Source organism: Anguilla anguilla, chromosome 3, assembly GCF_013347855.1.
Source record: "Anguilla anguilla isolate fAngAng1 chromosome 3, fAngAng1.pri, whole genome shotgun sequence".
Lineage (NCBI taxonomy): Eukaryota > Metazoa > Chordata > Actinopteri > Anguilliformes > Anguillidae > Anguilla > Anguilla anguilla.
Genome location: NC_049203.1, coordinates 24,028,504 through 24,100,592, shown reverse-complemented (window position 1 = coordinate 24,100,592; position 72,089 = coordinate 24,028,504). Strand labels below are relative to the sequence as shown.

The window sequence follows — 72,089 nt, the reverse complement described above, 5'->3', positions numbered from 1 at the left end:
ATAAACTCAGTATGTCTCTAGTACAAATGTCAGATTGAGGGAAATCAATTAAGCTAAATTCACATGGCTGAGACTTAAAAGTATTTGGTTTGTAGAATCAGGGAAGGCTTTGGCATGTATTTTTCCTGTTGCATGATTTAGTTTTAAAGTAAATCCTTTTTTTTCTGAAAACATCACTGTTTTGTCAATACACCATCATGCTAAACCGTAATGATGTCATAGTAAGTAAGTTTGCTATAGTTGTGTGTGTATGTGTGTGTCTGTGTGTGTGATATATCAACATAAACATACATTTATTTAGTAACCACATAGCACACAGTATGTGGTTATGTCTAGAAAAAATCTGCACTTTTTAAATTTTACAAATGAATGGCAGTGCACATTTATTATTAAGGCCTCTATCAACAAAGTGGGGTGCACAATTATTATATTATATATTAGTTATATGCATGCTACAGACAGACATCAGACCAAAACTTCCATTTTCAGCAAAGGTTTTTACCTTCAGCTGCTGAAAAAAAAAGTTTGAATTACTGTAAATCTCATGCTTTAAATCACAAAAAATTAAAGTCCATTCAGTTCATGGAGTTGGTCTCCAACATAAAAATTTCAACTGACACATATCAGGAACTTTACACAATGTAATATGCATTCGTACACAATGTAATCTATTTGTGTTTTGTTTGTACATTTATTTTTTATTGTTTGAACTTGAATTCTGAAAAGCAAAAAATAAACAAACAAAACAAAAAAAACTGATAGAAAAAATAACTTTCAGTTACGTTTTTTGGATTTTATCTAAAATATGTTAATCAGCACAGCACGAGTTATATGATACATGACATTATATATTCAATAAATATCCATGTCTTTGAAAGAACTCATAATGGCAGTTGCATTTTGTAACTTTGGAAGAAATACATGACCACACCAGGAAAGGCTAAAGTTCACTTTCTTTGTGAGGAAAAGATTAAAACCTCCCTGGAAACAGTGCCTGGCATCAGCACTTTGGATCTATCAGAGATGTAAATGAATGCCAGACGTAATGCAGGAATGCTGCTGTGTGTTTCCCTGCATCGGGTCAGCAATGCAACACCTTTGTTTCTCTCGTGACAGTTATGCGTGAGTACTTGTCTTTAATTGCCACTCAGTCGGGAAGTGTTAAACCTGGCAAATGCTGACAATTAGCGTCTTTCAAACAAAATGTATGAGGAGCGATAGATAAGGCCTATTAAAATGAGGGAGAAAAGATTTCTCATTTTGATAAGTGCATATTGTTGTGTGTGTGTCTGTGTGTATGTGTGTGTGTGTGTGTGTGTGTGTGTGTGTGTGTGTGTGCATGCGTGTGTCTGCGTGTGTTTATATAGTACAGTTGCTGACAAAATAGATCTCATCGTACTGGAAATGTCTTGTCAACACATATGGCCCAATCTTCTCATCATTGCATGTCTGACGGAAGTCATTTATAATCTGTAAATTTACCCCGGCTCAGCCAGTGGGATTGCCTCACCTCGACAATTCCATCAAAGCCAGGACACAGACAGGTGTTACCTGGGCTTTTTTTAACCAATTAATTTGCTCGCAATCTTGTCTCCCATGGCTTAGAGAGTACGCCATGTCAGATGAAGGTGACACCTTCTGCTTCATGTCAAAATTATTTTAAAGTTTCTTTTTTTTTTTTATTTAAAAAAAACTGGAGCATATAGCACAGTTGCTGTATATTGAGACTTGTGATAAAAACGGTGTGGATTGCTGAGACCCACTTCTATACTTCTGAGGCAAATGGAGGGGTAAAAATTATCTGTAAAAATTATTTTGAGCATCCTATGTCAAATATCAAAGGTACACTTTAGTGTGCTTGTGTATGTTTACTGTGTAGACAGTCCACTGTGTGTGTGTGTGTGTTTGGTTAACAGAGAGTATGTATGTTCCTTGTGTATCTGAGTGTCTCTTTGCTTGTGGGATTGGTAAGAAAAAGCAAATATATATGTAGTGTAGTCCAGTGAACAGTTGAGTATATTCAACAGATATTTGACTACTTAGAATACAACAGATGATTGAATACCTACTTAAGTGGTACAATCACGTATTGACAATTCATTTACTAATATAACACATTAACGTGGTTTGGTGCTGAAGAATATCTTTTTCATTTCTTGTTCGAAGTGCCTCTAATGACTAAATGTTCACTGCCATGGTGGTGGAACAGTGAAAGTATTTGGGTGGAAATAAGGTTCTCTTTCACTCTTTGTTGCCCTGATGATGCAAGCACTATGGGAGTATTACTTCCTCATTGCTGTATCTCGGCCTCAGGTCACCAGTAAGAACCATATCCTTTTTCATTCACTGATTTCCCACATGGACAATTAGGCCCAGATTCAATCTAACTTCTGTGGAGGCCTTTCCATAACATTAGATGTGGGTATTTAGCAAATACTCTTATCCTGAGAAACTTACACAGCTTGCATTCTTTACATACAATCAATGTATTGAGCTGGATATCTTATCAAAGCAATTCAGGTAATGTATCTTGTTCAAGGGTACAATGGCAGTGCCCCAGCTTACCTATATATATATATATATATATATATATATGCTCACAATTTCATCTGATGAAAAAGTTAATAGATGAATTAATTTATTAACTTATTTATTTTTAAGCTTTCATGGAATCCCCTTTTAGGTCACTGTGTGAGGGGCTTAGGAAGATATTTCAAACCGATAGCAACCACATATAAAGGTGCATTTCTAAATATGCATAAACAAAGGTTAACTGTTTCTGTAGAATCTTCGTCCACCAAAACAATTTAAATAACCTGAAATGGAAGTGTTGTGATGGAACTCTGCTCCTCCCCCCCAAACTCATCTATTCTTAATACATTATTCAGTTCAGGTTCTTTTCATGACAAAGGAAAGGCACAGAACTAATCCCTGCGAATCCTTTCTGCTGTCTTCCACGTACCTTCGGGCCAATGCAGGGACACAAAATACTTCATTTGCATCCTTAAACTGAACAAACTTTGAATAAGCCTCTTTTTAGCTGCAAATGTAATTACATCTCCATTTCCACAGAAGAATATGTGGTATTTGGGGTAACTCATCTCTTTTCCAGAAACATCTGCAGTGGGGTCCAGGACTATGCGCTGCTGGCCTTTTTTCATCACTTAAGCACAGCTGAAAGTACCAGTGGAAGTGTCTGCTTATAGATCAGGGCAATTCAGTCATTGGCACCAAATAACATGGCCTATGGTACATGTACAAGATTCTTGCAAAAAACCAAAACAAAACAAAAAAACAGTCCCAATAATACTATGCACAGAGTCAGCATATTTCCCACCAGTGACAGAAATATAAAAGGTTTTCTTATGTTATAAAATGCTCTTTATGCAAGTTGCTTGGGATAAAAAGCATCTGCTAAATGACTCTGATGCAATATAAGAAGGGTATCCCGGATCAGATCAAATATAGCACTAGAAAGTGAAGCTACATAGTTAAACAGCACCAGTGTGTCAAAAAACAAGACCAGGTTAAAACCTAGTATATGGCTGGACCTAACACGCGTGATCCGGCCGACCAATGGTGTAACTTCTTCACTCACTCAGTCACTCACTCAGTCACAGACATTTGTGTTTGTCGGGCTGGCCTCTCTGTTGCGGTCCAGCCAAAAAAATGTTTTATGGGGTATAATGTAATGTAACAAGTCAAAGCTGTCTACCTTTTGAAATGGCATTTGCTTTAACAAATCTTCTTTGTTAATACACCTTAATTGTTTCATTTTTGTATAGAATGTAGAAGAGGTTTGCTGCAAATGCGGGACTTCTAAAGAGAATTCTGGCCCCCAGGAAGAATATTTGAAAAACCCTGGTCTATAGATGAAAGGGTGTACACTCAAATAAGAATCAGTAAGCTAAAAAAAAAAAAATCATGGCACACTGCATTCTTCACGTATTGTGAGTGGTCGATTAATAGGTCATGGTGAATATTAGTATTATATGCTTGTCTGTTCATCCTCAGAGGTGACGATGTGGACCCTAAAATACCTGGGAAGGAATAAACGCATTGTATTTTGTTTATTGATCAATTCCCAGCATCAGGAAGTGATGACATCAATTTATCTTATTTGATGCTTTTTCTGTCTACAGCTGGCACCCATGGTTTGAAATGTATGAATAGTTAAATAAATGGGAGCACTGACAGCAGTGCGTGGTGTTCTTTCTAGCCTGTTTATTCCATGAGTTTTTGGACACAAGCAGCTACAAAATATTTCCTGTGATGTGCCACGTAAATGAGAGCAACGTAAACTCAGTCCCTCAATCCCCTACTACTTCTCTAAAAATACAACACCAAAAAAAACACAATTTGCTTTGACTGAACAGACTGCACTGTATGTTTCTGTAATTATCAGCTATTCATTCATGAGCAGTTTTTCAATTTGAGTACAATTACTGGCTCAAGGGTTCAACATAAGTGCGCTGACTAAAATAAGAACTTCCACAATTTGACTACCATGTTCACCTCATTGCTCTTCCACAGCACTATGTTCTCCTTTAGCCACTGATAAATCCAAATACATGCAGCATGAGCTCAGAGGGGTGAGTTGGCTTGTGAACGTCTGCCAGAGAATGTGACGTCATCCCCGGAGAACCAACAGAAGTACAATTAGTTCCCTGGGGAACCTTCGTCTTCAGCTCACAAAGTGAATCATTTCACTTGTTGTTCAGTGAGAGCATGTGGGTCAAAACTCATCGGTGTTTAAAGGCCTGAGTAGTTTATCTTGGTAATGATCTTGGTATAGTGTTTTGAGAGCAGCTCAGTGACTCACTAGCCTGTGCAAAAAGCACCATATGTGCTACACGTCCATATTTCATCCAACGTTCTACATAAGACCATATAAACCAGGTATATTCTGTATGCTTGCCATGAAAACACGCCTTTACACCTCTGAACCTCATGCCAATGTTTTCATTGAAACACATCACTTTTTTATGTTGCGCAGTAATTGCCTTTTCCCACCACGTTCCACGGCAACAGTACCCAACAGTGCCTGGCATTTCCCTTTCATCTCAGCAGATTTACATTACAGGGGCCACAGCACACTCAAGATGTGCTCTGCAACCAATAAATACAAAGCCAGCAATTCCCATGTTTGCACGAGCAGAAATTATGCATGTTGCAGCGTCGTGTTTCAGCAGTAAATGCATCCTGGTGAAATGATCTTGTGATTTATGTTGCTTACACTTTCACTGTGTCCTTGTGAATTAATCATCTCTGCAACCTGCAGGTCAGCTTTCATTTTTCACCTGGGTTTGAGCATTTGGTGGTTCAGAATTCACATAACCTTAATGCCAAATATGTGTTTTCTTTTTCTTTACAAGAAATGATCCATTCAGACAGCACTTCCCTCTGCAAAGTCAAGTTGTGTTCTTCCATGTGAAGGAAGCTGCTCCAAGATCCAGTAACATAGATTTTCAGTAACATACTGTAAGCATCAAGAAAAAAACATGGCTGCTGCTTTCAAATTCGAACATGTGTTTGTTTCACTGTTAAAATGAATTTGATTTAATTTGTGAAACGGAAACAGCTTTGCAATTGACATTTCACTTGGGCTTTTGTGTTTGGACCTTGAGTCATGCCAATTCTCAGCCAAACACCCACCGTTTCATGTTTCCTGTTGCATGTGCAAATACAGTTTTATCGAAAAGAACATCTGTACGTGATAATCTTTGGGGACTTAAAAAAGGCTTTCAGTCAGAGGATCTTCACCAGGGCATCACTGCCAGGCCCACAGCTAAAATGAATGCAACAGTAACCAACAAGGGCTCAGAGGTCTGCAGTAGAAAAATCTAGCTAACAATGCACTATGCCTGAACTGGAAAAAAATACTGAGGGATTTCCATGGCAACAGAATAGTTTATATGGTGTTCCCATGGCAGTCAATGTTTAATTTTGTTACTTTGTTTTATATTTTATGCAACATAGACAATTTCTGCAATGTACCAATGGCTACATTACTGAGTAAAATATTATTAATTACTGTGGTAATTCATACAAAACTACAAATGCATATTTTTAAATGTTCACTGATGTCTCAATTAAATCTAATTTGTGTCATGCCTGACAACTCCTCTGTAGCTGTGACAGTATTCAGGATACAGCAGTGCCTCTGGAGTCATATGCCATAAGTAAACCAGTTTATGTATCAAGACAATTAATTGATGACACAATATTATGTATTTTTTAATATTATTTTGTAAGTACTGGTTAGTAGTGATACTGTTTTAAAACAGGCAATTAGAATGACAGTTACTGTATTGGCTTTACAGTCACTGTAGAACACGGTCTCAGCCAATCAAAATCCAGGATTGAAACGAGCCTTTTTATAAACTGAATTCATACAGTTACCGTTGTATATCTATGTGACAGGGCTCGGTTTGTAGGAGAGGTTTGGGGCAGTCTGAGGACCATGCCTACTGGTTAAGTAGGTACATGCATCTCTCCCACAAACGGAGCCCTGCCACAATCTATTTTCTTAAAACAAAATAATCATTATACTTTTGATAAGACTGAAATTGAAAGGAAGAAAAAGTAATTTCCGGATAAAAAGTCGGCTGTGGTCCAGGTGTCTCCATAACTTACTCTATACTTAGGAAGAGATAAGGTGATAGTTAGAGGGTAAACATGTCTCCAAAGCTGTGTGAGGGTTGCAGGATGATCGCACTTCTGGAAAGCGATTTCCTGGGGGAGTTTGTATGCCAATGTTGTGGGCACACTGAGCACCTCGAAAGCAAGATTCTAGATCTTGAGGGCCAGTTTGCTGGACTCCATAGTTGACAATTGGTAGAGTTTCAGGAACTGAGTAGCATGTCCTTTAAGGAACTGATGTGCACGATACAGTTGGGAAGAGGGAAGACTCTAGAGCAGGTAGGGAGAGAGTGTTGGGTGACAGTAGGGCACAATCTCATAAAAGGCCATGCACACCACACAGGGATGGTATCTCCAGAGGTTGTGGTGTCCAACAAATTCCAGCCCTTTCAGGAATTGAACCTGGACCTGAGAGTGGGTGGACTGATGAGCCACTGGGCACACAGTTGACACATCCTCCTGGAAAAGGGAGTTGGTGATAGTAGGGGACTCCGTTAGTAGAGGGGTAGACAGCATAGCCTGTTGGTATGAAAAGGTGGTCAGCTCTAGATGGCAGTGTTAATTCAATGCTCTTTGGGAACATAAAACAGGCTTGTCAGGAAGATGACATTGTTATTATGGGCGACATAAATTACACCAATATTAATTGGGAATTGATGACAGGACAAGGAGGAAGAATCTTTAGATGCTAAATGTTTTAAATGACCTTTTTGGTACAGTATGTCAGTCAGCATACAAGAGGGAAATCAATTCTGGATCTGGTGCTATGTACAGGGTAGAACACAGAGTAGTAGGAGGGATCTTATCTGAGCAGGATACTTTGGGAAGTAGAGTCCCACAAAGATCAGTGCTGGGACCACTGCTGTTTCCCATCTATATCAATTACCTTGATAGGGACATTAAAAGTATATTAGTTTATTTGCAGATGATACAAAACTGCAAGGCCCAGCTAGTGGTTGATCAAAGCCTTTTAGGCTCTAGGCACTGTGCTTTAGCAGTAAAAATGGCCAACAGGATACTGACATGTATAGCCAAAATTATTGTGAATAAATCCAAGGATGTTATACTTATCATATACAATGCATTTGTTAGACCACACTTGGAGTATTGTGTGCAGTTCTGGGGACTGCACTACAAGAAAGAAATAGAGGCTCTGGAACAGGTTCAAAGAAGGGCAACCAAATTGATTCCTGGTATGAAAGATAAAAGCTATGAGGAAAGGCTTTTTGAAAGATGCTTAATCTCTTGAAGCTTAGTATAAGGCATGATTTAGGCATGATTTGATTGAGGGGATTAACAAAGTGACCTACAAGAAATTCTTTAGGTTGAGTTCTGTTAGTAGAACGAGGGGACATATATGTAAATTTTGTACAGACACTAGGAAGAGTTTTTTATTTTTATTTTTCCACGCAGAGTAGCCAATGTGTGGAATAGCCTACCAGGTCATGTAGTAGAGGCAGAAACTATGGAGGTTTTCAAGACCAAGCTTGATACAGTCGTAGATACTATCTAGCCTGTAGGTAATCAGAGCAATGAGGTGTTTATGCACTGCAACCAGAAAAATTGTAAAATTGTATTTTCATTTGCAGGGGCAGTTCTATGTGAATCATGGAAAGGACAGGACAGAATGATTCTGATTGGACATGGGCACAATTAGCTGCCATGAAGCATACAATATTTGCTCTTTACCAAATGATTTATATAGTTCAACTTGGGACGGAGTGTGGCACAGTGGGTAAGGAACTGCGCTCGTAACCGAAAGGTCGCAGGTTCGAATCCCGGGTAAGGACACTGCCGTTGTACCCTTGAGCAAGATACTTAACCTGCGTTGCTTCAGTATATATCCAGCTGTATAAATGGATACAATGTAAAGTGCTATGTAAAAAGTTGTGTAAGTCGCTCTGGATAAGAGCGTCTGCTAAATGCCTATAATGTAATGTAATGTAACTTCTCTTTTTTTCTAGAGTAGCCTTTCATGTGTTCATATCAGACTCCAATCCCAGTACAGCAATGTGAAGTGGGTGCCCAGCAACTGGTTGGTACAAATCACTGAAAAGATTCTCTTCAAGTTCTTTATTAATAAAACAATTTAAGCACATTTCAATGTGGAAACATACGAAAAGAGAACGACATTTAACATTGTTAGGGAAATTGCCCTTAAGGTTTTGGGGGGGTGGGTGGGGTGGGGGTGGTTGTTCACACAATGCAATTTGCTAATGTTACAGACTTAATTCACTTTGTCTGAATATGCATCCAGTCCTGTATTTGTAATTGTGAGAAACTGGACGCATGGCATTTTAATAAGAATGACCCTGACTTACATAGATGATGAGGTGACAAGTCTCTTGGTGACCTATTGTGACAGACAGAGTCAGACAATATGAAGCTGATCTGTTTGAGGCAGCAATCTGTCCCATCTTACTGTGTCCATTTTAGGACATCCTCAGTTTATCAGTGTCAGATCTGAAGCATCGGACAAAGAGGTATCTATCAGCTCAAGCACTGTCATCTATTCCAAGCTCATTTCTCATTCCAAATCCCACACAGACAACCGATTACTACCAATTTTAAAATAATTTTTTTGAATATTTAGGACATAATAATTTTTATATGATTGTATGCTTTGGTTAGTAACACATTTCTCATGAAACTGCTGGAGCATTTGACCAACATACTAAGATTTTCTTAAATTTTAAAAATTAATATTACAGTTTCTATAACAATCTCTGCAGTTTTTATTTTCTCTCTCTCTCTCTCACTCTCTCTCTCATTAATCTGAAAGCAAATGCTATTCTTCTTTTCTCACCACTGTTTGAGTGGTTTTCTCCCAACTGGGGAGTTTTTTTTCCCCTTGTGTGTTTACTGTTTCAGGGTTCAGTCCTCTTTTTGCCCTTTTTCCCCTTCTGTTACTTTTTAAAGCATGTTTGTGACAGTTTTCTTTAAAAGCCACAACTCAAACAAAATAAAATAGGAAAGAAATGTATTTCTGCACACCAGTGTCTTAAAGTATTAGCCTGGCTAATGAGTAATAGAGAGCACAAGATAAAATATTGACAGGGAACCCAATGACACAGACCTAAGCCTTGGTTGCTAAATTTCCCATCAGATTCTTTGTTCCTCTATGACCCATTTCCCATTGCATAACAATCATAGCCAACCTAGCAATGGACATTGGGGCTAGTTCTGCAGGAATTTTGAAGAGGCCTCTGCCTGTTAACCAAATCAAGCACTGTCGTTTTACATAGACAGGAAGCATATTTTAAAGTTAAATGACTTTGGCTTACCTTTATCAGAAAGGCAGAAAGGATATAAAAAACCTGCTTGAATTACTCTGCTATTTCTTTCACACTAACAGCTGTAATTACCTCAGTAGCCAAGAACTTGGGGAACAGAATAGAAAGCTAAAAGAATAGTTGCTTTCTGGTTTATGTTTCTTCTAGAGAATGTAATGACCACTTTATGCTTTGAAAATTTACAGAAGTGGGAGGACATGGTGTCTTGATTTTTTTCTTTTTTGATCTAACATTTGGTTTTCCTGTATATTTCACAGAAGGGTGCCTGCATGATTTTTTTTTTGCATGTAACGCACACATATGCACGCACACACACATGCAAACAACATTTAGCCATTATGGTGCCTCTGCCACTCACGTCAACTCAAAATACAATGCTTTGCAGGCTATTATACCACACAAAGTACATATAGTTTTTACCATCAACTGTTGATTCCAGCTCAAACAATCTGTCATGCCTTGTCATGTCTCACAATTAACATACGTTTTCCCTAAATGCAAGTTGTCTGTCTGATTTTTATATAGCATGAAGGCAAGTAGGCCATACAAATTAATGAATTTGGACTGACATTTGAGGATGTAGATATATAATTTATTATCTATGCAATACTGCAATGGTAAGAGACCTTCAAGGTGAAGTTATTTCCTCTGCCGAGTTAACTTTGTATGAACTAAACAGAAATCTATCTGTGTTGAGTGATCTAGCGGATCTAGTGGAATCTAAATGGACAACAAATCGTCTTGTCTTTAAGGCATGGTAGATTTAAACAGGCAATATTTGTAACAAACACAAACAGAAATTATCTTGTCCATGTGTTTTTTTAAAGATAGCCAAACAAAGCCAACTGTACAAAAATAATTAACTAATTTATAGTTTACAACATTACCAGAATGATATAAGTGGTTTTCTATGTTCCTGCACAAAGGAGAACACTGAGCTGAATTTGGCACACTAGTAATTTGCAACCCATACTTACACTTTTCGCAAGAAAAGTCAAGTCTTTTTCTTGTATGAGCCATCCAATTCCAATTATAGTAGGCAATCATTTGATGAAAACTCATTTTGTTTGCCAAAAATCACTTCCTTCTAAGAGCTAAACAGATTTTGGGTCTTTATTAATCCAGTAAGGTTTGTTTTTGTTTGACTGACTTGCACATGTCCTTAAACAGTCTACGTGCATTTCATTAAATCTCCCAGTGGGTCTGCTGTCATGCTAATTAGTAAAATCTCACACCTGAGTCTTAAACTTTATCTTCTCCATGCAGAGTTGCAGGAATCTGCTATTTACCCCACAGTGAAGGAATCCAACAGCACAATTAATTCATCAGCATGGAGTCTCATTATCGTTACATCAAGCCCCTGTGTTTTGCAGGTGATGGACCACCTACAAGCAAAAAAGTGCCTGCCTCATAGAGAAAAGCAGGAATACAAATTTCAAAGCAATTAATTTAAGACAAGATGCGAAGAGCACTTAGACTGAATATGCCCATGGAGGAATACTTCCAATCAAGCCAAAATGCCAAGTGTCCTTTCAAAAATGCTTACTTTTTTGGTTTTCATATTGATAATCTGTGCCCAAAAACGTGCATAGAGAGGAAAAAAAGAATATATATATATATATATATATAATGTTTGGGACAAATGGCTTCACAGGTGTTTCAGATAAGTTAGGTGTGTTCAATTGCTTCCTTGTAAAGGTATACGAGAACTTTCTGTATCTAGTCTTGTTTCTAAACTTTTGATTGCCTTTGGAGTCAGTCATTGGCCTTTGCCAACATGATGATCAGAGCTGTTTCAATGCAAGTCAAGGAAGCCATTATGTGTCTGAGAAATTAGAACAAAAACCAGTCAGAAACATGGCAAACTTTAGGCTTACCAAAATCGACTGTTAAACATTAAAACGAGAGCACTGGTGAGCTCAGTATTCACAAAGGGTCTGGTAGGTCAAATAAGACCTCTACAGGTTCTGACTGAAAAATTCTCAATATAATGAAGACAAATCCTGAAACACCTGTCTGACAGATCAGAAACATTCGTCGGGAGGCAAGCGTGGGTGTGTCACTGATTGCTGTCCGCAGAAAACTTCATAAACAGAACTGCCAGATGCAAAACACCAGTGCGCTGCAAAATCAGGATAGCCAGGTTACAGTTTTCTACGACATACCTTAAAAAGCCTGCAGAGTTCTGGTCTTGTGGACAGATAAGGCCAGGATTCACTTGAATCAGAGTGATGGCAAGAGCAAAGTATGGAGACCAAAAGGAACGGCGAAAGACCCCCACTCATCTGTGAAACATGGTGGTGGGGGTGTTACGGTTTGGGCATGTATGGCTGCCACAGGTACTGACTCACTTGCCTTCACTGATGATGTAACTGTTGATAGCAGCAGGAGAATTAATTCTGAAGTGTACAGAAGCATCTTATCTGCTCAAGTTCAACCAAATGCCTCCAAACTTATTGGATGTCGCTTCATGCTACAGCAAGGCAGTGATCCCAAACATACTGCCAAAACAACAAAGGAGTTTTTCAAAGCCAAAAACGCGAATATTCTTGACTGGCCAAGTCTTTCATCCAATCAGAATCCAATTGAATATGTGTTGCATATGCTGAAGAGAAAACCTATGGCAACTACACCCAAAGCAAGCAGGAGCTGAATATGGCTGCAGTACAGGCCTGGAAGAGTATAACCAGAGAAGATACTCACCTCTTGGTGATGTCTGTGGGTCACAGACTTTAAGCAGTCATTGCATGCAAAGGATATGCAATAAAGCAAAATAAAAAGGATATGCAATAAGCAAAAATACATACGGTTTTAAATGTAATTTTTAGTTTGAATTTGTTCAACTCAGACCTGTTATTCGTAAATATATTTAACTCAATTTAACATCAGTGAAAAATACCTTAGCCTATCTTTACGTGATGACATGTGATATCAACGAACACAGCTTTTTGAATTAAATGGAAGGACATTCAATGGGAACTAGAGAATAATATACAGTCTTCTGATGGATTTTAACTGATATAGGTAATCTATGAAAAACATTTAGATGTAAAATCAATAAACAGATTAAAGACTGTGTTTGTATCCTATAACATTGAGTTGTATTGAATTACATTATTTCATGTGAACTTTTAAAGCTATTAAGGCTGTTAGGTGTAGGCTACTTATGAAAAATACGGTACAAAAAGAAGTGATATCTCAACAAAAACATTTTCAACATACAAAAATACCAAGCTATGCATGCATACAAAGCACTGTCTATAAGTCATTCACTGAAATTTACAAAATCTAGGCCTGCCATTTAAAGTATTGGTTGCAAAATCAGGCCAACAAACAAGTTACAACAAACAATATTGCATATCTTAACTCATACAAACGAAACAAGCTCTATTCCAAAACAGTACTACCCAATGTTTCCCAAGTGTGTTGTCCCTGTGTGTTGTCATCTTACCATCTGAAGACAGTGTGGTCATTAAAATGAGATAAGCTAACAGGCTTCTGGAACCTGAATTAGAACTAACATTAGCTTAGCAATAACTATGCCTTATATATCAATCTTAATCAAGCAAAAAAACATTTAAGAAGCAAATATAAATCTTCTGGTCAATCGACAACACTACTAAGTGATTAAGCATGAAGACACAGTCAGTGCGTTTACATGCACAGTTGAAATTGATCTATATTAATAGCTTGATTTGGCCAAAGATGAGATTTAATTGTATTATTGTCGTTGTCCTCATATGCATGACTCGGAAAGAATCGAAGGCTTCTTATAAATCCTGCATCCTCCAATTTTGTCGCAACTTTTTTTGAAAAGTTTGCCATTCCGCGTTTTTCTTCCATCCATGTATTTTAGGATATTTAACTCCTTTAGTTGTGATAGCATGAAGTTGGTCTCCTTGTCCATCCAGAAATGTGTTTTTTTTTCGCCATGATACTAGGGAGGGCAAAACGGAGCTTCAGAATGTGGCCAGCAGTGTATACGCGTGAGCTCGACAATGCATTTCTCACAGAAGAGATCGTTTTTTTTTTATTTATTACACTGCTGATAGAAGTGACAATAATTAAGTGATACTGCGCTGTTAGCCTTTATTGATTGCCGTACAAGGTTAATGTGAAGTAGCTTGCACAATCGGACAGCACTAACCCATAAAAATGTACTTTGAATGGTACTTGCTCAATCGAACGGTAAATGTGAAAAACATTCAATTATAGTCAGCGGCACCGATATTTTCTGTCACACCCTCAATAAATGGCAAAAGTCCCAGTAGAAGATTGAATAAAATCTTTTAAAGTTATATATTTTCTGAAACGTTATCTTGGCCACAGTGAGCGTATCGTTGCTATGTAAATTATGGAACATGCGCAGAACGCGTAGGCCAATTTTTGGCCTATTGAAGCGTATATATACCATAGTAAATTGACCCCCAACCGCATTATCTAGGTATGTTAGTCCGACTCTGAAAAAATTGACTTTGTACGATTTTAGTCGGACTACAATGTTTACATGATTTTTCAGTTTCAGTTGTAAAACAATAAATCGACTTCAAACATCCTGTAAACCCACTGAGTGAGAAAAAAGAAGGATGTTGAACTTAAGGAAGCCTTGGTCCACACAGCATTTAAAATGTAGCAAAGATAATGAAAATTCCACACCATGATTAAATGTCCACAGCTGTGAATGAGGAAAATAAACGATTGAAGTCACATTAGGTTTCCACAGATAATTAACTGAGCTGACCCTAATTAACAACCAGACACATACTGAAACATTATAAAAAATATAATAATAAAAATAAATAAATAAAAACATACATTTTACTCATTTTTATAAGGCTGGAGAGAGACATAGTTTCCCTATTTAGTTTCATGCATGGGGTTCTCAAATTGTGTGCAGGGCAGAAGGAAGACAGTGGGGACTGCATTCATAATGACAACTATCAGCACTGTGCCATTCTCATATAGTGGCCATGCTTTTGGATAATGTGCTTTAATATTGAGAAAACACTATAATGGCATATCTATAATCCAAAAATAAAGTATAAAAAAAAATTAAATATATATTTTTTTCTCCAACCCAAAAAATCCCAGCATTTTCTTTTTGAATTTTCTGAAATTGATATTCTTAGTGTGCATCCTTAGCCAAGTATTTCTTGGGTGGAAACTTTTTTATTTCCAGAGTAGGATAGTAGGATAACATTAAATTCCTAATAGACTGCATGACATTTGTTAATATATGCTAATTTAAATCCTGTCATATATTAGTTTCCATTGTTTGCCTAAGTTGTCTCCTTTCAACTGCAGCACTCCATATACAGAATACATTCATAACATGCATGTTGTGAAAGCATAAATTGCTGAAAACAGTGGTGTTCTAAATGGCCCGTGTGGCCCTTTCAGTATATATTCCTAGAAAGTATGTTTTTTTCTCTTTCCAAAGGTCCACTTCCCTCAACATATGAAATGCAAACTTTTTTTTCTCAGATTTTAAACCTAGGCAGGAGCCCATGGGCCCTAGCAGGGGAAAATATCTGTAGATACAATGGCTGACAGACTAATATTCAATTTGCATAAGCTACTCACAGAGCACAGCCATTTCAATGTTTCGGCTTTAAAATGAACTGGGAAAACATTGAACTGTGCATGTGCTTCTGGTACCACGTGTACTACAGGCTTTAGACTCAGAGTCCTGACAAGGGAAAACATAGAGATACAATGATTGTTGAATGGTGATTTTCTCTCATACTGTATTGAGTGCGGGAGATGCAGATTAGAGGCAGGAGCCACGCCCCAGAGTGAGGGCTGAGTTGGAGGGCCGCCTGCGGCCATGTGCCACTGGTGTGGCCGGACTCTACCGGGCCCTTTGGCATGGACTCACCCGCCACATCGGCCGCTCTGCCACCACAAGCCAAAACAGCCCAGACTGAAACGAGAATACGGGGCTCCGGTTCCCCCTCTTCCTCTCCCTCTTTTCTGCTTTTCTCTTGTTTTCCGGAGCCTAGTGTTTTGGGGTATGCGTAAGCCCGCACGGCTGCCAGGCCCACGGTCTTTCAGTCGCACAGCTTGGGCTCCCTTCTGCCTCCTGCTTTAATGACAGCCTCCATGTTGAGGCAGTATTTAACTGGCAGGAGAAAGGAGAAGGGCCTGAGCCGACAGACTCGTCCGCCGTTCTCATAAGTGCCGGAAAGAACACAATGCTGCATTACATTACATTGCACTCTCTTATCAGGCTCTTATACAGAGTGACTTAGAATGACAAATAAGAGAGAAATACAGATAGAGAAAATAAGTGCATTCACTGTCATGTTTGGCTTTAAAAAATACATGCAGAATATATGTACAAGCTTACCAGACCAGAGATAGTCATAGAGAAAACAGAAATTACTCATTTTAGCATATTGTATGTATTCCAAAGATAAAATATTAGGGAGCATCCTGATCCCCACCACAAAACATACAAAAAGACATACCCACACTCACACAGACACACACACACACACACAGACACACGCACACACACACACAGACATACACACACACCTACACACATAAACACAGACACATACACACACACACACAAATATACACTCCCCCAAATTCTCCCTGGCTTAAACTCGCTGAGGTACTAATTGCAATAATTTTGCAAGCAGGCAGGCATCCCATAACTCACTTCTTGAATTAAGTTGCCTGATATCGCTACGGAGCATTTTGTTAGGATCGGTAAGTGAGCTCATAGTGGAGGAAGCAACATTTCACATTCTACGCTGATTTTTGTTTAGACATTCATATTGGAGAGCTGACATCTGCGACAAGCTCTGAGACAGCACCCCGGGAAGACGGGGATAGCTAAATGAATTGAGTAAACGATATGCAATGAACAGCCCTGCACAGCATCAGGTCAATGCCACGCACAAATGAAAGCGAGGCCTTAAGAGTTCAATATCAATTCACTTGAACTGGGAAAAAAAATGCATTACATTACATTACAAACACTTAGCAGACACCGTTATCCACAGTGACTTACAAAAGCAGAGAACATCAGTGGAAAAGTGAAAACATGAGAATACATTACAGTTTATACTTTATATTCATACCTAACTGTTATCAGCTAATTCATCACAGGAATTATGCTACTCTGCGCATCCCGTCAGTGGCGAAGATGTGTATGCATGTGCGCACATTTATGTAGCCTATTATATATGAAAAAATACCTATTTGCAATGCTAATTAAAATTAATGTCTATGTCCGGAGAGACAAAATCTAATACTGAAAAGGGAGTCATCATGTTATGCATTAGAGAATGATATATTGTATGATAAGTTTAGTCATGCACATTTTGCATGTTAATTTTGCAGGTTTATTTAATTTTAGATTACTTCTGGTGAAAAAGATGGATATTCTACAAATGTACACTTGCATTATTTAAAATACTTGATGGTTTCACATAGCAATATGAGCTGCACAGTATACGTGGAAAAACCCATAATTGTGCCACATCTCCAGTTTACACACACACACACAACCACACATGAACATGCACAGACACACACACACCTGACAAGAATGTGGTGACAGAACGTCAGCTAATTAAGTGACAGCCAATTGCACTCAAGGGAGAAGTTGCTGGGAATTATTATCAACAACTTTACCAAAGCTGTATGAAGTGAGAAGTCTTTGTGGGTCAGTTGTTAACACTTTTAATTCAGACATATGCTAAAATGAGGTATGCCTTTCATTTTTATACTCTAATTGAAAGCTTACATCAACAAATTATGGGTTTTTGGGGGGATTATTGAATCCCTTGATATTTGAATGTGCCTGCACAAATTTACTTTGAGTGACAAGCTTATTTATCTATTTATTTATTTGTGTGTGCCTGTGTGCATGCATGCATATTTGTATGTATGCATATATTTGTAGAATTGCATAATCTTTCAATTTATTCATTTACATCACATACACACCATTTAGACGGAAACAAAGAAAGATAAAAAGAACAATTTTTAGACAAAGCTCAACAGCTTGCTATTTAGATGGACCCAGCCAAAGCAAGCATGACCAAAGTTGAGCATTTCTGAGACAAATTTGTCTTTGTTGCTACATCCTAATCAACTTTATGCCTGACCTAACCACTGGTCATTTAGCTCTTCCAGAATCTTTTTACATTCAAATTGATATACTCTCCAATTTGTATCTTAAATACTGGTAAATGTTATTTTGTCTTAGATGTTGTATGCATGCTCATCCTGTATTGTATTGTGTACATTGTCAAGGGCAATTGTCTAAAAGGGACAATGAAAATGTATTTGTTGATTGATAAGCTGTCAAAATGCACTGTGACACAGGTCTAGTCAACATATGGCTAGACTGGCTCCCCTGTCCTTTGGATTTGACGAGATGCCGTTGACACTTTGAGTACGCTCAACATTTCTGCTTTGTACTAAACCTGTTGGAGGTTTATTAGATGCCACTTCATGGAATTTGAAGTTATGAATTGGAATTGCAATATTCCGCGCCATAGCCTCTAGCTGCCTCCAGCTCTTAAGCATAACTGGAAAGTTTTGTATAATATATAGGCAAGTACTGTAAAACATAAATAGCTGAAAAAAATGTTTTCTCAATCCTGCCATTCAGTCTAATAAAAGCATATTTGCATTTCTTGCCTGATGCATAGATATTACAAACATTACAAAGTCACAATATCTGCTCAGCCATTGCTGGTTATGTTACCCTATGACCCTATGTGCTGTGTGTTGTCTCTTAGCTGAAGTCAAACATAGGTTGGAAAAATTGCTGAGTTGCTGCATGTGTTCTTTTATCAAGGTCTACAAAGGTTAAGCCGAGCGGCTAATCACAATTCCATTTTACACTGGGGCCTTTATTGGAGAGCAGGGAACATGCATTTTAAATTGCAGTCACCCCCCCCCCCCCCCCACCCAATTGCTCCTTACCCCCTTCCCCCAAGACCTATGAGCACAGCAGGTTAACCTGCCAGTGCTTTTTAAGGACTGATTGCAAAGCCCCCCCATGGTTTGAGATAAACTGACAATTTTCTATCAGCAGGGAAGGTGGCTCTATTAGTGAGGTGTTCATATGTGTGTATTTGTTGTTGGGAGGTGGGGGGGTTGGGGGGGGGGACACAGAGAAAGAAGTAAATACTTAAGAAGAGATCTATACATTTCAAAGGATTTCAGAAATTAAACAAGTAATCCTATTTGGGCATATGCACCAACAACTCTCACCGAGATCTCAATCTCCAGTTGCCAAGAGCCATGGCGTCTGTTCGTTTTTTTGTGTGTTTCAACACTGAGGTGCTTAATTTAAATTAATGATTGGCTTTGGGCCTTATACCTTTTTTCCAAGGTCTAAATTGGCTGCTGATTGAATGGAACTATTAGACCCTGTAGCCTGACTGGAGTTTTACATCCCTGATTTAGCTTTCAAACAGCTTTCAGATGACTCAGTATCAGCATTGTATCAATGTTGTATAGAGATTGAGTGGAAATGTATGAAGGCATTTTTACATTGCTACAATCAAGGAAATGAACATTGGCAAATGAGGGTTTGTATTGGGGAGTCATGTGATTGCTGAATATCCTCTTCATTCACAGAGTGTTATACATTGTTATATAGTTGTTATATAGTGAAACAATACTGGCCTTTTACATACAAACTGGTATCTTTTTTATAACTGACAAAAATCATACACATGGATTTGCTTTTTAGCATGCTTTTCTTTCTGATTTTAAAAAGTGTAGGAAGTGTAGTCAATTGTTTTTGTAATCCACCAAATCGTACAGTTGAAATGTTATCAATCTACCGTTAGTATGAAAATACATTTTGGCACTTCTGTTTAAGTTACCAGCGTAAATAGAGAAAATGTGATTCTGCTTGTGCAGGCTTTGCCGTGGGCTATTATAGAGACACTGGTCTTAAATGATGATGAATTATTCAAGGAAACAAAAAAAAGAAGAAGAAATAAATAAAAATTTAAATATATACACAAGGCATTAAAATCAATGTGACCCTAATAAGAGGATGTTGGCATCAAAGACAGACACAGACTCTGGGTATAGTCAGTAAGCAGCATGGGAGCCATTTCGTTTAGCCTCTTGATTAACTTGTCGCCTGTCCACTTTTCCTAGAGACATGTGCTAACATGTCATAAACATCATAATTCTCACCGGCCCATGAGCCAGCTCACCAGCTCCTTGATTAGGGCTTAATTCCCAGAAGGGGCCACGGTTAATGCCTGATAATTTGTCTTAGCTTCACACAACTGCGTGGCAGGACCTTCAATTAAATATCACAAATCTCTAAAGAACACAATGAATGTAGATGGATTCCTGCTCAACCTCTGCCCCCACACAACCCCCACAGCACAATGTTTTATTTTAATGGCAGCCCTTCAGAAACCACACCCCTCCTTTATGGAAATGGAATATACTACGAACAATTTTAATGAAAAATATCATCAATGCAACGTAACATTTCCTAATATGTGGTAAATATGCAAACTATTGCAACTTTCAGTTATTTAAATTTAAATATTAATTTATTTTGAAAATCTCATATATTTACTATATATTACACAATATTCATTTCCTGTAAGTGCTTCACTTACTGCCGCTACTTTCCCTGAATATCACTACCCTCAAAACACTACATCACTCCTTCGGTCATTTCTACTGCATACAATCATCGCTCTATAGATGAGCAAGGGAATACCTGAAAAAACTAAAACAAATAACCCAATCCAATGAAAAAAATGGCCACCATGGTTTATTGGGCTCTAAGGACATAGATGCATTCATTGGTTGGGACTTCCAGAAGGTTTGATTCACTTGTCATTTTTCTGACACTTAAAATTTTTATTTATTTATTTATTTATTTATTAATTAATTGCTTGGTGTGGATGAAGGGCCCCCAGTTAATGAGAAGATCCACCAGGAATTGCACATTCTTTGCTTTCAAATACATAAAAGTATATCCAGGGAGTAAAATAAAAACAAAACATAAAAAAACACTTCTTTCCCTCCTCACAGAAATGCTCTGCTTACTTATCAAAATTGCCCTTAAGGTCATGTGCTCTAGAGATGAGACAGAGAGGAGAGAGGAGAGGCCTTTATCAGATTTTTTTTCTTTTCATTTTTTGGTGGGGAGGGGTGTTTATATCGGTGTGTCTGTGTATCTATCAAAATCTGACAAGCACTTTCTTCTGAACATGACATCATCTTCTTGAAACCTAAGATTTAAAAAAATATCCTGTGCTACAGGAGCACAGTCTGCCGTTCACATCTCCTCAAAAATACAACTAGACCTCCGGCTTCAACACACTGCTTACTTGTTTTCACCCAAGAGGGGCCTTTCTCTATCACAACTATTGGGAGTACTATCATTTATTTTACTGAAATGGAAGGGTAGTATAATGAGAGGTAGGAAACAGTTTTTAAGGTTGAATCAGTTTGACAGAGAGTTCCTGCGCTGCTCCGTATTATTGTTTGTCATATTCATTTACTTCTTTATTAGATCAGTTTTTTTCAGCTGAAAATTCTAATTGCTTTGGCATCATCAAGTTATGTTTGCCCCCTTAACCTCCCCAGACAACAGGAGGAAATTATCAAGGGTAAGCTTGGTAATATCTTCATAAACAATGAATCATATCACCAGGCAATCACCAGTGAGCATCCACACCCTATGCTGCATGATGTTTTATTCTTTTTTGCAAAGGGTTGCAGTGGGAATCAACTGAGAGACACCCAGGTTACCATAGTGATCCCTCAATTTCTCATTTAGTATGCTGATTTCTAGAATGTAAAGCACATACATAGTCCCTGAACTGGTCACAGGGGAAAACTGGAAACAGAGTAAAAGAACTCTTTAGCTACATTTCAAAAAGACATCTGAAGCTCAAAGAGAAACAATTCCTCCAGGCTTCTATATATAAGATTGACACCAACCTTTTGATGCCACAGAATAATTTATCATCTGCTCACGCTCAGACTCAGGTTTTGTAGGTACTATATTTTAAAACGTCTTCAAAATGTGGTCAAACAAACTGGAGTTTATCCCACCAGCACTCCTCATTGCCCTGGCTCTTCTCTGGCCTTATGGAACAACCTTCCCCAATTGGTCAGGAAGGCAGATTCACAGGTTAATTTTCCAAAAAACCCACCTTTTCTGATTGCACTCTAATGTACACAAGACTAAAATAATATATTCTTGTAAATGCACTGGTGTAGAGTTGTTTATGTCTCTTATACCATGGCTACAACTAAAATGCATGGAAAAAATTTAAATAAAATGGCATTGAAAAAAACATGTAATAAACTACAAAGCTAAAATCATTATGTACCCATCCACCACTTAGGTAGATATAGTTTCTCTGGTAATAGTAAATGGCACTAGAATTCTACAGAGTTGTCCATCACTATCAGATATTAAAACGTATGAAAAGAGAAGGCATTTAACAATGAAAATCAAAATACTCATTAACTTTTTGTATGATGCATGTGTCATTTACTCTAATCTACATAACTACGCAATGTAAATATTTCCAAACTTAAAAAATACAACACCCCTGACCACAAAAATGTTTAGCTAGATATAATGGGTTGCATCTAAGATGCTCACTGGATTAAAAACAAACAAACAAACAAACAAAAAACTAAACTTTTATCTGCATATTTAACCTAAGCTATTGGTTTTGTGAATCAACTGGTCTAACCTGTGGCTATGGTTAAATTTCCTTTGATTTTGGGATTTCAAAGTGACAATTTGAAACTTGTAGTTTAGTGCTTTAGAGCTATAATGAGGCAAAGTACCCGAATTGCCTGCGCAAAAAATGAAAGCAGAGGGAAGATAGCCTAGATAATATTAAGTAATGTTAAAATGCTTACTTACTAATTTAAGCCAACTAATGTACCTTCTCCTGAATATTACAGTAGTAATGTTATGTTACACACTCATACAAGTGTTTATGCAAACTTGACAAGTCAATCTTGTTAATAGCAGTAGTTGCAGCTATAAAATTACAAAAATGACAAAAACTAGAAAGTGTAACTAGCTAACTTAACTTTTGTATAAGGTATATTAATATACCTAAAGTTGCAAGAAATATCACAAAGAGTTAAGCTTAGATGTGGAGGGCCAAGTAAACGTTGAGGCGAGATGGTTATTCCCAGTGAGAAATTGTAAAGAACCTTAATATTTCCAGGTGCAGTGTTCAGTACATACTCGGGAGGTTCCAGCTAACAGGAAAAGACCAGGTAGATCAAGAGGCAGAAGACAATAATTTTGTGTTGTCTAGCAAGGGAAACCACTGTAAAACTGCACCACAACTACAGGAAAAACTCAATGCAACTACAAAGAAACCAGTTCACCTGACTACAGTGAAACAGCAACTACAATCTGCTGGTGTAAACAAATGTGCATCTGTGAAAAAGCCCTTGCTATGTGCTATTAACGAGAAGAAAATACTCCAGTGGGCCAAGCACCATCAAATTTTGACCAAAATGATTGGAAAAGGGCAGGTGTACATCCTTTTAGACCAGCAGATCATAGTAGCCATTTTCACCATAGTCAGGGGAGCACATCCCAGCATGCATTGGGCGAGAAGCAGGCATACACGCTGGACAGGTCATCAGTCCATCACAGGGCACACATGCCATTCGTTCACAATTAGCCTAACCTGCATGTTGTTGGACTGTGGGAAGAAAGTGGAGTGCCCAAAGAAAAGCCCATGAGAACAGTAGGAGAACATACAAACTCCACACAGAAATCCCAACCCTGGGACCTTATCGCTCTGAGGCGACAGTGCTATCCACCGCCCCCACACCAATGTAATTTAGCAGGGCAACGTGCCCGTCAAGTCAAACAAAAAACCACCACAACTCTTCTCCTGCATAATAAAATGGCCTACATATTATACAAGTTGCTACGATTAAATTTGTTCATTCATTTTGTATGTTCAAAAATAATTTACAGTGTGTCATTCGAATTAAATTGAAATATATCAAACTAATTAAAAAGCAAACTAAAAACCATCTAATACCAAGACAAATCTAACATAAAATCCCAGGTTTTCCTGGTTTCTTGCCATCTCTACAGGTGACTGGTGACACCTTCTTGCTGACATAAGGCTTACTATAAAGATTCAGATTTTAGCTATGTACTTTACAATTGGCATTTTAGGCATTTAGCAGTCATGCCAGAGTGATTTACACATATTTCATACTATAGTCAGTATCATGAGTAAGTCTTGTTTGATCTTATATGGTTTGAAAACCTGAGGATTGAAAACAACTTTCTTAAGCTTTCTTTAAAAAAAATGCCTCTCAAAGACAGCTTCATATTTCATTTCAAAGCACTATCTACCAATGACGATGTTTATTTATACATTTGTTTTGGAAGCCATTTCATCTTTTGGTAAAATGGGGGAAAAAAAAGAAGATTGTTGGTCAGAGCTTCATTTTCACATGCATGGTTTCTTATGACTCTCTTGGGTGTGTATCACAGCACCGTGAACTGCATATGAATTCCAAAACCATCACATTTTGCTTTACATATCATTGTTAAAACAAATGTCTCTACAGGAGAATAAATGTTTCACAATAGTTCAACCGTGTTATGATCTAGCAGAAATCCTGTCTTTTTTTTTTTTACAGTTCTTAACACATTTGCAGATTGAGCTGTGCATTCCAAATAATTTTTCATTGTACTAATTGCAAAAAATGAGAACAGGTTTGCAAAGATAAGAAAAGCAATTCATTCAACAACAAAAGCTCCAAATATATGAAAGCCCCAGCAGTTTCAACAGAAAATAAAGCAGTTTGCTTGTTCTGTAAAAGCCGTCCATGCAAATTAAACACAGAAAGGATGTTTAACTCAGTTTGATTGTTTGAAGATCAAAACCATTGAAATGCAACACTATAGTGGCAGGGAACAACTGGGAAATTGAGGATTTCCATGAAAGTTATAATGCATTTTTTTCCTGAAAGCTAGGCTAGATAAGAGGAGCAAATAAACTAAGGCACACCAGTATCAGCTTGTTTTCTGTTTAATATTCTATGTGAAGCATGACTATGGACCAAAATTATTGGCATCCTTGATAAAGATGAGTAAAAAAAAGTTTCTATAAAATAAGCAACGTGTAATATTACAATATTCTATATTACATGCAAAACTCAATGTTCGAGGTAAAGTATGAATGTGGACCTTGAAGCTCACAATGTCCTAATTAATTATACAGTACCCACCAAAATTATTGCCATCCTTGATAAAAATGAGTAAAAAATGGTAAATAGTAAATTAACTAGCTAGCTAGCTATTTTTAACTAGTTATTTTTCCAACAACTGTTGCACAAGGCTGTGCACATTCACACACCATCAGTGAAAGGCAGCCATGCAAGGCACCAACCAGCTTGGAGGGATCAACTGGGGCTAGGTGTCTTGCTCAAGGACACTTCAACACTCCCAAAAGGCCGGAGATCGCACAGACGACACTCTCGTTGCCAGACCACTGCTCTACCTGCTCTATACACCGCCTGGCCAAAAAAAAGTTACCGTCTGGATTGTTTTGGACAGTGCCCACTGTACAAGCCTCTGGAGGCAGTATTATGATCTGGGGTTGCTTCAATTGGTCAGGTCTAGGCTCAGCAACATTATGCGGCAATAAAATGAAGTCAGCGAAGTACCTGAATGTACTGAATGACCAGGTTATCCCATCAATGGACTTTTTCTTCCCTGACTGCACGTGCATATTCCAGGACGACAATGTTAAGATTCATCGGGCTCAAATTGTGAAAGAGTGGTTCTGGGAGCATGAGGAACCATTTTCACACATGGATTGGCCACCAGAATCCTGACCTTAACCCAATTGAAAGTCTTTGGGATGTGCTGGAGAAGACTTTACAGAGTGGTTCGACTCTCCCGCCGTCAATACAAGATCTCGGCCAAACATTTATGCACTTCTGGATGGAAATAAATGTTGTGACGTTGCACAAGGTTGTTGAAACAATGGCATGACAAATTTTAAAAAAAATTTATTTCCATAAAAGCTGGATGCTGGAATTATTTCCACCTGTTTCTGGTACTTTACTCTTCCAAAGATCAAACTACTGAGTTGTCATCTTCGATGTTTCATGAGATTTACAAACATTCTGAGGGGTCATTCGTCCATACAAAATCTTTCAAGATGTTTTAGATCCTTAGGTCTGTGCTTGAGAACTGTCCTCTTCAATTCTAACCACATTTTTTTGATTTGGACTGAGACTGAGGCCATTGCCATTGCCACTTCCAGGCCAGCCAATCATGTCTTGGTTGAGTTTTAGGTGTGTTTGGGATGATTTTCATGCAGCCAATTTTTAAATTTCTCATTTTTTGTTTTTGGGCAAAATTCCTGAGTACTAGAGCTAGCCTTCATGATTCTGTTGACATTAAAAAGCACTCCAGGGCAAGTAAATGCAAAGCAGCCCCATAACAACGAAGACTCCACCATATTTCACTGTCGGTGTGATGTCCTGTTCAGCATAAGCATTCTTCTACCATTGATGGGTTTGGCCTCATCTGACCATATCATGCAGTTTCAATAAAAGTTACATCTATTTTGTATCTGTCTATCTATCTTTCTATCTCTTTTCCCGTACGTTTGTCTGTCTGTCTGTCTGTCTACAGTATATATCTATGATATTACAGGAGATTTTGATACTTTAACCACATAGAGCCTAAATTTGTTGAATACTGTGATGCAATCATACTGATTGAATTGAATCATGTATGGTAAAAAAAGAAGGTATTTTGATCCTTATCACAGCAAATACATAAGTGTTTATACAAAACAAATCTGGGTATTTATGTGTGTTTTTTGTATGTGCTTTTAAGTTTATCACTGTTAAACATTCTTACTCAGTTAGCTGCCTCAAGACAGGCCACTTGCTAAACCCCATTCTCTTTCTGATATAAAGAAAGACCAGGGATAGTTCCCCAAAACATTTTTGAGTTTTTGAGGTATAAGGTAGGTAGTTAACACCTAATTTAGTTGCTATCCAGTGAAAGGGCTGTAACAATCCTATAAATATCCACTATCCCTAAAAATCTAGCCACTCTCTCATCCACAACAGCAAAAGCCAAAAGTTTTCCGCAAAGGGAGAACATGTATTCCAAAGAAGAATTAAGTCGACTGTTGGCAGAAGTGGTGCAAAGCAAACAATTATTTTCATAGGATGACAAACAGTGACAAGATGAAAAAATGGGACAACGTAGCAAATACCTCAGCATTAAGTTCCAACCCCTGCTCAGGCTCGGAACTTTGTAAAATATGGCAAAACTTAAATTAAAAGCAGAAGGAGATGTCCAAGACTGGTGGAGGGGCCTCAACATGCTTGACCCTTACTTTGGAAGAGGAGCATGCTTGTACAATCCTTGACCTTGAAGCCCTGCATGACATTGCTGGTAGGCTTGCTCCCACCTGGCCCTTCCAGGGTGCGAAAGGTCATAGACCAATACCGACCACTACAGCCAGGAGCTCACAGAGAGAAAAGCTCCAGGTGGAGAAGGAGAAACTTCAGGTCTGGTAGGGATTTGAGTGACAAGCACGAGAGGAACTGGCAGGACCTCAGGGAAGTTAAGAGGGTCAAATTGGGTTTGCTTGTCCAACAGTTATTGGTGGCAAAAGGCCCATATACAAAGGCCTTCCATTTAAGAAGCCAGCATTAACATATTATGTAGTTTTCATTATACATGCTGTATTTAATTAATGTACTAATTTGTTTTCAGACAACCAGGCATCATCCAGCCATATGGGTGAGAATTGCTTTGGAGCAGCATATAAATTCAGTTGGGTGTAAGTGAATGTATATGGACTCAGGATGGAACTGAAAATAAATACAAAGAAAATATAATTAAATGAAAATGATCGGGTGGGGGTCATACATATTGGCTAAGTAAATGTCCTTCATTACTTTTTAATATATGTAATGATGATGATGGACACTGCAACATATTAAACACCATCCTTGTCTGCAGTGCAAGGTAATGCTACGTCCAAGGAGTCATCTGAGACAGAGGTTAATTAATAACAGAAATAAAGAGATACATCAGCCAGGAAGATTTTTGGGGACTCGTATATATGACACGCTGTACAATTGACATAACAATGGCCATCATGAAAGCCTTAAGAGGATCCACCCCAGAATAAGAACAGTTTGCAAACAATATCTTTATGAAACCAATCACTGAAATGAAGGTGTATGTTCAGAAAACAATTGAAAAACCTGCATGAATGAGATCTCAATTTCTGCTGGTTGTAAAATGAGAGTCCATTAAAAAAAAAAAAGACATAACAGTAATGTAGCTAAGAAATTCCAATGAAAGGATTTTAATTCTTAAAATTTTTGAAGAGCATCTGTATTTGAGCTTCAGGATACAAGGCACCATTAATCCCACAACTGTGGGCAACTATGTGTAGGCAACATTATGGTAAATTGCTAGACACCAGTGCCACCAGGGATTTTGGGCCCAAAGAAAAGATCTCACATTGGGCCCCACCACCCAAGAAAATGTTCCAAATTTTTGGAGGGCCAGGTCATTTGGAATCGTCCTAAATCAAACCCCCTCCCTCTTACGGCATCTCTGGAGAGACCCAGCATTTTCCCAAGTTTAAAAACCCAGCACAACCAGTAAAAGTTTTGACAACAAAACAACATTTATTTTCTAATTCAATTCCTGTCTCAAATAGTTTGCAGAGGCTACAAAAAAAGCTTGTTTGTAGAGCACATGCGCTGTAATCCAATTCTCACAGACATAATAGGGATAGTCTTTACCTTCTATGTATATGATCAAAATGGTGATGTGTAAATTCTGATCATGAAATATAAAACCGGAAGTGGCCATTAGAATTGAAAAGTGATTCTAAAGAAGATTGCAGTCTTGTTCAATCTAGGCTGTATCTTTAGTTTCAGTGATCTGCAGAAAACTCTTTCGAAATATTACCTATTTTGTCATGTTCAGTCTTAAAATCAATGCCATACTCCAGGCTATTTTATTTTTTGAGTGTCTGTAGCATGCAATCTCACCTGTTTGAGTAAAAGTAGTAGTAGTAGTAGTAGTAGTAGTATTGGTATTATTAGTATTATTATTGACAGCATCGACAGATTGTTTCTTTAATTGACACATTATAAAGCCTCTGCAAATTTAACCACAGCTTAGGTTATTGAAGAATGTTAATGCTATAGCACTGTACTGCAGCACATAGGTTAATTAAAAAGAATAATATATGTACTACTCCTATATATACTACTGCTGCTACTACTACTACTACTACTAGGCTACTACTACTACTACTACTACAACTAGAAATACAACACGTCTATCACCTCACATAATTGATGAAAATAAACTAAATTATCCACTTTAGTGAGGAAAAAATGTGTATTTATGTATTTTAAACACATGTGGAACCACCAATCAAACCATTTTTGCTGTTTGCGTTTGGATATTATAGGACGCATCATAATTCGTCTTTGGTAGGTCAGGCACAACGATAGTCAAATGCTTTGCTGCAGCTGTTCATGGAATTTGGCTTGTGAATGCCGACACTGAACATTACATTAATAACATACATTTGCGGTGTTTTCGCACAGCGTAATACGCAGCAGGAAGAAAAGAAGCCCAGCGATGACATGGCACAAACACTACGCACACTGGGCGGAGGCACAAGCCGAGGAACATTATGAGATGTTATTTTATTTATTTATTCTGTTATCAACAACGTAGCATTAAAACAATGAAGCATGTGTGGAATGAATAATAAATATTGACGTAAATGTGTGCCCCAGATTTATGTTTTGTACTTGGTAAGTTATGATATCCTTGTTATAAACAAGCTAAACAAAGATACTTGAACATTCCTGAGCATTCGCCTGTCAACGATATCTGCAATGTCATCAAGGCCCTTTCACAATGTAGTTTTGACAGACGTGGCTGTCCTGCTTGCCCAAGGCACAGACAGCTCTTGAAGCTGCGTAGCAACCGGAGAGAAGCCGAGCGGTTTTAACCAGAATGAGGAGGCTATCGCTATACAGGCTCATTAAAATAAAATAAAATAAAATAAATAAATAAAATTCTAAGATATATGTGTTTCCGAAAGCCATAGATGCCTATTTATTTTTTCAATGATAAAACCGTCTATGACGCTATTACCTCACCATTTTTTGTATGCGCAGGAAGTAGCTACCCAAACAGGGCGTTTTTATAGTCTCCAGACATGTGTTGCATTTTCTTCCACCTTAAAAGATTGACCTCCAGGCTATTTCCATGTTGACTAGAATATGCCTATATGAAATGACGAGAGGATGGTTTGCTTCTTTTCAAATGTCTGTTAAACGCAATTATTTCCCTTATGGCCTGCCTTTATGTTCATGCTTAACCGTTGTGGAATTAAGGAAAGTGGACAAATAATATCATAAATGTGCTTTATGTTACCAAGTCACATCGCATAAAACACGGAGTTGCGTTGGCAAAGGTAACAAAATGATGACTCACTGGATGAAAGTGAATTGACCCCAATGCCTGCAACAGAAATGTACCCACGTAAAACAAAACAAAAATTGATGGAATGTTGATGAATAATATATGGGCCTAATCTACATAAATAGAGAGCAAAACAGCTGTTTCGGAATGATGTTACGAAAATGTTTCGTTTTTTTTTTTTTTTTTAGGCTATACAAACGAAACCAAACACGATGCAAAAGTCTTCTAGCACGAGTTATGGGCATTTAAAACAAGATTGCAGGTGGTCTTTTTTTATTATTAAATTGATGCGCAAAATTAGACGAGACTTGGCGAGTGTAGGGATTATAAAATGAATTTAAGTTCCATATACTATAAATGATCTAGGCCTGCGACAACCCACTTTAAAAGGTATATTACAATAAACTTGAAATTAAGTTGAATTTTGTCAAAAAATAATGATATATTCACAATAATAATTTGATCACAGTTATCGTACCAATTTAATGGAGGGGGCGAGGGAACTCCAGTCGAATCGATGAAATGGGACATTTAACCGATATTGTTCACATAGAACAGTGAACAATAAAGTCCATTGTTCGAGTTTTGTAGTATATCGTTAATTTAAACAGAGATCTATTTTAATACATTTAAATACATTTAAAAAATAAACATCTCACCTGAGCGTTCTTATTAAAAGAGAGTAAAAAATGAATGTCATACATCATCGCAGGAGACTCTTCGACACACATGACATGTGAATGTGAAATATATGATGTTGCCTTGTATTGTAATGTTTCGGATATGTCAATTATTTAAAAATAGGTTCAAGAAATCCAACAAAGTCTAAAAATCAGTCTCCATACTGTACACGCTAGTGTGCCATATTAGACTGACATATGCAAATGTACAAATAATCTAACAACATTCGAATGTGACGAATTATGGCCATTATTCTTCAACATCACTGATTTGTCTTGTCAATTCAGGATCTGTATGAATCAAAATTAAACATTTTAAACATTTAAAATAATAAATAACATGTCGCTCGATTAATAAGCTGCCATTGCGTGCATGTATTCATGACGTCACCAAATTGTAAATATAATTTTACCCTATTTAGGCCTGCGAATAAGAACATAAATTAATAATTTAAATCTTAATGATAAATAGTGCAAATAAGAATATATATACTTTTAAGTGGATAGTGTAATTAATACATTTTCACCACGTAGCATTTTATTTATTTATTTTTTTTTTTTTTTTGTATTTTGTTATTTATTTATTTATTTTATTATTATTATTTTTTTGTATTTTGTGCTTGTTTAAATCAACGTTCCTATGAAATTAACTTTATTCAAAGCCATTCGTGGAAGTTTTGTTTTAATTGTAAAGCATTCATTTATATCCATTGTCCCAACATTCAGACAGTGATTATTATTTTACCTCGCCATCCTCCCAACTAATATTCAAACGAATTAAACCAGACATGAGTGGTTAACTTTCCCTTAAATTAGACGCATGTAGGAAAATGTTTACACCACATCCTTTCATCCACAGTTTAAGTTTCAAGTCCTTGCAAACACTTATTATGTCGCAGACACATGTATAAATGGTGGGCGCTGGGTAGGCTATAACAACCACAGGCAGGCTTATGTTTCTTTTGCTTCTGCTAGCTAACTAATGTTATATATAATATTCAGGAATACTCTGAACGTCCTATAAAAAAAGAGAGTATGTCCAATCAAGTGTTAAGAGCACAGCTTGACCGTACTGTTGATTAGGCACGTGTTGTAACCTTTAATGATTGAATAGAAACCCAACTGTACATAATGTATGTAACGTAAGCAATGTGTGTAGCCTAAAATAAGCAGGTCTGTTAAATATACGAAATCTAGAACTAAATGGGATTTCTATCTTTCGATGTGCTATTATTTGTGAATAAACCTTCTTCTAGCAGGCAGTTCACTGAAGAAAAAAAAAGCGTTGGACGAATCTGCAGTTGATAGAGGAATTACAAAGCTTTCAACTTTCTTAGAAAGGAAAACCTTTTTATTTATTTATTTATTTATTTGTTTGTTCACTCATTCATTCATTCTGGCAGCCCAACTATGCCTATATCAATTACTTTCATGCATCTAATTAATCTCTTTGGATTAATTTGACATTGTCTATAAACATTAATATCCAGTCTCAATGTATCTTTAATTAAACATGAAGCATAGTGTAATGAAACTTTTTTTTTCCATGGGCATTACGGTTCAATACCCCAGCAGCGTCCGCCGAAAATTAATCGACGTCTTTCACTGATCTTTGGTTCTATACTAGTCACGTCTGCGTCCGAACAGGTTAACACATAAGACGCATGGTTGCGATAAAAAATATATTTTAAAAATATATAAAGCAGTATAATGGACTAAACAAAATGAAAATTATGTATTAAGCTAATAAATGTACAACTTGAAGACTCATAATTATTTGGAAAGCGACCGCTAGGCTAGTGCTAGGCCTGTAACTCCAAGGGGCTATGCGATATAACCAAACAAGCATCTCCCGCCCATTCTTTCAGTCTTCAATTATTATAGGACGCCATAATTGGAAAAACTGAGGAAATGCAGATCTGAAGTTTGAAAGTTTAAAATGGAACTTGTCAAAAAGCTGTAAATGCGCTCACTGTGCAATTGCATTCATTTCCATGTTAAATTAATACACACTGAACACAATCAGACAAGTAGTTTCAAACTTGTATAAGTTGCTGCTGATCTCTGCCAATTTTATTAAATTTGAACTGATTCCTTGAGATTAAAGACACACATTTTAGTATTTATAATTTGTCAACACAGGCGTAATTTCTGAATATTTTACCAACGAACAAACTGCATGCAGCCTCCAGTAATCTCGAAACCAGGGATGTCTAAACTTGTCCAAAAAGAGTCGATGTGGGTGCAGGTTTATTGATTCATAGGCTACACATAAAATGCTCATCATGATAGTGTTTCAGTGAGAAACTCAACTGATTTAGAATGTTATTTGTCTCTCAGGTCTTTATTTTTGGTAGGGCGGTTCTCATAGTCAATTGCATTTCTAATAATAGGTTGTAGACGACATGGAATAGCTTAAGTGCATAGCTTGTGTTACTTTCCCCGAATAATGTCTGGAGAAAAAAAAATCAATTTATAAACGGGTAAATAAATAAAGAAATGAATATATGTTCTGACAAGTTTATTATAAATGTGACTTAATGGACTTAATTAGGTTCCCTTTCTTTACTTTCACATATGTATTCAGGGCTGCTTCCCCGCCTTTCAAAAGTGCGTCAAGTTCAAGTTCATGGCTGCTCAGCCTAAAGCTCTATTTAGTATGTGGGTGGAGGAGGGGTATGGAGGGCTATACGGATCCTCAAAACACGCTTCTATTTAGCAGGATTTCAAGCTTCAAGTTTGACGCTAGGCATTCGCTACCGCCGTAGATTCGGTTACAATAAATCCCTGTGAGCAGCCGATTAGCTTTCCGCGACAGGTTTCTTCAAGGGACACACCTTAAAGTAAAGAGGAAAATACGGCGCATTACGGCATGTTTGTTGTGAAAAAAAAAAAAAAACAAAAAAAAAAACTAAATTTCAGTAAGCCTAATTTATATTTCACATCTAAAACCCTTCTAAATCATTGGAAAGTTACCTGTGGTGGTTCCCGGGATATATTTAGTGATACTATGATTTCACAATCGCGGAATGGATAGGCCACTAGTTGTCTAGCAAACGGTTTTTTCTTTTTCTTTTTTTTCAGTCTGCCGGCTGCTCTCAGGACGTGGTCGCCGTTTCCTTTGTCCTCCTTATTTTGGATAAATAAATAAATAAATAAATAAATAAATAAATAAATAAATAAATAAATAAAATCAGCTCTTCCCGTGAGCAGTAGGCCTACCCGCTAACTGCGCACATGATGAAGGCTGCAGATAAAATAGTCTATTTGCAACGGACACTTTTGGGAATGGCTTACAATCCTTAAAGTGTAACATGAAATAGTTATTCACTGATCATTCGTTTCTTATTTTACACACGCGCGCGCGCCCACACACACACACACACACACACAAACGCACACACACGCATGAACGCATACACACACGCATGCACGCACACGCCAGCTTAAAATAGTCAGGGCTCACGCAGAAGGAAAAGATTTACTTTTTCATCACTTTTTATTATATTTCTATATTCAGCAGTTCTTGAAACTCGATACAAGAATGGCATGAAGTCTCTTAATTTTGGACAGAAACACATTTAACAACTGTTCATGTTTGGCTCATAATTGTACACATTTCTAGTAAAGAAACATTCTTTATAAATATTGTTGTATCTGTGGAAAGTAAATACTTTAATTTAATTACACATAGATAAATATGACTGCTGATATTTACAAAAGGATTCAATAATTACCGAAAATTACCGGCACGTGTTTATTTTTTCCACATTTTTTCCCAAAATATTTAACAATCGAAGCTTGCAAAGCACAAAACGTCACGAGTTAAACCCAGCAAACGAAAATTACATTCACGAGAAAGTATTCTGTCTGTTTACGTTGTGTTAACTTTGGCACAGTTTCCTGTTTATAGTTGTTTTACAATCAAGTTGCCGTATTGGGATCACAATATTGAACTGTATAATACAGACGCATCACAACATGTGCACTAAAGGCCTGTTTCATGAACAGCTACCACTGAAAGAACACTTATAGACTACGTCAAATACAGAAAAATACAACCACGAAAAAGAGGGCAAGTAAGTATTTATTATTTACAAATTTTAAATACATTTGTGACCATCTTGTTATTGTATGCACAAAGAAATATCCTGATGTAGAATAGACAAATGTTACGACTGCAGAGGTGGATGTCTTCGGACACGTCTTCGATGATCTGGTATCCTTTATTTTATCTTCTTCTGTTCAGTGATTTTCTTTTAGATTCCGAAGATTCTGTCCTAAACATACCACTCACTAAAATTGGAAGTTAGGCTGTTGTGTCCGTTGTTACTGTGAACCGCTGACGCGGGAGACAAGTTGTTGGTACTTTGGGTTTCAGTAGACGGAGACACCAAGCCTGGGGGCGTCGCGGATTCATAGCCAGAGCTGCCTGCGGGTGAGGACTCGGACCCGGGAGCGGAGGATTCGTGAACCTGAAACGAACACATAAGACAAAAAATTCATTATTACTCTGAAAACACACACTCTCTCTCTCTCCCTCTCTATCTCTCTCTCTCTCTCACACACACACACACACAGTTTACTCCCTATTTAACCATTTATCCAGCCCGCCATGTCATACTTACTTTCATGTGCTTCCTGAGGGAACTGGGGTGAGTGTATGACTTGTCGCACATTTTGCACAGATATGGTTTGTCAGAAGTGTGAACGTGCATGTGCTTCTTTCGGTCACTGCTATTTGCAAAGCGCCTGTCGCAGCCCTCGAACTCACACTGGAACGGTTTCTCTCCTGTAGAAAAATCAAAGGAAGCAAATTAGTCTAATAAAGGCCTATTATGGCAAATAATCTTGAATTATGTTTTGATGAGCAGCATCAACCGTTACAAAAAAATAAAAATAAAGCATTTGTGACGTGCTAACCGGGTCATGGCATGTTTAAAAGACATACAAGGCACTGATTGCAACGCGAACATAATACTATTCAAAATGCTTAAAAAGCACTGAATACTGTAATGTAAATAAATATTCTAAAGCACAATGATTCATACTCCGTTTAAACATGGTGTGATTTCAAAGAACGAGTTCCCAAGGAAAAGGTTTTCCAGACACACCAGTGAGTTTTCCGGATTAACGCACGTGACTCACAACTCAAGCTTTCTGTGACTTGAAGTAGAAGCAAAATATAAATGTTGCAAAAGGGAATTAAACATGGCCGAACAACGAAAAGCATTTTCTTCGCTAAATATCTATGTTGTGCCACAGCTATATTGCACTTCCTAAAATGAGGCATACCATTTTGGGAAACATTGCAGCGTACTTCATTTTTGAGAGGATTACACGTGCAAAATCCTGTACTGACAAGGTAAATGTTTGAATCAGCCTGTTTAACACCGACTACCAATGGAATAAGGCTATATTCCGAATGCCTTAAATAAGGAATAATCAGAAACAACAATATTATTGGGTCTGTGTGTGTGGAATTAATATATGGAAGCACATTGTTTCTGAACAGTCAGATTCAAGGCTTTATTTGCATTTTTATAATGAAGAATTCATTTATTTAATCACGTTTTCTTGCAAGTAAATGTATGTAAATGTATTTACAAGCATCCAAGCAAACGAATATCACACAATAACCAGTTATCATTCAGCAACTCAGGTATGATGTATCTACTATAATTCATGATAACCAGAAATTGTCTTTGACATATTACATAATACATTTTTTTCCTAATTAATTACTATGTATTTATAATATTGCACTTATTCCGCACTACACCGATATGGCTGTAATCCGTTTCATACATTCCATGTCCAAAGGACATTTACTAAAGATTGTATTGTTTCAACATTTGGAACACCAATCACTCCACGTTTTACCTATTTTGTGAAAGTAAAATTAAAAAACTACTTGACAGTTATTGCTACATTCTTACGCTACCTCGTTTCATCCTAAATGCATGAGAAAGGCCTGCGTGCATGGGCCAGAGCTCAATAAAATCAGATCTTTCCAGACAAAACTACAGCAGCTGCCGCCATACCATCCAGGGTAGCCTACTGCGAGAAAAAAAAATACATTAACAAAGTCTGAAATTACCTGTATGCGTTCGCTTGTGGATCTTCAGGTTTTCCGATCGTGCGAAAACCTTCCCACATCCAGGGAACGGGCAGGGAAATGGTTTTTCTCCCGTGTGCACCCTAATGTGATTGACCAGTTTATATTTCGCTTTAAAGGGTTTACTCTCTCGCGGACACTCTTCCCAGAAGCAGATGTGGTTGCTCTGCTCTGGTCCCCCTACGTGCTCCACAGAGACGTGGGTGACCAGCTCGTGCATGGTGCTGAAAGTTTTATTACAACTTTTCTTCGGGTTGCTGAGCTGTTCCTGGTCGATCCACTTGCAGATCAACTCCTGTTTAATGCACTGCTGTCGCATGTAGCGGAAGAAGGCACCAGGGTGGTGATGGGCTGCCATGTTCATACCCATGTTCATGGAGCTATACTGATTGTGAAGTTGGGCTGCAGAGTAGGGGTCGGTCCTGGGACTGGATACCTGGTGATATTGATCCGGTCGCCCGAACACTTCACCCGGTAGTCCCAGTCGCATTTGTCCATTTAAAACATTTGGAGAGCCGTGGGATCCATGTTGGTCGTGGATTCCTGGGAACAATAAGTGGCCTTGGCCGTCTGTGTGGGAGTGATGCAGAGAGCCCGCTGTGGGGCCGAATATGGAATGTTGGCTGCTGGTTGGAGAGGATTCGCCGAAGCTGCGGCTGCGAAAGAGAAAGTCCCGGGTAGAGTTGAAAGGCGAACTAGCGTACGACGTGACATGAGCTGCATGCGCACCCAAAGCCGCAGCGGGATAACCAGCTGCTTGAGAGGTAAAGGCAGAGCTCTGTCCGGGAGAGAGATCGTGGTTCAGTTTAAACGCGCCCATATGCGCTGAATCGACAAAGGTATTCTGTGTTAAACTCAAGTCTCTGTCTTGCATTTCGCTTGATGAATGGTGCCTGGCAAATGTACCAACCCCCAAACCAGGGAACTGGTGACCAGCGTCCAGTAACATTGTTTCTCAATGAATTAGGGTTATGTTCAAACCAACTATATGCGTACCAGCAAGTCACATTTAACCGTACGTAAAAAGATTAAATATATAATGTATTGCCTTTTATGGAAGTCAAGCATTCCGAAAGAACAAAATCCCACATTGGGATAAATTCGAAGTGACGATCCTCTGACAGAAAAACACAATCAATCACTTGTCGTAGCAACCACTTACACGGTCTCGCAGTTAACTTACAATCCCCATTAAAAGATATGGAATCATTCCGGCGGCTTTCCCAGCAATATCGGAGAAGTTACGCTGGTTCCTTTTCACAAAACAGCAATATGTAAACCCCCTGACTAGATTTTCTTCACACAGCGTCTTGGTGCATCGTATACTGCTGATCCTATATGGGTATTTATCTTTCGTTTTCTGCGTATCACAGAGGGTCTGTTCCTCAGTGGAATGGCAATTTCTGATCTTACGCCCCTTTAACTGAAGACCGGTCATTCACGCGCCACAGTCTCATTGGTCACTACACCTCATCAATCCCAGGTAAACCACCAATCACGGGTATCCATTTCGCTACTTATAGTCGTTCGCATTTCCCCTTGACAATTACCGCCTACTTTTCCCCCCCCTTTTCCCAAAAAGGATTCTCTGGAAAGAGATAAACAACATACTTTTGGTTATGATCTTTGATTTTATAGATAAAGCAAGTTCGCTGGTCTTTATATTGGAGCGCAATCTGGCTAAACTTTTGTATTTAATGAACATAGTTTCCATCAATTAAATCGATGTACACATTCACATACGTGAAATAATTTACTAAATAGTAGAATGACTTGGTAAACAGGCTGCATTTTAATTAAACTACTGAAACTATGAAATATATGCGGAAATAAACTCGTTTGTGCGGTTACATGTACTTTTAAGTATCCACCCATTTCAATCCACTGAATGCCCAATATAAAATGTAGTAGGCCTAATTCATTTTAAAAAAATCTTACTTAGAATGAATATTAAACGTGACCGTTAATGATATTGCATTGCAATGGAAGGTGTTTAATTGTTTCTTATGACATACATATTGATGTTAATTAGTGTGACAAAAAGCATGCTAGCTATGTATTATGTGCATACACTGATTTGTTAATTTGAAACGCTCCTGTTTTGGTCGTGCTAATACACATACAAGTGTAAAATTAATTTCGAACATTTTTACTGAGTTTGCTTCGTTGAAAAAAATAGTCTTGTGGTGTCTAATTTTCCCAATATCTCAGTATGTTTCTTGATTATAACACTCCTGCTTAGGCTATTATTCTTTTAACCAGTGCAATATTATGACAAAAATACACATTCCCTTCTGCACTCACTCGCGCGCAAGAGCCCATGGAGGCTCGCACACTAGGATTAGTAAATAACGCACGCTAACTTTCAGTAAGTTAAAAGTGCTTGTTTTGAAATCTTAAAACACGTAATTCCACTGTTTGGATAGTGGGCTACATCTTATTCAGTAACCCTTACCTTATAAACGAATCAATTATGGAGTCTCACACGTCAGCAAATGAAAAGTTATGTTAGATTTATTTTAATTCATTTGAAGGCTTGGAACGTTCAGTTAAACGACGCACCGTTGCGCATGCAATCTGGTTGCCACACATTCACGAGAACCTTTCTAAAGTAAATGCCACGTTTAATGGCGGTGCTTTTCCTTAAAATCCCAAGAAGCTCAATGAAAAACCGAACAATGTGTTATTATTGCAGTTTACTTACACTTTAAAGGGATTCTAACAGTGTCCTGTCCCATCAGACCAAACTTTCACTCCACTCTGTAGCCTCCAGTCCCTCCAACCAGTAAACAATAATGAAGAGGCAACTGCATGTAAAACTTTTGAATTCTGTCTCTCCAGACTCCAAGCCCTGCATTCCAGTTATGTACCATTCTTTTTAGACTCCATTTCTACTCTCTCTGCAGGAATCGTAGGGGCTGATCCAAGTTCAAAGCCACGTCCCCCCGACCCCTTTAAGATGTGCTTCATTTCTGCAGAAAACCACAAAACCCCTGCCCCTTGTCACTGGGTGTTGGCGGGAGCGGGCGGGAGCCGGGGGGGGGGGGGGGGGGGGGGGGGGGGGGGGGGGGGGGGGGGGGGGGGGGGGGGGGGGGGGGGGGGGGGGGGTTTATGGGAAAGAAAGAAAGCAACCCGCCAGCTGTTCATTACGGCAGATTGCAATTTCAATTGGCTGCTACCGACAAGGAACTAGTGAAAGTACTTATTTTAAAATAAGACATTACTAGTTATTATGCTCACTATTTTGCACACAAACATACCTGTAGTATTCACGCAAGTGCATATAGATATTCAACTATTTTAGGAAGTGTTGCTCTAACCATATTTCAATACCGGCGATCTTCAAAAATGCGCAGTCACGATTAAGAGCAAATAACAGACTATTATGATTCAAAGAAACATTTACATCCGCTCCAAGTTATTATAGGCCTATATGTCTGTTGAATTACACTATGCCGCATTTTTCGTTCTCAGGTCTGACGAATACATGGCATTATTCGCAGCCGTTCTTATCCAGGGCGACTTTCACAAAATACAAGATACATACGCGAAGGGAATAGTTTTAAAAATCACTACTCGCTGACAGTTGTAGCTACGTTACGGCATAAAGCGTTTGAGGTGTGAATGAGCATGTAGCTTCCTCTCATACACGCACCCAGACACTAGAAACAAGATACGCGCGCGCGCCCACACACGCACACACACACGCACACACATTTTTACATGGAAGCAGAGAGAGAGAGAGAGAGAGAGAGAGAGAGAGAGAGAGAGAGAGAGAGAGAGCGAGAGAACACGTTTTAAATAGGGATCGGGAACACACATACATGCATACATACATACATACATTGAATCATTGTTCTGAGTAGATGCAGTTATTAAGAATGTAACACAATTTACAGAGTGATTAGCAACTGATTAAGCATTGTGACCTGTTTAAGTATTTGATAGAAACACTACTTAAACATTACAAAAATGAAGCAAGTTCTTCTCGATTCAAGTGTGATGTTATGGGAAATGATGTCCAAAACGACAGCAGTGCATCGATTACATATAATCCCCAAATTTGGATGTTTCCTTAGATTTGTTTGCCAGAGTCCTGAATCCAAACACAATACTTGCACTTGCATGAAACTCACTAGGTAGATAATTCGAGTGTGTTTATTATTAATTTATTGTGTACATCGTCATTACGAACTTTCAACTATGGGGCATATTTAAGTGTGTGTTTTTTGTCACTTTATGATTCAAATGACACACACAATGAGGTGTACGTGGTACTATACATTGTTATTCTTTCATTCATTCGGTCGTGCGTACATACTGGTGACATATGTTGTGGCAGAACGTACTTGGAACGCTACCAGTGCTGTGTATGAATACGTTGAAGTTTGAAGGTTAGGATTCAGTACTAAGAAAAAATTTAAGTGTCTATTTTCTTGTTGATATGTATATAGTCTGCTGTGATGGTGAGTGAAAGGGGCCTTTAAGTTAAGACATTAAATCGATGACAGAAATGCATCATGCTGAGTTTATCATGGATCCTGAAGGTTGTCCTGGTACCATAAAGCACAGCAGTATCCAGGTTTATTGAAATCCTTTTCCATCCTTGAGTAAAACGGTGCAAGTGAATACACTGACTTATACGCGCCACTGCCTATTTACATTTGTGCATTCCTGTCCTCAATACATATATACTGAAATATAAATTAAATGTAAAACACCGATTAATTCGTTTAATTATATATGCCAGTCCAATCAATCATGTTTCTACAGTAGGCATAGCCCATTACAAACAATCCAAATAAATCCTCACCGGGCAGGTGCTCTCAGAAAATTTTGATTCAGCGCTTTATGGTGCTGAAAGATTTCCTCACTTCCATCATGCTTCGCTAATTTTCCAGAACCGTGGTTCAGTATTAATTAGAATATTAATATCGCGTGTCTTGCCTAAAAATAAGTGCCCTGAATATGTAGGCTAATCTAAGTATTAAACTAAAGTTCTGTGTGACGTGGAACAGCCCCCTTCAGGTTTCAATTAATAAAATGAACATGCATAATAAACAAGATCATGTATTACATGGAGAGTACAATTAAAGAGCAAAAAATGAAGTTTTAATGCGAGAGACTCACAAATATTGAATTTTCGTTTGCACCTTTTTGTACACACCCTTCTCGGTAGTTAAAACTTAAGAATGCGTTCGTAAAAGTGCTTCATGTTGACATTAAAATTAAGGGGGCCAAACCAAATTAAGGAAGAACAAGATTTAATGTGGAAATTAATGGAGGCCTATGGTTCAAGTAACTTCAGATAAACATTATACTAATTATTAACATTATAAACTGATCATTTCACATAGTTCATCAAATTAAAGCTTCTGGGGCGTAACCGATGCCAAAAGCATATGCATTGCACGTTAAGCGTAATAATAAAGCGCAATAATATCACTTCGACATCTTTTTATTTTTTATTCTAGCCTATAAATTTCAAGACGTTCCCAAATAGTAACATAGACATGGCATGGCATACTATGTCATTATATAAGCAAATGTAACTGAATTTAATCTGTATTTCCAACGGCGCAGAGAAAATACCTACACATCTATCGACATGGAGAATGCCCACTCTGTGTAGGATTAAAAGCGTAAATAATGCTAATGTAAAATGTACACGAGGCCTCAGCATCTTAAATTTACTCCCTGTAACCGTTTGAAATAGATTTTCAAAGACAAAGACACACGTGCCCCCCCTTTCACACACGCACGCACGCACACGCACACACACACACAAGCGCGCGCACGAACACAATTACAAAAAATACTGAAAAGTGTCAGGAATTATAAGATAACAAAATTGTAATAAAGCAAACAGCTGTTTCGGTAAAATTATTTTATTTTATCCTTATGGGTGTGTGCCAAATAAACGTATAAACATATTTGTTGCTAACTTTGAGATTATAACTTTTGGAGACAGCAGTGATAAAGGGAGTGAGGGGGCGGATTCCCGCTGTGCCTTTTGCGTTGAGAGATAGCCAATCGCCTCCTTCCTTTCGCTGCCATTCATCGAACTCCGTCCAATACTCGCAGTGCCATTTCTAAATCGTGTTCCCCACTGCGTCTTCCAACTGTTGTATGTTCTGTCGTTCGGTTCAGGACGGAGTGAGAAAGCGAGAAAGCAATGTTAGAAGCGGGAAAAAAAGTTAAATACGGCTACATATAGATATTTTTTTAATGTGCAGGGGAAAACACAGTGAATGTGGATGGGCTTGACTTTGTGCGTATGGAGACGCCTTTGAACAAGAGGCACCCGACGCTAAGATTAGCAGATTTGGCAGCAGCTCAAACCCTTCCTCATCAGAATATGACAGGCCTCCTGGGGATAGGGGGACATCACCCTCACTCCAACTATGCCCGACTCCACCCGGGGGACACGGGCAGCGACCCCGGAGTGGCACTCACTCCATTTGGACCCGAGCACATGGCACAGACAAATGCTCCAAAACTTAGTACATCTCAACACACTCAAAGCCACCCCGAAGCCCATACCGCGGTATCTTTCACCACTTCTGAGAAAACATTTAGTTTCCCCGCGGCTCACCCCCACCTAGGTTACACCACCAGCAGAGACTACGTTCTCACGAGAGATCTTTCAGCCTCTGCTATGCACACGCTTGGCGATCGGCATAGTTCCGCCTCCTCTTCTCGTCGACATGGCACGTTTCTTTCTCCAACAGGTGCTTACGGGCACGCAGAAGGTGGTACCCATTCACTTTTTCCGGGACTTCAAGATCAAGTCGCCTCAGGTTCCCACTCGCATAGTGCTCTGAACGGGCAGCTGCACCTGAGTTTTCCGGGGGACATTTATGGCAGGCCAGAACATTTCGGTCACAGGCCCGAACACTACGGACCTTCTCTGTTCGGCTACAACTCCATGAACTTAAATGGGAATGTTGCTTCGACTCCTCATGCAGCCACAGGGGCGTTTTTGAAGTACATGAGACAGCCCATCAAACAAGAGTTAATCTGCAAATGGATTGACCAGGAAAAACCTTCAAAGAAGCCATGCAACAAAACTTTCAGCACCATGCATGATTTGGTTAACCACGTTACCGTAGCGCACGTTGGGGGACCGGAGCAGAGCAGTCATGTTTGTTTTTGGGAGGAATGTCCGCGAGACGGCAAAGCTTTTAAGGCAAAGTACAAACTGATAAATCACATACGAGTTCACACTGGAGAAAAACCATTCCCGTGTCCTTTCCCTGGTTGCGGAAAAGTATTCGCTCGTTCGGAAAACCTCAAGATCCACAAGAGGACGCACACAGGTTAGTTAAAAAGTGCTATCAAGTGCAGACCACGCAACAAAACACGAGGCAGTTGATAAATAACGTAGCCTAAGCCACGCATTCAGGAAGATGGCGAGATACAAAATACTTGGGCATTGTACAAGCTTCAACGCACATCGTATTCATTATTGTTCCATTGTCTTCCCGTGTCATGTAGTACAGGTTTCATTATCCTAATATAAATTAAACCTAAATTAGTTACTTATTTTACCTTCATTTTAGATTAGATTCATTTTCTGGACAACTATCTGTGTGTTGTTTAATCTTTTGATTTTATGTATTTATTTATTGCTTTTACTGCACCCTTACAGGGGCAAGTTCACGCTATCAGGCCATCCAACGCTTAAAAGCTTTTCATTTTCCATCCCAAATGTGCGTGTGTGCTCGCATGTGTGTTTTAGATTTCAGAAAATATCCACTGAAAGGATATCTCACGAAAGGTGCTTACTTAACTTTATATGCCAACAACATTCATAATTTTGAACATGCGTGCTTTCTCGTGATGTCAAAAAAGTTCTAGCTGGCGGTGCACTTTGAAATAGCCACCAATAGGTTCACAATCAAAGTATTGTTCAACGTGTTGAAAGGTTCGTATGCCTACTAAAACAGGATGCTATGAAGGGCGGTTAATCTGTTATCTACTGAAACAGTCGGGAGATTACATTACATATTAACATTATATTTTAAGTGTCACATACAGTAAGCTATGTCTGCTGTAGGAAAAGGAGAATCGCTGACGAAAATGACGTGAAGCACACACGGAACAATACTGGCTGCAACAACATACCATTTACGTGAGGGGGCGGAGGCTGAATGTAAATTGTGTAGTGGATCAAAATTATGGCAGGCAAAAATTTTAGTGCGAAATTGAAATAACCTCACCTGTAATTCGAAACGACAACTGAAATATGATAGTGCTTATCAGGCTACCATTCATTTGATTCAGACGATTGAAAAGTATAATGCTTTTTGAATAAAAACAGAGATTTTAACTCACGCAGGACTGTATTAGCATTGTATAGCTCAAAAGCACAAATTTAATATGTCGTTTATACTGGTAATGTTGTACCTTCGGTAATGTAAGACCGAAGGTACAACTTTAGACTTGCAATAGAAGCCTGGATAGATAGCACTTTTGCTACTGTTCTCTTTACTTTTGCCATCCGTGTAGACTACTTCGGGTTTATTTTTCCTATTTTGAGGTTAGATGGGTTGTCTTGTATCTTTTAAAATATATACTCAAATGCATTCCCTGCGTATTGTTTAATGTAACATATTTATTATTAATCAATTCATGTGTTATCTATCTGTCCCTCAAAAAAAATAATTTGTAATATATCTATCTATCTATGTTTGGTTTTTGCATGAGTGGAGACTGAATACTTAACTTGTACACATATCTAACTGTCCTACTCCCCCCCCCCATTTTTAATTTTTTCATTTTTTTCCTAGGAGAGAAGCCATTTAAGTGTGAATTTGAAGGGTGTGACAGGAAATTCGCAAACAGTAGTGACAGGAAGAAGCACTCTCACGTCCATACGAGTGACAAACCTTACTACTGCAAAGTAAGAGGCTGTGACAAGTCTTACACACACCCCAGTTCCTTGAGGAAACACATGAAAGTTCACTGCAAATTCCCCCCACCCCCTTGTGCGAACACAGAGTCATACCACTCGTCGACGGCTCACAGAGACACCCTCTCCCCAATCTCCGAGACTCACAGGTGCCATTCTGCAAGTCTCTCGCCTCCGGTTGCCAATCTCAATGAATGGTACGTGTGTCAAGGAAAAGCAGGGCCGAACCATCCTCACGGCCCGTTCAGTGATGTTCCGACGTCGGACTCGGAAGCGGAGGAAGCTTTCAGGAACTCGGACCCAAAGACAATGATTTAATATTGACATAGAAAATGCAAAGGCAAATGTTGCTAAAATATTGCACCAATTGCAGAAAATGCGGCAAGTTCACGGAAAATATAAGGATATCAGTAAGTCCTGAAAGGGAACAGGAAACAATTCTCGAGAAATCAAATTGTAAAGGACAACAACAATTGAAATCTACCATCACTAAAATAAATAAATAAATAAATAAATAAATAAATAAATATCCGAGGCATGGAAAGCATCTCTGGTTGACGATTGACGATTTATGAAAACGATGACTACTGAACATCAGAAGCCGGCAAAAGCCATGGCATATCATAACGTTATATGAATATGAACATTCCGCACAAATCAACCTTGACAGTGAACACACAAATATACTTCGCGTTCATATTAATGCTGTCCTGGCCTCTGACACTATTCAATCATAACTGACTGGATGATAGGATGACTTGGTCTTATGTTTTATCTCATCACTATCCACTATCAGTCTTCAATCAGATTGATCCATCAATTTCTCAAGCACGATAAGAACGTTTACCATCTTTTGGGATAGTGCAACTTTAACGTTGCTATGAATACATATAGCTCCTCACATACAAACTGACACAATAATGATAATATTTCATCTTATTATTTTTAATTTAATTATTAACTAATTCAAAACTATTGTGAACATATTACAGGTAAGAGGTATGAAAAATGATATCTAAAAAAATGTAACATTCACAACTCGCATGATCCAATGTCTTCATAGGTTACTGATAAGAAAGCAAAGGTAAATGGGAGCGTATCAAGGTCAACACAGCAGGCTTCGTTCCTCTAAATGTGGGCTAAATTACAAATGATTTTGTGCTGTATTTAAAATAATAATAATAATATATTATACAAAACAAATTTAAAAATCATCGTTATAGGCTAAGAATACTAATTTTTCATTTGAGACCCCAAATATGTAAAATTGACGGGGGTGTCCCTGACAGACTTGTATATAATGGCATTGGTGGTCATGAAAGTACAAAATATGCATTTTGAAAGTTGTAATTAATTTAGTGGTGTAACGTTTTCCTAAAATTGCATGTACCAAAGGTTATTAATACTGGTTTTGGTGACATCTAGTGATTCTTATATTTGTGGACTGTACAACTGACATTCATGTCTTGCATGGCTTAGCGTGTTAATGTGGAAACGTACTCTCGCATGCCCAGTGTTTTGGGTCAATGTGTCGACTCGTCGAGGTGTATAATGGTATTGTTACTTTTGATGGAAAGAAAAAAAAAACTGTTCTTTGGTGTCCATGATAAATACTCATGAAAACATTATCAATGGAAAACTTTAATAAAAGTGGATAGGGTATGAAAATGTTAGTCGTATCGTTTCATGTGCCTGTACCTCAGATAGCATTACTGAAGGATGCAGCTACAGTGTGCAAACGAATACGTCTTAGGCTACAGGGTCAATTTCTTGGCCAATTGATTCACAGCACCAAGAAAGAGGCGTATTCAATTATACAAGATAAACTTTAAACTATGAAACATATCATGTGCTATATGTAGGAGGGAATGCTTAATTTGTACGGCAATTGATACATCTGCAGCGTAATTCGCATTTAAATTAAGGAACTGATCAACGTGTGAAATTATATAAGACCGAACAAAGGCATTACATGAATGGGTCATAAGAAATATACAAAATAAACTTGCCAATAAGCATGGTCTTGTGATGACTAAATAAAAAAATCCCCGTCTAATTTATATTTTTAAAACGCACCATGTCAAATTCAAAGTGTTTCTTATCTAGTCTATAGAACGAAAACCGCCTTGAGACATGCTCGACTTCAAAGTAATCTACTCCCGAGCGGAAGGCTTGGACAACTACATGGCACGTTAGGATTTCTATAGCTATTGGCAAGCAAAGCATTCACAATTGAATATATCAAGTAGGACACCATTTACTGCCACTAAATCGTCAGACATCAAAGCCACCAAAGGTCATTTTCTTTCATGAAGATTCACAAATCTTAACAATCAGTACAATAGTACATTACTATTAAAACACATAAAAGTGGTTGCGTCAAGATTTACAAATACAATTTAGCAAAATAGGCCAACATTAGCAAAATTATAGTGAAATTCAAACTTTGCGGACCATGCCAATAAGTGATTTTGAATTGCACTGAAACTGACCTCTGCAGTCCTCAGAATTGCACGAGGAGCTTTTGATGAATTGTTGAAAGGCAAGTGAATCAACTTGCATATTGCTTCCATAGTAATGTGCAGACAAAGGAGTCAAAATCTTTGTTAGGTCTAGCTTGGACAGTTTTATTCGGTTCTTAAACATAAGTCAATCAAGAAATACTTCCGAGAATAAAAGACGTGATACAGTGAATTCCTAGAACCCAAAGTGGCAAGCCACTTCTCAGGCAGATTATGTTCAAAAACAAATTGAATGTAAAGCAGGCTAGTTTGGATACTGCTTTCATGATGCATACTTGTGCTAAGGTTTACGTGGCATTGAGTGAATTCAAATCAAGCGTCGCATTAGGCAGTTTGTGACACCTTATTAAGATACAAACGCAGTACTTTTATCTTTCATTCCTTGTTTCTTCAGTCAATTTTCGTTTAAGCAACGTCTTTAATATTGTGTTGCTAGGCCAACTACATTCTCTACTTATATCATAAAGTTTGTCTATTAGTTCGGTGCCGCCCCTCTTCTGTTCACAAACTTCGATTTGGAAAGGTGAAGTATTACTCATCTGTGTTTACTTAATCAAATACAAGTTCTCTGTGAATGGTGAAAAATAAACATAGTGAAAAATAACCAAACATATGACTCTTCTGAGTGAGAAAGGGGACTTCATAAAAGATTGGAGCAGTCACCCTTGAATGAGAAACGCTTTGAAGTGGAACTTATTATCTGGGGAATAGTTTTTGGTTGTCCTAACGACGCTCTTGAATTGAAACGGCTCTTCTTTGTCAACGATTTGTTCGCCTTTACTGTGATGGCCGTAGAAATCATTTACATGGACTGCCTTAATGTACAGCCAGCAAATCAGTAACTTTCTAAGTCAGACACACAGACGCCACTCTCCAGAAGACAAAGCAGAAGTCGCAGGGAAAACACTGTCAGTTCCCTCTCATATTATTCTCCAATTTATTTGATGTCATGGTGGTTTCAGAGTCGACTGCTTACTCGTGGATGCGTTGTCCATTCAGCTTTTTCATTGTAACTTTCGCTAAAACCTTGGATAAACCCTAGACAACGACCATCTTGGAATCAGTTAAGTAGGCTACGTTGTGTTCAAAGTGATGTGAGAATACATTTTGAGTATCAGTTTATTGAGGTTAGAGTAACGCGTAGGCTACTTACGGTAATCACGAATTTGATAGAAAACTAAAATGACTGCTATGACCAAACAAAAAAATATTCCATTTGCAAGTAGGATACCAAATAAAAATCACAGGAAACTCATCACGAATTTAAATCGTGTTAAGATACTTGTTACCACATCTAATCAAAATTGCACGTTGAACCAACATTTTTGTAAACAATACTGGCAAATGCATATTTTACTGGTTTAAGGAAGAAATAAGGTACTCCCCGAAATATGAAGTCTCACCATTGCCCCCGTTGTTGTTGTTATTATTATTATTATTATTATTATTATTATTATTATTACTGAGCGAACGAGACGCGACACAATTACTCGCTTTTTAAGATGAATATTTGGAGTCATGGAGGGCTGACTACACAGTAGGCTAGGCTAGTATTATATTTCCAGTTATGTTGGTCTAATATGTTTAAGATGATATTATATAAAGCTGCTTCTTCAGTTCTGGCCACACTAAATATCAACTTAATTATGACATTTCTTCCCTGAAATATCGATTGAAATTTAATGGGGGAATTCTTATAAACCCAATAAATATTTCATGAAATATTTGCATCCAGGTGAATGAATGAATGAATGAATTAATTAATGAAACAAACGGTTGTCAGATGCAAATGGTCAGTTCTATGTCATTTTGCACATTTTCGCTTGTAATTAAAAATGTGTTCAAAACTAGATTTCTTTTTTAAGTTCATAAAATGTGAAATCATTTATGTGACACCATAAACGATTTACTATAAACCATATCTTAATCAATGTCAGTCAAAGTGAAATTATTGGTATTTAATCACTGGGATAAGGAATGTGTCTGCAATGGCTTCCCTATTTATTCATTCATTTATTTTCGATATCTCCCAAGTAAGTGTAACTTGTCATTGACGTTTAGAACGCATTCATTCATTCATCCGACCTTTCATTTAATCTCACCTGACGTTATGGTGAAGAAGAGATTAATTTGTGTTCAGGACATTTAGTGACCAAAGTGATGCAACTGAATCGCCGTAACTACAGCCACTCACTCCTTTCTCCTTTCTGCTAGTCTCCAAATCAATAGCCTCGGACAACGGTTGCTCTTAAAGTATTTTATAAACTAGTAGGCCTATATTTAAAACGGTCCCACATCTCCTGTCCCCCAGCCAGATGTCCGGCTATTCTATTTTACAAAGACTTGTCCGAGCGAAACGGGCGCAAGCATATTGGCAGTCCGGGCATTTTGCCAAAACTTTCCCCGCACCCTACCTGGGTACGAGCTTACGTTCCGTGAATAAGTGAGAAGGAAAAAACATGTGGCTAGTTAAAGTTCTGCCTACATGCTACTTCTCTGGCCAACTGCACACCCGTCAAAAGGGAAGAAACTTCTTTTAGAATTACAAACAGCGGTCTGGGGACATTAATGTGTCGCTGTGCTGCACTCTGTGAGTAAAAATACTGACTTCTTCTTGGTTACCTTTAACTCAGTCGAAGTTTATTTGCAAGTTTCCGTCTTGAGCAGACGGCAAGGTCCTTGTGGGCAATTTTTGAAGCGTCTGGAGCGGAATATGTTGTCCTCTTCGCTTAGGAAGTGATGCATAGTTAAATTGATTGATTTGAAGTATTAGGAACTCGTCATTACTGTTTGAGTCCAGTTCGAGCAGCTATGAACTCACCTATTCCCTCCGACGTCTTTATGAGAAGATTGATGCAGTTAAACATCAGACAATGGGAGCTCCGGGGCGTCTCTAGCCAGACCTATACCCGGTTTTAATAGTTTCATAGGAACTTCATTAAATCAATTACTTAGTGAACACATCATAATTTATTTGTAATTAGCCCTGAAAAGCTTGTTTTTTGCAACACTCTACAGAACAGTGCCCAGCGGGGTTCCTAGTGTTCGACAAGTACTTTGCTGCTTCTCACTCACGGTAGCCATTATTTGCCAGCTGCAACGAAAGTAGAATCTTAACGTCTTAATCAGGTAGACCATTCAGCCTCATATAGCCTAATCCAAGACTGGCTACCGGTTGAAAATGGAGATAGCATACGGACATTACACGTTTTATGCATATATGACAACCAAGAACAACTATATATATATATATATATATATATATATATATATAGCTGCAAGCGGCGATACACAAGGTCAAAGCAAATGTTTATCATTTTGAAAGAATAAGTAAGTTATATTGCAAAATGTTACTGATTAAAAAGTGCAGACATTTCATAAGGTAGGCATTATGGCTTATTGGGGCAATTTTCCTCTTCAGTCAGATACATGCACATTGATAAAAAGTTATTTGGAAAATTCTTTGTAAGGAGAAAGACTGAGTCACATTAATTTCAAATCCCTACATCAAATATGACAGGAGTTATTTCCTAAACATTAGAAATTCAGTTGACTGCTATAGCGTCAATCTACATCAAATTCGGTCAATGGATGTTGGGATGTACCATCTAACCATGCGCCAAGTTGCATAGGTCTCACTCATGTATAGTTAGGCCAAAACTGGGGACCTTTGGAGGATGTTCCAGTGAATAGGTTAATGATACACATTGATACATCAAACTCTGTTGGAGGATATGTCTTGTTAAGGTTTTTCAACAAATTACATTTCAACAGTGGACATAAAGGCTCCACAGCATTTGAGTTGTGCATGAGGTGAGAGATCTTCTGAGGTAGAATTCAAGTCTCTAGATCAAAAGCGGCTGGAGTTATGATTGTCTTGAATATTGGAAATTCAAATGATGGTTATAGCACCAACGAGTGGCCAGTCAGTGCCAAAATCACTCATTGGCCATATGGAGGTAAATTCTACCAATGTACTAAGTTTCATAGGTCCCACCCATGTGGTAACACCAAACCCGGGGACAGATAAAAATGGCTAATAGCATTTCCAAAATAGCAGCAATCAAAGAGGGTGGTGACACATAAGGTATACATATATATTCCAGAGGGGGAAATCGATCCGTACAGCATGTTTTAAATGTCTTAAAGACAACAGTGATTTTTAAAAACTGAATTTATTAATTTAAAAAAATGCTCTATAGCACCACAATGTGATTAAGTTGAGCCAATACATTAGTCATTACTGAATTACTTCAGATGAGTGTTCCAATGAAGCTACCAAATTTCATCAATTTCCCTCAAACTGTTTGGGAGTTACTAGCATTTTTGTGATATAACACATTCACATAATTTTTCCCAAGGCGCCACAGGACTGCCGCCGTGGGCTATGCGCCACAAATTGTGGTCACTCACTCACTCACTCACTCCGTCACTCACTCACGGACGACCTTTGTAGGCGCATGCGCAGGAGGTGCGCCGTGGGTCTGGGCGGTTTCGTGCTTGTTTATTTGCTTACTGTGCCCGTGTTTTTTGGATGATTAACTTTCTTTATAATGACTGTTTAGAGGACCATCTCCTGAATGAGGTGGTGGAAGTTACTTGCGGATACATCAAATGCTCTTGGCGTACATGTCTTTTAAAGGTTTTTCAGCAAATTCAAAATGGCGAAAAATCCTAAATGGGGGACATTATGATGCAAAACATTTGAGTTGCTCATGCGGTCATATATCTTGTTAGGTAGGATACTAGTCTCTGGCTCAAAGGGGACAGGTGAACCATTTTGACTCAAAAAGAAAAACATATAGGTTATCTGGCGTGAAAAAGTCATAATCTTGCAGCAGTTTCTGTACGACCGGTAACGATACCTCCTGGACCGAATCGCAATGCAGATGTTGCTGCTTAATTTTGGAGCTGTTTATACTAAAGTTATATACTTAGTCTGTCATATCGTTAGCCAGGTAGCTAATGTTAAACTAATGTTAAAGATGCTGAAAGATGCTGAACTGTCTAATGTGTGGATGTATTTTATCTGGATTTAAGAAATATAAATTTAAAAAAACCTTTCGCAAAGGTTTTACAGATGCAAAAGCAAGTTTAAATGTTTTATTTTTTATTAGCCAGCAAGCCAGGGTAATGAGTTAGAGGTTTGCTTGAGTCTGAAGGGGATTTGAAAACAGGTCTGTCACTCGTCCAAAAAGTTCCAAAAGTAAACACGCTACCCAGTGAGCTATAGGTAACTGGAGCTCAGGACAGCATAGTTTTGTTCTTTTAAACATATGCACTTGCTTATATGTCTATTTTGTGTCAGATGTTTTTATTGGCTGATGTACCTAAAATGTCCCATGGGGGGACGTATTCTTTTTGGGCCTGGAGCATTTATGATGATGTAATCAGACAGGCAAAGGAAAAAGAAAGAAAAAAATGCAAAATCCCATAAGTTTGGGGCTTTATTGTGTGGACGTGTGAAGTTGTTAGTGAATTCTGTCTGTTGGAATGGGGTCAGAAGGTACAGAAATTAGTGTTTTTAAAGGCCGAAGGTCTGTAGTCATTGTGGTTATTTCTTTAGGGAACCCTGAAAAGTGCCAAACTCTCTGTGCTGTATAGGTATTTGGAATGTCGCCAGACCTAGCCGTAACTTGGAGGGATGGCATACCTGTCATCCCAATAGAGAGAGAAGAGCTTTACTGTAACAGCTAACAAACTGCTATCAGTTGCTCAGGAAAGTCATTATTGTTATATAAGTCGCTGGTGGCTCAGATATTGAAGTCCATCTACCTATGACTAATGATACCTTACTACCTAGCTAGTTGCAATTGCAAGCTGATTGTGATATGATATCACTAAACACAAAATACAATAATTTGAGGGGATAATTTGGATTATTTTCCCAGGGCCATGAACATGTATTGCAGCAGTTCTGTTGTGCTGTTATAGTAGGTGCCTAGTATTATACTAATAAATCAGTTGTGTTGCAGTGTCTTCAAGTCATTAACTTTCAAAATAAGTGTTTAAATCAGATTAAGAATAAACTTTGTCAGGAGAAAGCGCAGACGAGCATGTGCTTTGTTCTGAAATAACTGATGTTAACTGCTGCTTTTTATCACCACTGTTCACAAATTGGGGTTGTAACAGACATGTTGGAGGAGGACAGTTTATGTGCAGGTTTACAAGCAGACTTGTGGGCACCCAATCAACAAACAGTGGTTGCTGGTGGGTGATGAAAAACTGTCATTGCAGCCAACTGATACCCTCCCATTACTGTGCAATGCTAGGGCAAGTTGTTTGTTGTACCCCGAGGCTACTGGCCACAGTCGGTGCTGGCATTCGATACCAGACCACAAGGCCTATCCATAAACCAGAACAATGCCTTAACTGGATGAGCCACCCAGCAACCCCAAGGTTTACTTTTTACATTACTATGGGGCGTTACTATTAGTATGGGGCGACATAGCTCAGGAGGTAAGACCGATTGTCTGGCAGTCGGAGGGTTGATGGTTCAAACCCCGCCCTGGGCGTGTCGAAGTGTCCTTGAGCAAGACACCTAACCCCTAACCCCTAACTGCTCTGGCGAATGAGAGGCATCAATTGTAAAGCGCTTTGGATAAAAGCGCTATATAAATGCAGTCCGTTTACATTACATAACATTTATTTGGCAGATGTGTTTATCCAAAAGTGACGTACAATCAGTACACACTGAAGGTCATTGGAACAACTACAAAACACAGGTCTGATAAGGTACTATACTCAATATGTGACAGTTATTCATAGTCGTGAACCCATTAAGTCCAGTTCACACAGTAAGTATAGGCTTGGTCAGAAATGTATGGTAGGCCGAACTAGGAGACATGAAGACAAGTTATAACATCAAGATAAAGATACAAGTGCAATATAAGGGCTGGGTGGATACAAGTGTAACATGAAAGTGCCACAGGAACAAATTAGGAATCAAGTGATAAGAGCAATTATTGATTGGGAGTGCCCTGCAGAGTAGAGACAAGTTAGTACAGTACTACAGTCTGAAGAGATGCGTCTTCCAACCATGGCGGAAGATGGGCAATTACTGAGCGGTTCGTAGAGGAATGGGGAGTTCGTTCCACCACTGGGGAGCTAGGGTGGAGAAGCTCCGTGGTTTGGACAAGCGCGAACCATTCACCCGGATGGCAGGCAGTGCAAGTTGCCCTGCTGCTGCAGAGTGGAGTGGTTGAGTTGACATGTATGGTTGAATTATGTCTTGTAGGTACAGTAGGTGGTGGCTGACCTATTGATTGCAGTGTAGACCAGGGTCAGGACTTTAAACCTGATTCTGGCGGCGACCAGTAGCCAGTGGAGTGACCTCAGCAGGGGAGCGATATGCGAGAAGGAAGGCTGAAGACAAGTTGGGCAGCAGAACTCTGAATTATCTGTAGTGGCTGTATGGCAGATGCAGGCAGGCTTGCAAGGAGGGATATGGAGTAATCTAGATTGGAGGTCACCATAGCTTGAATGAGTAGCTGGGTGGAGTATGTGGTCACGTATGGTCGAATCCTCCTGATGGTGTACAGGAATCTGCAGAACGCTGCGTGATGTTGCCGTGATGTGCTCCTTGAGGTCCAGCTGGTCATCCAGGACCACCCCCAGACTCTTTGCAGAGTGAGAGGCAGTCACTGCGGTCCATCTTGTGAGGGATGAGCAGCAGCTCGATCTTGTTGAGGTTGAGCTTCAGGTGATGCCTGGCCATTGCATATTGAGATGTTAGTCAGGCATCCAGATATTCTCTCATTAGCCTGTATGGCAGAGGGGGGGAAAGAAAAGAAGAGTTGTGTATCATCAGCATAATAAGATAAGAGAAGCTGTGTGAATTAATGACTGCACCAAGAGATATGGGGCAAATAGATAACAGCAGAGGCCCTAGTGCAGATCCCTATGAGACACTTGTAACAAGGGGATGAGGTGCAGACATGCAGTATTATAACAATCTTTCCACTGAGTGCACCCCTTAGCACGTGGGAAGATATGGTATTGTAGCTACTCCTTAGTGGTGGTGCAGATATTTTGTGTTTTTCCTCATTTAGCTATTCTAGGCCCTGTTTCACAAAACATGGTTACTGAGTTTGAGTAAAACTTGGAACCCTCCCAAATCTAGAACATGGACTGAAAAAAAGCTGTTCTAGGTTTTACTCTGCACAGTTACCTAGCTTACTCAGTAATCCTGCTTCCTGAAATACCCCCTTGGACATTTAGCTAGAATTGGGATGTAAACATGGAATCGTGTGTGTAATAAGTAACATTAGCAGGCCATAGATCTATTAAAGCTAGCTAATATACATGTAAAGTGAATAATTTTTTTTATTAAGTTATCCGTAGCCTTTTCAAAGTTGTTAGCAACTTTGTTAGCTTTGATAGTGAAGTTATCATGTAATGTTAGCTAGACAGCATGCATGCTGTGTCAAATTAATTTCTCCTGAATTAAATAAATGCAGGTGAATTACAGAGCTAGCTAAATTATAAACAGTAACAGCAGTTCCAGTAATTCCATGATCGACTCTAGTTTTTGAACGAGCCCTGTCAGCTTGTCTTTTTGCTTCACTGTATCCAGGCTTTTCACTGTATCAAACACATTGTTGGAATTTGATCCCAAACCACAGGCTCTGTAGCCACACCCACCCCTCCCCACACACTAAAGAGCGCCATGCCCAGGAATGTCTTTAATGTATTTTAGAATGGCCTTGAATGGTCAAATTGATCATCATTTATCTTGCCTGTATGCATGGTCATTTTGATTGCTACAGTTAACCAAAGGACTCCAGTAGTGCAAGCAAGCCTCTGGCTGGGAGAAGCCTGTAGTAGTCCGAGTTTTTAGGACCTATTTTGACCTATGGGGTGACATAGCTCAGGAGGTAAGAGCATTTGTCTGGCAGTCGGAGGGTTGCCGGTTTGAGCCCCCGCCCTCAAAGTGTCCCTGAGCAAGACACCTAACCCCTAATTGCTCCCAACGAGCTGATTGATAGCTTGCATGGCAGCCTTTCACCGTTGGTGTGTGTGTGAGTGTGTGTGTGAATGGGTGAATGAGAGGCATAAATTGTAAAGCGCTTTGGATAAAAGCGCTATATAAACGCAGTCCATTTGCCATTTGCCATTTAGTCATGTAGCTATCTGAGTAATGAATAGGTTTGGGTACCGAAACCTGATAGGACTATGACACTGGTTCCCATATGACTGGTACCAATAGCTACATTTACAAGTCAACTTGTGCCATTGACCATGGATGTGAAAAAGGGTTGCTTCTTACACTTGGAAATAAGCAGCCAGATTAAAAAAAAAAAAAAAAAAAACACAACAGAAAAAATAAGCCAAAAGTAGCTTTTATAAGCAACACTGCTCACCAGCACTACCCCAACTGATTGTGCACCATTTTAGCCCATCCATACATTTTCTCTTCTTCTCCTTCTTGTTCTGTTGACTAATTGCAAGCAGTCCAATCAGCCTAATGTAATGGAATGTGGGCTCCATATTTGTTTTTCTCCCACTAATCCATATTAAGGGAACGATTCAAATAACCCTGTAATTGAACCCACATTCAATTACATTCATTAGAATATATTTTGCACATTTGACTGAACAGCAAGGTCATTCACTTTACTGTAGCCCAGAGGTGACAAACTCAATTAAACTAATTAATTAATTAAGTTTCACTGCATGTTTCCAACTCACCAATACAGTTTTTTTTGTGTGATGAAAAATATTTTAGATACTTACAGATGTGGATCTGTAGGGTTTAATGGCTGGTATTGTGGCAAAAATTGAAATAAAATACAAATTTATTAAAAATACACATTATGTAAACCCAATGCAGCTTGAACAGCTACATCATAATTCCAGAGGCTATACACCTGAACATATTAATTTATTTTATTTATTTTTTGCCTTAATTCACAATTATAAAAATAAAAACTTATTTTTATATAGTGCTGTTACTTATTTTATTAAGTTTAGTAGTATTGAGTGCAAGAGTAATAGGAAATAGATTTCCAACAAAAAATAACATTAAATTGATTTTTTTTCCCCCTGTGGTCAAGGATGATGACTACAAATGTTGCATCCTTCCGTTCTTCCTTATGGATGTTGTTTAGGTCTGTTGAGTATAAATTAGACCGCACTTTATAAGACATATTTCAACAATGTAATTGGCACTGGGAAATTTTAATCAGCATCATGTTATAGGTCATAGTTCAGTTGACTTGAATTGCAACCACTAATTGGAGCCCTGAAAACACAAGGTCATGACTTAAAAATGTTGGGATTTAGCAGAGACTATAATCCAGAGCAATTTAAACAGATTATATTTTGTGATTCATGTTGTGAATTTAAATTTTCACAAAGATGCAACTGACCATTGACCTATCAGCAAAGCACATTTTTCAAAATTGGGTAGGCAATACACATAAGAGCATCATATTGTTCAGGCTTACAGCATGCAAGATTTTGTATCTGACAAATGCGGCTACAATAAATATTCAACTGTTAGGGTCTCTATACAACAATGTACAGGTGGACTACAAATCACTGCAACACTTACCAAACAAGGATTATTTGGAACTGAAAGCAAGAATAAATATTTTCAGGTAGCCAGATGCCAGCTTGTTTTTCTGTAGATTTGGAAATTTCTGACTTTTAAAATACAATGTTGAAATGATTGTTTTTCAATTTATGTTACCACACTGTAAAATGCTCAGTGCTAACTTTAACAGACATTGCATGAGTCCAAGAAGAACAGAGTGTACTCTATCACAGTAAAATGTACTCTATTGGAGTTTTTAAAACACATTTTACCGATTTGGTTGTCTCTAATCAAGGAGATTTACATATTTTCCTGGTGTAGGCTTGGATTCGATCAACATTTGCTCTTAACTTATGCTTATATGCAATTGTAACTAGCCAAACCGTATTAGGGAAGAAAAACATATTAATTTAATCATAGATTAAAGGACAGATGTTGATGGAATCCAGGCCAGATTGTTATTTTTCCAAATTTATGGTTCCAATAAAACTGTTTCCAGCTCATTGAATTACTTCATAAGACATTGCAGTTACATTTGTACTGAGGATTTTGGTGACTTAAAATTCAGCTAGAACTTTTTTTTTCTTTGTCTAGTTTGGATCATGTAGTAATGTAGTTATGGAAACATCTGGGCTTTTTTTTTTTCAAAAATGAAACATGAAGATGAATTTGGCAAATACAAACACATGCATATATATATATATATATATATATATATATGAATTTATTAATTGTATTGATTATTGAGTATTTCAGTAACCTCACGTGGCATGTACAAGTTTACCCTTTAAGTGGAAATGTATGTGCAATGAGATCACATTATAAAACTGTGATGGTATAGATATCGCAAAGTATAAGCCACAAGTGCAAAGTTGGAGTAGCAGGCAAAATCTGCCTTCCATTATCATGAATGAGGTCAAACTAAGGTTAATAAGGTGAATGACTTGTCCAACTCTAAGCTGGACTATGTTCCTCACCTGTTTTCGAACTGCACATTGATGAGAAACACATGGAAAAAAAGCTATTTTTTCACTTTGTCTGTGTTGCTCTTATGGGTGATTTCTTCTGTGAACTCCTTAGCTAACAAGAAACAAAAGTGACAAATGGTGTATGCAATGCAAACTCTTCTTGAGTATCAAGATTGCAGCTGAGTTCACGTGGTATGGTGGATTTTGATAATCAAGTAGATTTTCTGAGCCTTTTGCAGATTATCAGGAACATTATTAGAAAGGTCACACTTTGTTTTATCAACACATCAAACTATTAAATGTATAGATTAATGTCTTGTGTACTAATTAATTAATAATGATAATTAGTTGGGTTTAAATAATTTTGTAATTTCCTGCTGATAAAATTGCATCCTTAATGTCACCAATAAATAATGGGAAAATATTGTCATCACTATTTTACAGAGACATTGAATTATTACAGAGGCATATACATTATTTCCATGCAGGATAGACAAATCTTTCACAGATTGAAATTAAGAAGGTTGGATTTTTGTTTTATAAGGAGCGTGCCTGAAAGAACCTGATTGCATTCATTTGATCTGCAATCTCTTGAAAATTTTTATACCACTAAAATAGATATTGTGAATTAAGGGTGTTTAACTAAGAGAAACTAAGAGCAGGATCTCATCCAGCTGCAATCGCCTGATATTTATTGTTTAAAATGAATTAATTTCATTTTGTGAGTGTATACATTTTTCCTATTATATGTGTAACATTAAGTTGTTAAACATTGAAATACGATGTTGGTTATTATTATTATTATTATTATTATTATTATTATTATTAGCCTGTTGGTTTAATATTACTAAATAGGCACCACAAATAGGGCCAAAAAAACATATTGTGACATTACTAATGCTGTTAAATGATGACCTCTTATTTTCTTGACAATGTCAAAGAAATTCTGAGTGAAAGTAGCAGGGAGGGAGACAGAAGTGCAAGTGTAGGGCCTTTATATTTTAATAAGTTGCCTATTTCAATTTATAATCACTTGAAATAATGCCATATAGTACTTTCAATAAGTACTTGTACAGTGACACAATTTTTGTTTCTTTGGGTCTGTATTCCCACACATTGGATTTGCAATGAAACAAAGAATATGAGGTTAAAGCGCAGGCTTTAAGATATTTACATCAGGATGAACATGTGGTAATTGCAGCCCTTTTTATAGATAACCCCCCATTTTAGGGGGACCAAAAGTAATTGGACAAAGTGTTAAAGTGGTCATATTTAGTACTTGCATATCTTTTGCGTTCGATGACTGCCTGAAGTCTGCAAGCCACAGACATCACCAGATATCTTCCCTCATGATGTTTTGCCAGTCCTGTACTGCAGCCACCTTCAGTTCCTGTTTGTTTTGGAGGCTTTTTGCCTTCAGTCTCGTCTTCAGCAAGTGAAACGCATGTTCAATTGGATTAAAGTAGTGTGACTGACCTGGCGAGTCAAGATTCCACTTTTGCCACTGCAAAACTCCTTTGCTTGCTTTAGCAGTACATTATGTTTGGGGTCATTGTCCTGCTACAAGGCGAAGTGCGGAATCCAATGGGATTTGAGATATTTTGTTGGATCTGTGCAGATGAGATGTTTCTGTATGCGTCTGAATACATCCTGCTACTGTCATCAGCAATCACATCATCAATAAATACAACTGAGCCGGTTCAAGTGGAAGCCATACTGCCCTACAAAGCCTAACTGCAGTAAAAAAAGGGTAAAACTGAGAAAAATGGCTTTAAAGTGTTTTAACTGGCCAGCCGTCATGGTTTTTGGGCATAAAAATTAGCTCATGAATACATGTACAATTAGTGCAATATCACTTATATACCTACAACCCATTTGGCTGGCTAGTTAAAACACTTTAAAGGCATTTTTCTCAGTTTGACCCTTTGCGTAGTTACAGTTAGGCTTTGTACGGCAGCATACATGCTGGCCATAACATTAACCCTCACAGATGGGGGTGGGAGTGCTACGGATCAAGTTTTTTTCATTCTCCACACTTTTGTCTTCCTTTGGGCAGGTTTATACTCATCTGTACAAAAGACTTTGTTCCAGAATTCTTAAAAGTGTCTTTAAGGTAGCATCTTTTATCAAACTCTCAACCTGGTCATTTTGTTCTTTAGTGGTTTGCACCTTGCAGTGAACCGTCTGAGGTTATGCTGGTGTAGTCTTCCCTTCATGGTGGTCTTTGTCATATCTATGCCTATTTGCTAGAGAATGTTCTTGAATTGTCTGACAGTTGAAGAGTGGTTTTTCTTCACAATTGAAAGTATTTTATTGGCCATCCCCTACCATGGTCTTCCATTATCTACCAGGTTGTTTGCTATTGCTGAGCTCACCAGTGCATTCTTACTTCCTAACCATTCATAAAGCGTAGATTTTGACACACCCAATGTTTTGGCTTTGTTTCTGATTAGCCATCCACTACAGTGATCTTTTGTGGTCTACCAGGTCGGGTGCTATTCTTGAGCTCACCAGTACGTTCTTGCGTCCTAACAGCGTATAAACAATTGATTTTGACACACTCAATGTTTTTCTTTGTCTCTGATTTATTTATAGTGATTTTTCAGCCTCATAATGACCTGCTTTACTTGTATTGACAGTTTGGTTCGCATGTTGAGTGACAACAGTAATGGACTACAAATGCTACTTCCACACTTAGAATCAACTCTAGACCTTGTGTTAGCTTTCTTGTGCATGAACTAATGATGCAACGACAAACAGTTGGTCAAGAAACAACTTTTGTTGCCTTGAAATGGGAGGGACTATATATAAAGGGGCTGTAATTCCTTCAAGATTCAGCTGATGTGGATGTTAACACCCTCAAATTAAAGTTGACAGTCTGCGCTTTAACCTCATATTCACTGTTTCATTTCAAATCCAATGTGCTGAAGAACACAGCTAAAACAATAAAAGTCCAAATACTTATGGACCGCATTGTATATTTTACCAAGAGTAACACTTGCTAAAACTGTAAATTAAAGGGAAAATTGCCACTGGTCTTAGATTGGATTTTCATAATGTTTTGAATGCATGATGTGTTGTATGTGTAACCACAAAAAAACATATCCAGCCTACATCCTAAAAGAAAGCCAAGGAAAGAGCTGTCGTGTGCAGCAATATTGGAAGTCAGGGGAAAAACGGAGATGTACTCTTCCATGAACTTTAGAACAAGAAAAGGTTAGGCTGCAATTAGAATTCAAGTTACTGAGTCTTATTGGATGATAATAAAAAGGTCTACTATCCCTCGATGGATATAGAGTCATCATGAATATGTATCTAATGTGAAGAAGAAAAAAAAATTGAATAATGAATGTTGAAATAACACAATCATTTAATAATAGTATTATTATTAATTGTGATCAGCCCATTGCATAGTGATAACTTTGGAGACAAGGTGCTCATTGTTTATCATATCACCTAAATATGAGAAAAATGTATGTAGTTTCTGGAAGAAAAAAAAATCACCGAGTTTGTGGCAATACATTTTTGTTTAAGTGAGAGTAGGAGAAGGAAGCAGATAGAGATGGGTTTCTTTCTCATCAGAAGGCAGGCTATATAGCTACTTGCATTGTCATGCATTGTAAAGCAAATTAAATTGATATCCATCCATTCATTATCTGTTCCCACGTATTCCTGGTAAACAATGTCAACTAACTGAGAGAGTCAAATGAGTCAGAGTTTCTCAGAAGTGGCAACATCATTGCCCGAATCACCCAGACCCCAAATTGTCATGCCTGTTTTCTCACCAGAAAAGGAAAACTATATCACAGACACGGCTATTTGGGGTCTGGATCCAGGCTAACAACATCCACTGTTGTCGCCAAGATTGTTTAGTCACTGCTAACACAACGTCATATCAATTAGTGTCTCAGATTCATCCCACATCTGCTGTTTTTTTAAAAAAAAATTTTAAATCTCAGGCCGGATTATATAACTGTTTATTATTTTAGTTGAAATAGAATTATTTTAGTGTTATTTTTGGTGTAGCCTAGCGGATACACTTACTGTGTTGGGCCACACACTGTAGCTGGACTATGATAAATTCTGGATGTTGATCGTCTTCTGGTCTATGCAAAAAATCATTAGCATTTTATTTACATGTCAATTCCTGATATGAGAATTGAATTTTAACTAGATGAAATAGGTATTATTGATATCAATAATTGAATTTCAACTCGTTGAAATAATAATTATTGATATGAGGAATTGAATTTTAACAATTAAAAATTAAAATGTACAATTTTAACAAGATAAATACAATTATTGATATCACAAATTCCTATTCCTATAACTAGTTAAAAGGCAATTATCAATATCAAGGATTCATATTTTAACTAGTTGAAATTCAATTCTTGATATCAAGAATGAAAATTTTAATTAGTAAAATTCAATTCCTAATATCCAAAATGAAAGGACCCATTCAAATGAAGGGGGAAAACATTTGAATTGTTAAAAATCCAGTTCTGGGTATCAAAAATTCACATTTTAACAAGATCAGATGTAATTCTTGATATCAATAATACATATTTTAACTAGCTAATATTGAGTTTTTGATATTGAAAATTTGAATTATAACTAGTTAAAATTGAATTCATGAAATTGAATACAAGTTGAATGAAAGATTAACCGGCTTGTCATAAGATAGCTTCCCATGATAAATTACTTCCCATGTTGCTAAAAGAAACAGCCAGTAAACTTCCAGTTACACACATTTTCAGCCATAATAATTAAACCCACCAACCCAGTTATAGGCAATGTTTTTGGAAGTTTTAATGTTTATTTATTATACGGACACTTGTCTATTAGACGATTCTACAGGTAAAGTTGACATTAATCCTGTGTAATTAATCCGATAAGTAGCTGGCTATAACTTCAGGTGCACAGAATTCAACGTTACTCTGTAGAAGTCTAATTAGCATGACCCAGCACACTTTGTAGTTTACTAGAATCCTAGCAACTGCGCACAAAAGAGAATATTTTAATGGGGTCCACGGGGAGACGGTCCGGTCTTTGATCAGTCACCATTTAAGTAAGCAAGTCACTCAAGACTACACAGGGACGAAACTTCCGAGATCGAAGTATCTAGCCGTTTTTTTAAACATTTTATTTATTTATTTATTTATTTATTTATTTATTTATTTATCGAACTTCTCAAAAGACATACACTTTGTACTAATTTGACCAGAATTCTAATGTAGTGGAGTATTTTTTTACCTTTGTATTTTAAACTTTCCCTTAGCTTCTCTTCGACAATGTTAATTTAAGTGATCAATTCGCTCCTTAACACTGGAAACACTGTTAACATAAAATACAAAACAAAAACAACTTTCATATACAATTGTGTACATTGTTGCAGAACTTGTTTGTTTCAATATACACATGCGCAAATCCAATGGATTTAATACAAATAGGCTAAACGAAAGTGTTTCTGTAAGATATTCTTTTTCATGTACCTCTTTTCTACCAGTTAAATACGAATATGAACTATTGTATCCTGCTTACTTCAAATTGTGTTATCTCCATATGTCTGGTGATTCATTCAGAAGAAGAAGACTTTGTGATAAAACGAAATCAAAACACAGTCAAAAATAATTTCTCCTCTGCATTGCTGAATCGTTTGGATTACCGGTTGGGATTTCACAGTTTTGTCTTAATCAAAATTAATCGAGCCTTTGAACGTACAATTAACATTTACCAGTCGTTATGCATTAAACGCGTATTTTGTAATATATATTATATAGGCTACTTACAGGCTAATATATCGGGACAATATCCGACCATATAATTTTCACCCTCTTTCACCCTTACTTATGCTTAAGGCTAGTATAAATTAAACCCGTATACACGTTATTGCATCGGAAAAGCCCTAATTATGATAGATTGAAGTCATAAATTATCATTGGAACACTTGTAAAACAATGAATACATTATTTGGTGAACCCCCAGGTGGTGAATTAGGGGGAGAAAATCATATTTTACTAGTCCTGTTGGGACGATGCAAAACAGATATTTAATTTTAATTACGGATTAATAACGGATTATGTTCTGCATATAGGCTGCACGATCTCTCAACTGAAATGTATCTGACATTTGCTAAATACACCTTGTAACAGGCACACAGGACTCTCTCTTCGACAAAAAAAAAAAGTTTTATTGATTTTATTATTGTTCTTTTATGAAAATAAAAATCACTGTGTTTGCTGAGATAACGTCCGGCTAGAAATAAAAAAAAAGACATGAAAGCAATGTCACAATGCACAAATTGAGACTGAATGAGCTAAATTCTGAGTATCTACTGACACAGTCAGTCAAATGAGTTACATGCAACACTGCTTCCCCTTCCTCAGTTTTTTTTTCCCATTGCGTAGCCTAAATAAAAGTACGAATTCATAAATGACCAAATATGTTGCTGAAATAGTAAAAAAATGATTAGTCTTTGCATTTACTAGTGAATAACAAATTTATTTAGCGCATACAATGATCCAAGTCGAGCACATCTTTCATGGAAATTTATATCTAGCCTATAGCCCACTGTTTTGTCCCTGCGCACTCAAGTATGTTCAGTTATTAGAGTAATTCCGGCATGTAGCATGATAAATATGTTTGTTAAAATTTGGAATACAATTAAATAACATTACTTCTGTTTCACAATCTTGTAAACGAGAAAATCCACTTCTCAAATATATATTATCCAGATATGACATAATTATTATACTGAATAAACCACTGCTTTATTTGCAGTGCAACCTGACAGAACGCTTACAAATAACTTTCACTTCTCCGCAACTTATGATTGACAGGGGTGGACTGGAGCGTTGAACTCTTAATTAGAGCCATCTCTGTTCACAATATAAGCCTGTGCAGAGGGCAGGACGTGACATTTGAACGAATGTAGGCCAGACACATATATTCAGAAGGAACTCTGAACTTCATAAAAAAAAATTATTTATTGCAGTTGTCGATAAACAACATAAATCATATACATAAATGCATAGTCGTGAACATAATCACATTGAGATGATTTGAAATGCAACACAAAAGAAACGAAAAGGGCAAACAAAATATGTGAAAGCAGAAAAAAATGGCTTCACGCCAAAGTGCCAGCTCATTGTTGAGCCTTCGTCTGGGCACAGCAGTCGACTCAATCTTTGTCAGGCATGTGCTTGGCAAAGAATACAAACGTGAACACTGTCCACATTAACTGACCATGCGGCATCCAGTAAAAATACTACAGTGGAGTTCAGTATCTAAGTTACCTATTCCACTAACAACAGTACAGCTTGTCTCCAATGATTCATTTTCCTCCCTCTTTATAAACACGGATATAAGAATCACCTGTCATTTTCAGCAACCAAATATAAAGATATAGTACAATAATTATGTAATATGGACTTAATAGTTTCTGGACTGTGCAGTGCTTTGAGTCACCTGGTCAGGTTTGATGCCATTAGTACACATTGCTCATTTCAATTATGAAATACATGATGCGATAATGTTTTATGTGTGTGTGGGTGTGCACAAGTTATCTACAAAACTGATTCCTGTTTTACAGTCATCTTTTTTCACGTTACCTCATTTCAAAACATTCCTCAGCCTTTTGGTAGTAGAGTCTTGGGCACACACAAACACACGCATGCACATACATGCACCCATACACACAAACCCACAGCCTGACACTTTTAAAGTTCTCATTGCCATCTTTTCTTTAATAAATAAATACATAAATAAATGTCAGTTTTCTCTGGTTTCAGGGTGTGAGGTAGTATACTAAAACAGGTCTTAAAACATATTTCTTTTCCCCCACTTCATGTCAGTGAACATATCAGTGGAGATAAAAAAAGAAAGTGTTTGTTTGAAGGGTTTCAGTTTTTGAAAGTACGTAGGTATCACATGTTAAACTGCCCTCAAAGCCAATGAGAGACATTTTCAAGCACTGTTACATAGAATTGATTCACTCTTCAACCAATGTCCTAGGGCTTATTTAAAAGGCAGAATTTTATTTTATGTTTGAGATATTGTGCCTATTGAACAGTGTGCTCACTCTGAACAGCTTTCCACGTTTTGCAGTGCTTCTCAGGTGATATGGCTCAGAAGCGTTTTAACACTACTGAATCTTCATCAGTCTTATTTTGCACTATTAAAGGGCTCATATTGCATTCCTGTGCTCCAGTCCTTTTTTTGTAATATATAGTATTGTCCTTCATCTGAGAAGCATCGGCTGATGCTGGCTGATGCACAGAGACCTCCTTGTTGAGCTCCTCAGGTGATGTTGGTTTTTGGGTAACATATTGCAACGATTTGAAGTATGTATTTGGTCAAAGTCTAAAGGCTGGACTTTCTCAGTGACCATACCTGCAACTGCAACATTTCTGTAATTGGATGTTCTATTCCAAAGGCTTTGCATATCATTTAAGTGGTTTCGAGTATATCCACATTTATCCAGAATTCCCATAGTCCTCTACCAATAAGGCTTTACTCCACATAGCATCAAGCTAAAGTAAGACATGTAGCATCACTTAGCTAAGCTAAGAAGGTGCACAGAATAGATAGCAGCAGCAGCAGCAGCAGCAATGTTACAGCCACAAGTGGAGTTCAATGTAAAATAAGTGATAACTGATAGTTCAAATCAATGGGTTTTGTAAATACTGAGTAGCCCATTCTGTACAGGCACTGTTTTAGTCAATGCATGGACCCCACAGTCCAGTTTCACAAGAAAACTATTCCAGAGCTGTCTGTGATCAGCAGCCTTCCCAGGAGATGCGCAGTAGGGATAACATCAGCCAGGGAAGGGAGGGTTTATGTCAGGTGGAACTACAGTGTCTCTTCAGCCACTAGCGACTCTCGCTGGTGGCTTTGGTGCTCATACACTTGAATTCAAAAATAACCATAGAAAGTGAAAGGCAATAGTTACTTTCAGCTGACCACTTAGTGGACCTATCCCAAACTTCTCCTAAAATATCCTTCATTTAAATCTTCTGCACATTAGGCTTTATTTCCACCACCACACCAATTCATATGCAATTGAATTCCGGCAATCAGTTATCAATTTAGTGCAATGTTCCTCTATTCTTAATGTCAGCAATGATGTGTATATTTAGGCTCGAATGCAAACTGCCTCAATATTAGTCAGCATAATTTTCATCAAACATTTTCTCTGTTTAAATATTTGTGGTTATGATATGAGGTAAATTGAATGGGAGTTTTTGTCTGAGTAGTGTTTTAGGATGTGCCTGTTGGCTGAGGATGTGCAATATTAAGAAGAATCTGATATATCTCGTCTTTTAGATGAGATATGTCTTTTAGATGAGTTCTGACCATTGTGGTCAACTCCCAATCTGGAAACTTAGATTGTGCCTCAGTTTAATTGTCTCAATAGTTCTCTCTTTATCTCAGCTGATGTGTGGTGAGCATGCTGGCACAAAATGGCTGCCGTGAATCATCAAGGTGGCTAACATACATTGGTGGTGGTTGTAAAGTAATGAGATGAGAAGTGTTATATAAATGCAATTATTGTTTATAATGGAAATCTCAAGCACCCTGGGACAATTTCAAGTATATTCAGTGCCGTGAAAAAGTATTTCCCCCCTTCCTGGTTTCCTCTATTATTATTACATATTTGTCACACTGAATAGTTTTAGTTCTTTAGACAAAATGTAATATTAGACAAAGGGAACCTGATTAAACACAAAAAAAACACATTTTTAAATTATTATTTAATTTATTTAATGAAAAAAAGTTATCAGACACCCACTAGCCATATTGCGCTAATGGGATATTTCTACAAAACATAAGGCAAGGCCATGGCATGAACCAAATTGTAAGGCAGTGGCCTGTGTGGCCATGCGGCTATTGTGGCTCGTGAAAAACTGTACAACATTCTTGATGAGGTTCGAGGAGATAACGGAAACCAACTGGGTCTCCATGCCATAGCCAACATATCTCAGCTCATTGGAGCTCTGGCTGACCCCACATACAGTACATTTGCCTTTAAGGATACAGTGCCTTCAACATCCAAGTTGTGAGCAAGTGCCAACTTACAGATGTGTGGGCCAGCTCCAGCTTATACAGGATGCCTGTAAGAGGAGATTTTCTAAGGCATCACTTGTTGGGTGACAGTGGTTATCCCCTCCAGCTACACAGTCAAACCCTCAGAGTGCATCAGAAGAGCACTACAATAGTGCATACAGTATGCACATGCAGCGTTGCCGAGTGCATGTAGGGCAATGAAAAATGAAATTTTGCTGCATCCATAAATCCTCTGGGCGTCAAGGTTGAAGAAAGTGCAATTTGTTAGCACAAACCTCTTAATGTCATTTTGATTCCATATTGCAAACATAGAGTTAATTGAAGTGTAGGTGTTATTTTTAGGTCTTCAAAATTCTGTTCATGACATATTTTGGGAAACCACGCATAAAATGTTCAAGAGCTGTCTTGAAATTGTTTGTGAAGTATGTTGTGTATTTTGAAGACATGTGGCTATCAGGAAACTCACCCGATTGTTTTGTGTCAGTCCCTCTAGCAGTTGTTGTCTTTATCTCTACCATGATTAATTGCTTTCCAGATACTGTCTATCAGTGAAGAGTATTAATGTTTATGAAGACATTAATAGCCAATAACTAAAACTATATGGTATAGGCTACATATTATTTATAATTTAATCTGCTAATCTTCAATTCAATGCAAAACTGCTACTCTCTTATCAGGTTCTTTACAGTAATGTGAAATCAAGCACTGTATATTAAATACAAATGACAATTTATGGAAAAAAAATAATTGATGCAATCTATGTAACTGTAATGCTGATGTAAATCAAATTCTAAGGCATTGTAATTCTAATCTCTTATGAATACACAAATCGCTATTTTAAAATAATTTCACACTGTAGTGCTTATTAAGCTTCCTCCCTGGTTTATGGGAATATAGTAATGGATGCTGTTATTTAGTGAGACAGCTGAATGTCATAGGTTCCCCAACAGTCAGTCAAAATTTACTGGTGGGTGGTCAGAGAAGTTAAGGTGGATCCCGAGACACATACGAACCCACATAACTTACTGTATACAGAGTACTCTCACCAGTCCCCTGCACCTTTCAAACTGAACACTGAACCTGCTTAAATAAATAAATAATAATAAATATACAGGAAGTTTTGTGGAAAAAAATTCCATATTCAAACATATGGTTGGCTACATTTTAAGGGTCACAGAAAATGTATGCACTCATAAAGTAGGGTCCTGATCTTGACATTTTGGGGAATACTATCATAGATTTAAGTGCCTCTATCATTCCCCATTATTAATGTGTCAGATTAATTTATGTTTTGCAGACTAATTTAAGTTTATTGTTCAATAACGGATTGTAAGTTAAAATATGTGTTTAAAATTCAAAATACACATAATTGCTTTTCTTTGGGTGTAGTGTCTGTCAGTACACATATTATGTACATGATTATCTAAATGTATTACCTAAGCATGAGAGCAAAGAATAAAATACTATGCAAAAGAATATCACTTTTGACATTTTAAAAAAGGGCTTATTAGGACCTGAGCACAATGGTGTGACACTTTAGTACAGGTCCAGATCACACACACACACACGCGTTTGATTATTTTTTGTGTTACTGATTAGAATTTTAAAAAATATTGAAGTTGGGCTTATTCAGAAAGGAGAGTGGAAGAATTATTACTTGATTATTACACTTCTCAGTATTTACAGATATGCTGAAATAACTGCTTGCATATTTTATTTACACAGGAAATAATGTGACTACAAAAGACATTATGCAGCACTCTCAGAAAGTGTAATCATAAGTGAAAGTTGGCTAATGATGCTAACTTATTATTTCTAAT

The 72,089-nt window shown here is 37.8% G+C and overlaps 2 protein-coding genes across 5 annotated transcripts; one reads left to right on the top strand and one right to left on the bottom strand.

Moving 5' to 3' along the window:
- Positions 1 to 34,625: 34,625 nt before the first annotated feature.
- Positions 34,626 to 40,225, bottom strand: LOC118222573 (zinc finger protein ZIC 2-B-like). Of its 3 annotated transcripts, none has more exons than XM_035408258.1 (4): positions 39,968 to 40,225; positions 37,246 to 37,919; positions 35,774 to 35,937; positions 34,626 to 35,620 (listed from the first exon to the last, which is right to left on the bottom strand). In XM_035408258.1, the coding sequence occupies exons 2-4, from the start codon at positions 37,751 to 37,753 to the stop codon at positions 35,426 to 35,428; spliced, it is 867 nt and encodes a 288-aa protein (XP_035264149.1). In that variant the 5' UTR covers positions 37,754 to 37,919; positions 39,968 to 40,225; the 3' UTR covers positions 34,626 to 35,425. The 3 variants fall into 3 exon arrangements, with proteins under 3 accessions (XP_035264149.1, XP_035264147.1, XP_035264146.1); XM_035408256.1 differs by lacking the exon at positions 39,968 to 40,225 and adding an exon at positions 38,426 to 38,785; XM_035408255.1 differs by lacking the exon at positions 39,968 to 40,225 and having other exon boundaries at positions 37,246 to 38,783.
- Positions 40,226 to 43,400: 3,175 nt separating this feature from the next.
- Positions 43,401 to 47,399, top strand: LOC118222655 (zinc finger protein ZIC 5-like). Of its 2 annotated transcripts, XM_035408400.1 has the most exons (3): positions 43,401 to 44,582; positions 46,056 to 46,168; positions 46,266 to 47,399. In XM_035408400.1, exons 1-3 carry the CDS (start codon positions 43,541 to 43,543, stop codon positions 46,488 to 46,490), a joined length of 1,380 nt encoding a protein of 459 aa, XP_035264291.1. In that variant the 5' UTR covers positions 43,401 to 43,540; the 3' UTR covers positions 46,491 to 47,399. The 2 variants fall into 2 exon arrangements, with proteins under 2 accessions (XP_035264291.1, XP_035264290.1); XM_035408399.1 differs by having other exon boundaries at positions 46,056 to 47,399.
- The last annotated feature ends 24,690 nt before the right edge of the window (positions 47,400 to 72,089 follow it).

Excerpts from the sequence above, each read along its gene's own strand:
- LOC118222655 (XM_035408399.1), top strand. The coding sequence starts at position 43,541 with ATGGAGACGCCTTTGAACAAGAGGCACCCGACGCTAAGATTAGCAGAT. Across the intron at positions 44,583-46,055 it reads CCACAAGAGGACGCACACAG|GAGAGAAGCCATTTAAGTGT; the intron begins GTTAGTTAAAAA and ends TTTTTTTCCTAG.
- LOC118222573 (XM_035408255.1), bottom strand. The coding sequence starts at position 38,212 with ATGTTACTGGACGCTGGTCACCAGTTCCCTGGTTTGGGGGTTGGTACA. Across the intron at positions 35,938-37,245 it reads CCACAAGCGAACGCATACAG|GAGAGAAACCGTTCCAGTGT; the intron begins GTAATTTCAGAC and ends ATTTTTCTACAG. Across the intron at positions 35,621-35,773 it reads CCCTCAGGAAGCACATGAAA|GTTCACGAATCCTCCGCTCC; the intron begins GTAAGTATGACA and ends TGTTCGTTTCAG.